Source organism: Monodon monoceros, unplaced genomic scaffold, assembly GCF_005190385.1.
Source record: "Monodon monoceros isolate NGI ecotype Baffin Bay Population unplaced genomic scaffold, NGI_Narwhal_1 Super_Scaffold_12, whole genome shotgun sequence".
Lineage (NCBI taxonomy): Eukaryota > Metazoa > Chordata > Mammalia > Artiodactyla > Monodontidae > Monodon > Monodon monoceros.
The window spans coordinates 165,634,742-165,706,830 of record NW_021703768.1 but is presented as its reverse complement, the minus strand read 5'-3'; the positions used below and the strand labels follow the sequence as shown (position 1 = coordinate 165,706,830).

General features: G+C 40.8%; 1 protein-coding gene and 1 pseudogene across 1 annotated transcript; both read left to right on the top strand.

Annotated features, from left to right (window-relative positions):
• The first annotated feature begins 14,213 nt into the window (after window positions 1–14,213).
• Window positions 14,214–65,395, top strand: LOC114892221 (annotated as a pseudogene).
• On the top strand, window positions 20,310–28,579 carry LOC114892791 (zinc finger protein 709-like). Its single transcript, XM_029218063.1, has 4 exons — window positions 20,310–20,319; window positions 20,983–21,109; window positions 21,314–21,374; window positions 21,785–28,579. Exons 1-4 carry the CDS (start codon window positions 20,317–20,319, stop codon window positions 23,769–23,771), a joined length of 2,178 nt encoding a protein of 725 aa, XP_029073896.1. The 5' UTR covers window positions 20,310–20,316; the 3' UTR covers window positions 23,772–28,579.
• Window positions 65,396–72,089: the final 6,694 nt, after the last annotated feature.

Below are 72,089 nucleotides of genomic sequence, written 5' to 3'. Positions count from 1 at the left end.
GAGCACGGGCTCTAGGTGCATGGGCTTCAGTACCTGTGGCACACAGGTTCAGTACTTGTGGCACACAGGCTCTAGGAAGCAGGCTCAATAGTTTTGTTGCATGGGCTTAGTTGCTGTGTCGCACGTGGGATCTTCCCGGACCGAGGCTCAAACCCATGTCCCTGTGTTGGCAGGCGGATTCTTAACCACTGTGCCACCAGGGAAGTCCTCCTTTTCTTCTTAACTGACTGCTTTTTCAGGACTACCCCGTCACTCAATGAGGCTACCTCTTTCACAGGGTGTAGTCCCTTTCTCCCAACCCCATCCCCATGGAATTTTGGGGTCAACCCAGCCTCTGTCACAGTTTCTCTATAACACACAGATAAATCCTGGCACAGACATCAACCCAGGACTACTTTAAGCAGAGCCCCAATCCCACACCCCTGCTCCCAAAGGCTTAGAAATTCTTGAAACTTTCAATTCTGGTCAGCCAACCATAGAACAGAGGCCTGGTGGGGTCAACAGTGCAAGGGCAGCACAGCTCACGGCACAAGCTCCCCAGCGCCCAGCAGCCCACAGCGCTGGCAACCATCAGGCAGCAGAGCAGGTGAGCAAGAGAAGACAGACCCACAGGTGGCGGTCATGTGTGGATATGCTGCTCACGGCGACAATTATTGTCACCTGCAGAGGTGTGGTTTCCTTGTTGAGGCTGATGCCAAAGTGCGCCCCCACACACACACACCAAGAAGGTAGGAAAGAGCTTATGACTCAGGTCTTGGGGGAGGAGGGAGGGCTGGCCTCTGAAGCAGCTCTGAAATGGCTTCAGAAAGCAAGGTGAGGAGCCTGGCCTGGGTGTTCATTGTGGTTGGGCATGGGGCTAGGGCAAGAGTCCCTGCGCACTGGCAGGGCTTATGGTTGAAATCTCTTGCCTGCTCTAGAGGAGAGACCACCCAGGCTTCCTCTTCAGCTTGTCCAAGTAGGGGCACAAGGGGAAGAGGGTGGGGTGAGGCTTAAGGGGTGAGCAGTCAAACATCTAAAAACGTGGAGTCTTGACTGCTCACTGCACGGACAGACCTGGGTAAGATAAATATGCATTCGCAATTGCTTGGTTTAAAAGAAACACAGGATGCTCAAGAAATTTTCAAAACTGTATTTCGTGGTGACAGGAGGAAGAGCACTGGAGGGGACCAGGATGTGTGGGTTAAGTTCTTAAGTTAGACTTTACTATCTTACAGATTTAATTAAACTCTGTATGTAAAACAGAAATTTATATAGACTATATTTTACTATTTACTAATCTTTTTCTTTTAAAGGTTTTTTTTTTGTTTTTGTTTTTTTAATTTGGCTTCATAGGGTCTTTGTTGCTGCACATGGGCTTTCTCTAGTTGTGGCGAGTGGGGGCTACTCTTCGTTGCATTGCGCGGGCTTCTCATTGCGGTGGCTTTTCTTGTTGCGGAGAATGGGCTCTAGGTGCATGGGCTTCAGTAGTTGTGGCACGTGGGCTCAGTAGTTGTGGCTCGCGGGCTCTAGAGTGCAGGCTCAGTAGTTGTGGCGCACAGGCTTAGTTGCTCCGTGGCATATGGGATCTTCCCGGACCAGGGCTGGAACACATGTCCCCTGCATTGGCAGGTGGACTCTTAACCACTGCGCCACCAGGGAAGCCCCCGTGACTTTCTTAACGTATACAAGTTACACTCTGAGTGAAGCTACACTGGATGCAAAACTCCAACCTTTTTCTACAAGAAGGCCCAAGGGAACTACAGCTAAAACCTCAGAAAGGGCATCACCTCCCTGTCCACTCCTCTCTCGCCCCCTAGCCCCCATCCCCACAAGTACATGTGCATCCCCAGTTTCCAGGGCTCTGTAGCTTCTCTCAGCCTAAAGGCTCCTTCCAGGGTGGGTGTGAGCAGGTAGGACACCTGCAGGGAGAGGCTCCCTGGGAAGAACCAACTAGGCCTTCAAGCAGTTCCCTTTGCAGGCTCAAGGGGGCCTTAGCTTGGAGTCACTGGCCTCAGGGCCTCTACTCCCACTGGAGTTGCTAGGACCACCACTGCTATTTTAAATACACAAACCAAGTGAACAATCCAGCAAATTCACTCAAACCCAGTGTTTATGTGGAAAAGAGAAAAGAAAATTATAGGAATTTTGCTAGCTCAACAAGAAAACCCATAAGTATCTGTTGAATATTACATTCCATAAAAAGAAAAAAGTTAATTATTATTTCCATGGCAAAAAAATTGTTTTGAATATAATCATACTTGAACACTTCAGGAGTGCAAGTCTAAGCCCTGGAAATCGATTTGAACTCACCTGAAATAAAAGAACACACCTCATGACTATTACTGCACACGATCTGGAAATGAAAAAAGAAACAATTTTTAATACATGCAGTATTATATTGGAATATTTTTATTTCTTTCTGATATTTATCTCTTTATTGTATCTTAGATATAATTTCATACTGTGCTTCAAGTTTTATTGATTAAATAAAATGTATTAATTGAACACAGACTAACATCAAGTGAATACATCTTTTAAAGGTATTCCTTTGGGTTTGAGTAAAGGTCATCTGCACAACTGTGGCTCATCATGCACTTTCCTATGAGTAGAGTGATATCTGTGCAAGTCCAATATGATTTCCTGGTTGAAACACCAAAAGTAACTATGGATGTTTAGAGGGCAATTATCCAAGGAATAATTGAGGTGAGCTGCAGACAGAGGGTATCATTTTGAGTAATATCTGAATGTGGTGGCAAAGGAGGTATATTTCCTCAGAGCAGGAAATATTCTATGCCTTCTTTTTTTTTAAAAACTTTATTCTATAAATTTATTTATTTATTTATGGTTGTGTTGGGTCTTCGTTGCTGTGTGCAGGCTTTCTCTAGTTGTGGCGAGCGGGGGCTACTCTTTGTTGTGGTGTGTGGGTTTCTCACTGCAGTGGCTTCTCTTGTTGTGGAGCACAGGCTCTAGACGCACGGTCTTAAGTAGTTGTGGCTCACAGGCTCTAGAGCGCAGGCTCGGTAGTTGTGGCACACGGGCTTAGTTGCTCTGCGGCATATAGGATCTTCCTGGACCGGAGCTTGAACCCATGTCCCCTGCATTGGCAGGCGGATTCTTAACCACTGCTCCATCAGGGAAGTCCCTATGCCTTCTTAGAAGAGAAGCAGCTGGGAGGTTTATTCACAAAGCCCTCAAAGCTCATTTTTTCCGTTTTCAGGGATCATTTCCACGTTTACACAAGTTCAGCAGATGTTAGGGAAGATGGGGTAAAAGGTGACAGTTTGGGTTTCATTAAACAGCAAAATAAGTCCAAACTTGCTCCCCCCTTTTTTTTCAGTACTAATTTATGCTTTCTTAGCAGTGTTGACATGTGACTTTACAATTATTAGTATCTCGTTTGATCTCCTGTCCCCATCATTCCTGCCACATACAAATGAAGAAAGTTAAGCATTGGGTCTTACCTCAATTCCCATAGCTGGTAACAGTGGAATCTCTCAGTTTTGAAGGCATAATGTGTGCCAGTCTTCTGGGCAATGTCAAAAATTGCAAACTCAGAAGGATACTATAAGGTTTGTATAATTACGTACTTTTACAAATGCAGAATCAGAGTTTCCAGCAGGGAGCATAAGACAACATGGTGTTCCATATATATGACATTGTGGAAGAGACAAAGGTATAAGAAGCTAAAACAGATCAGTGATTAAGGGTAGGGAGGGTTCACTACAACCAGGCACCACTAGAGTGTTCCTTTGAGATGGTGAAGTATACTCCATCTTGATGGTAGTATAACTATACATTTGTAAAATTTCACAACTACACTCCAAATAGTATGTGTATATACTAAAAAGTAATAGAAAGCAACAAAGATGCTTTCACATGCTAGGAGAATGTTAAACTTTCCCAAACCTTGATTTTTACACGTGTAACACTTCTTTCCACCTTCTGTGATCCTTCATAAGAAGAAATGGAAGGACTAGAATGGAGGAAGATCATGGGTCACAACAGGACTTTCTTGGTACCAAGTCTGACTTAGGAAAGAGGTACCTTCTAGGGCTACACCTGCTCTCGTTGCCATTCACATAACTGGTGAGAAAGTGATAGGGCTCTTGGAGTCCACTTTTGTGTTGACTCCAAGTTTTTTGGGTCATATCTTGGCAATGCTGTGGTCTGACACAAAGGTGCATGTCACAGACCTCCCCAATGGGATACAGCTGGGTGTGTCCTAATCTAATCCTTGTGCATCAACATCATGTGTTCCCAGAGAAGGTCTTGAGACCATTTCCAACTTAAATTTCCCATCTCTAGTGTACTCTGTGACCGCTTGTTAGGAAACATGTTTAAATCAAACACTATCCCACTCTGGAAATTTTCTGTTGTGACCTCAGGTAACTGTGAGGTGAAGCAGTGATGGAACCCAGAACCCATGTCATGAGTGCGAGGCTCAGGCCCCTCAGACACAGTATTACCCGCTGTCTCATAAAGGTCAGCTGTGTACCAACAAGCACAGTTTCACAATACTTTCAAAACCACCAATAATGTCGAAAAGAGACACCCTGCCTTGTCCTAGCTATAGAGTCCCTCTGACAGACCCCACTGTTACCAAATCATCCTCTCTTTGTTCTAAAACCCTGGACGCTATGATTTCGGTAGCACATGTGCCTACCACCGGGGGGTCCCTCACCTCGGCATCCGCTTCCAGAGTTTGGCGCTCCCCTACCGAGGCTAGTGACAACTCTTTCCTGGTGCAGGAAAATCTCTGCAGATCTCCTGCCCCGTGACCTGTGGGAAATGGTGATCTCAGCCAGACCCTCTGCTGCTGGGGCCCCTTTGCTTCCCAAAACTCTAGAATGCAACGCGCGACACCGTCTCCAAATAAGACACGCGAAAGGCCTGGGATCCCTGAAGTGCGCAGGCGCAGGAGGTGGTGCCTCCTCCTTAATCGGAGGACAAGCTCCAGGTTTCTCAAGAGGCAGAAATGGGCGGAACCATGTCCCCACCTGCTCTTGCAACAGCTTTCAGTGCTTTCCAGGGTCCCAGAAAGTACTCTCTCTGTGGCTGTGAAGCCTGGGGTCCGAGGTCTGGAGGCCGCCTCTCTCCCCATCAGTGGAAGTTCAAGTAGGGGACAGCGATCAAGGGCTCGGTGGGGACGGCCTGTGAGGCGGACCGGAGCGACCTCAGTGCGCAGGTGAGACCTGGGGGGTGATGGATACCATACGGAGGAGACCTCCCAGAGGACATGGAGGCCGAGTGAGGACACAGAAACCTTTGTCGCCCTCACTGAGCTTCCAATGGGAAAATAAAGTGAGGAAGGGTCACATCGTGAGGGGTGCTTTTCTGAAAGTGATTATAGCAGCGTGAGTGGTTGGAACAGGATAACTCCTGGCATTGCAGACCCTGACGCTCACCTCTTCACGCTCCTGAGAAGTTTTTCTTATATAAAATGGCGTAGGACTTCCCTGGTGGCGCAGTGGTTAAGAATCCACCTGCCAACGCAGGGGACACGGGTTCCAGCCCTGGTCTGTGAAGATCCCACATGCCACAGAGCAAGTAAGCCCCTGCGCCACAACTACTGAGCCTGCGCTCTAGAGCCTGCGAGCCACAACTACTGAAGCCCGTGCACCTAGAGCCCGTGATCCGCAACAAGAGAAGCCACTGCGGTGAGAAGCCCGCGCACTGCAACAAAGAGTAACCCCTGCTCGCCACAACTAGAGAAAGCCCGCGCGCAGCAATGAAGATCCAAGGCAGCCAAAATTTAAAAAAAAAAATTTTTAAAGCTAGAAAAAGTAAAGTGTAGTATATTACACTTTGTACTGTAGTATATTACCTATAAAATGTAGTATATTATCTGTACATAGCATAGGTAGTACGTAGTATAGCATTATATGTAATTAGCTTATACTATATGTAAATAGAATATATTATATATAATTAGCATATACATAATTACTTTATAGTGTATAGTATTGTACTTTTACAGAATAGTACAGTTGACCCTTGCAAAACATGAGTTTGAACTGCGAGGGTCCACTTACGTGCGGATTTTTTCAACATATATAGAGTCGGTCCTCTCTAGTCCCATGTTTAGCATTGGAGCATTCAGCCAAACTCAGACTGAAATTTCCATTGGACGTTGGATGAATCTGTGGATGCAGAACCTGGGGATATAGAGGGCCTACTATGGGACTTGAGCAACGGTGGATTGTGGTATAGTCAGTGTCTCCTGGAACCAATCCCCCCTGGTTACCTAAGGATGACTGTATTACAGTCTTATCAGTCTGTAGTATAGTATCATTTCCATGTCTGTCCACAAAAGCAATCAAATAAGTCGCTCACATCCTCCCGTGGGAACACAGGGCACCTCACCCTCTTGACACTGCAAAGTCTGCCTCCCTCACCCAGGTTGTTCTCTGGGCTCCCGAGTGCAACTGATGTGTCAGTATGTGTTTCAGAAATTTGAACTAATTTACCAGCCTGAGGATTGCAATGAAGCACTGAAGTTTGATTTTTAGTAAGTGCAGAGATACGTGACCTTTGTGTTTGTGTGATTATGAGGCAAGATCATCCCAGAGTGCTTTATCCCGAAGAGACACCCTTGGATAAGGAGTTGTTGTTGATGACAAATTGAAATTATAATGGAGTAATCACAATTCAGGCATACTAAAACGGAGTCAGGTGGCCATTGAGGATTTAATCTCAGACATCTCTTTACCACTGAGAACTTGAACTTTCTTTGAACTGAACCAGACCCAGGGACCACCAGCCATATTCAGAACAACACCTGCCAGCTACAACCTTATTGTCTCAAGGTCTCCCCTGGTAACTGTGCAACCATTTCACATCCCAAACCAATCCTTGCATAACAAGTACCCTCACTTTCTGTCAGCTCCATTTATAATTCTTGACAAACAATTTATGTAACTGACCATAGCTTTGCAGCTTTTTGCCTTTATAAACCACCCCTATTCTGTAGTCTAGCAAAACACAATTCAAGTGCTTCTTGAATCCGTGTCTCCCGGGCTGCAGCCCTAACAAACCTCAAATAAATAGTTTTTAATTTCAATCAGATCTCCACTTAGAAAAATTTGGTTAACATTGTTCTTGGTACCAAGTACCTACACCATGATAATGGCCTAAAAGTCTGTAAAAATGTGCAGATGAGGTCAACTGTTGCCCAGGGCATCCTCTAGCATGATTGCCTGGAGATTAACTAATCCTGCTGCCCATTGGGTGCCATTGCAGACTAGGAGTGGCCTGGTTAGGGATTGTAGCAGCAGCTTTCCAGTGCTCTTGCTCACATGTGCTGGTAGCACACCACCATTGATAGGAAAACATGTACAGGATTTATTTTATTTATCTATTTATTTATTTAGGATTTTATTTATCTATCTGTTTATTTATTTATTTATTTATTTCTTGCTTGCTTGCGGAGCTGCTTGGCTTGAGGGATCTTAGTTCCCTGACCAGGGATTGAACCCAGGCCCTTGACAGTGAAAGCACAGAGTCCTAACCACTGGACCACAAGGGAATTTCCAGGATTTATTTTAAATGAACAAGAAAGCAAGCATATTTCAAAATGTAAACCACATTAGCTTTGCATTTCAAGAGGAAGAAACAAAAATATATATAATTTAAATAAGTTAAAAGAAGCAATTTAAGCTTCTTTTTACATAAGTGCTGAAAAGACTTATAAGCAACAAATCACATCATTATCTACAGGAGCATGGGGAATTTAGTCACCAATGGTAGAAGACATGCCAGGAGTGAGTCTTCAGGCATACCTCTATGTCTCAGGCTGAGGTTTTGAAAGTTGATATACAAAATAAACAAATCATGCTAAACAAAAAAAATGTACCCATATTTTATTTTTAATACTTTATAGTCAAATGACTAATTTATTATTTTATTTTTATTTTTGGTAGTCATGAATTACCTGCTTAATTAAACATTTAAAAATTAAATGTAGGGACTTCCCTGGTGGCGCAGTGGCTAAGAATCCGCCTGCCAATGCAGGGGACACAGATTCAATCCCTGGTCCGGGAAAATCCCACATGCTTCGGAGCAACTAAGCCCACGCGCCGCAACTACTGAAGCCCGTGCACCGCAACTACTGAAGCCCGCGTGCCGTAACTACTGAAGCCCGCACACCTAGAGCCCATGCTCCACAACAAGAGAAGCCACCGCAATAAGAAACCCGCGCACTGCAACTAGAGAGAAAGCCCGCGTGCAGCAACAAAGACCCAATGCAGCCAAAAGATAAATAAATTAAAAAATTAAAATTAAAAAAATAATAATTAAGTGTAAAAAGTCATACATAATAAACATTTCAAAGTATGGAGAAATTTAACCATTCTTCAGCACCCTCAGTCCTACTCAGTAGAGGTAACCATGATGGAAACATATATATATATATATATATATATAACTGCAAATTGGAAATTTTCTTTTCCCTGACCAGTGATGGAATGCAGGACCTTGGCAGTGAAAACGTGGAGTCCTAAACACTGGACCACCAGGAATTCCCAGCAAATTGGAAATTTTTAACTTAGCTACATCATTCTGCAGCACATATAGATCAGTGCTTATAGATTTACCCCATGCTTTTATTTTTCTTTTTCAGATTCTCTTCCATTCTGGCTTATTACAAGATATTGAATATAGTTCCCTGTGCTATACAGTGGGATCTTCTTGTTTATCTATTTTATATATAGTAAAAAAGAAAAAAGTAAATTTTATAATATGTGTATATTACCACAATTAAATGTAAAGTTTTTAAGGCAAAAGAGCGAAAGCACAGCCCACAGTATGGAAGAAAACTTTGCATATCATATATCTGATAGAGGACTTATATAGAAAAATATAAAGAACTATTATTACTTAATAATAAAAGTCAAATAACTCAGTTTAAAAATGGCAAAGGATCTGCATACATATTTGTCCAAAAACGATATACAAATGACCAGGAGCTATGAAAAAAGCCTGCATATCATTAGTCATCAAGGAAATGCAAATCAAAACACTAATGAGGGACTTCCCTGGTGGTCCAGCAGTTAAGACTCTGCACTTCCACTGCAGGGAGCATGTTTAATCCCTGGTTGGGGAACTAAGATCCCACATGCTGCGTGGTATGGCCAAAAAAAAAAAAAAGGAAAAAAAACCCACTAATGAAATATCACTACATAGCCACTAGGATGGCTAGAATCAAAAAGCTAGAATCATAACAAGTGTTGTTGAGGATATATGGAGAAACTGGAACCCTCATAACTGAGTGGTGCAAATAATAATTGGTGCAGTCACTTTGGAAAACAGTCTGGCTGTTCCTCAAATATTAAACCTAGAATTACCATATAATCCATCAATTTCTCTCTACCTATATGCCCAAGTGAAATAACAACACATGTTCAAACAAAAACTTGTACATGAATTTTTTTAACATCTTAATTGGAGTATAATTGCTTTACAATGTTGTGTTAGTTTCTGCTGTATAACAAAGTGAATCAGCTATATGTATACATATATCCCCATATCCCCTCCCTCTTGCGTCTCCCATGAATTTTATTTATTTTTTTAAAGTAAATTTATTTATTTATTTTTGGCTGTGTTGGGTCTTCATTGCTGTGCATGGGCTTTCTCTAGTTGTGGTGAGCGGGGGGCTACTCTTCTTTGCGGTGTGCAGGCTTCTCATTGCAGTGGCTTCTCTTGTTGCGTAGCATGGGCTGTAGGCACACAGGCTTCAGTAGTTGTGGCTTGTGGGCTCTAGAGTGCAAGCTCAGTAGTTGTGGCGCACGGGCTTAGTTGCTCTGTGGCATGTGGGATCTTCCTGGACCAGGGCTGGAACCTGTGTCCCCTGCATTGGCAGGCGGATTCTTAACCACTGCACCACCAGGGAAGTCCCTGTACATGAATTGTATAGCAGCATTATTCATAGTAGCCAAAGATAGAAAAATTCCAAATGTACATTAATAGATGAATAGATAAATGCAATGTGTTTTATTCATCCAGTGGAATATTTTTTGGCCGTAAATACAAATGAAGTGTTGATACATGCTACAACATGGGAGTACCTTGAAAAAATCATGCTAAGTGAGTGAAGTCAATCACAAAGACCATATATTATATAATGCCATTCATTTGAAAGCCTTGAGTAGGGAAATCTATATAGATACAAAGATTAGTGGTTGTCTAGGCATGGGGACTGGAGGAAGAAATTGGGAACATTGGGAGTGATAGCTAAAGAGCAGAGGAGTTTTTTTTAATCTTTTTATTATCTTGTTTTTAATAACAAGGTGTTGGAGCTACAAGATTATATTTCGTCAACATAGGAATATTTTGTGCATCATTGAGAGTAAGGCATTCAACTCTCTGTGTAAAGTCTGTGGGCACCACAGATGTTAGCAGGTGAATTTTTAATGGTTTTTTGTTTTGTTTTTTTGCTGAACAACTCCACACAAAAAATGAGTGCCTCATTAACATTTATTGTTTCTGCAAGGTCAAAAGGAGAACAGTGAACTCTAATTATAGCTGTTGTGGACTAGAAGTAATGTGTTACCAAGGAACTAGTGTTCTCAATTATATTTTCATAATTTTATTGGAAATTTTAAAAATACACATATCTCCAAAAGTATCAGATTTATAAAAATTTGAATGCAACCTTTAAAGAAAGATTCATTCATTTTAAAGAAAAGGTTTCATTCATTTTTTTAAAAAATGAGAATACTTTTGTTTGTCATCAAAATGATTTTACTGTGATTATTGTTCATGTTACTATTGAATTAGATTAAAATATTTTGTAGTAGATTTCAGGGAATTCATTCTTTCTCATGAGAGTTTTTTGTGTGTCAGGAACTGGAAATCCACTTTTTAAATGTTTGGGAAATATGTGGTTTAGTGTAGTTACGTATAGGGGTCTCTTAGAGAATTCCTTAGAGATCCAAGAAGATAAACAACCAATGATTATAAGGACAAGAACTAAAAGATCTCTAGAGATGAGTTAATCCTATACTCTACTTTTTCCTCTCCTTTTCCTCATTCCCATCAATTCCTTTTTCCTTTTCTTTCATATTATCTTATCTCTTTTCTTGTCTTCCTCCTGCCTCTCTCCTTCTTCACAGAGGTTTTTTTTTAAATTTATTTATTTTATTTATTTATTTTTGGCTGTGTTGGGTCTTCATTGCTGTGCACAGACTTTCTCTAGTTGTGGTGAGTGGGGGCTACTCTTCGTTGCAGTGCGCAGGCTTCTCATTGCGGTGGCTTCTCTTGTTGGGAAGCACAGGCTGTAGGCGCGCGGGCTTCAGTAGTTGTAGCTCGCGGGCTCTAGAGCGTAGGCTCAGTAGTTGTGGCGCACAGGCTTAGTTGCTCCGCAGCATGTGGGATCTTCCCGGACCAGGGCTCCAACCCGTGTCGCCTGCATTGGCAGATGGATTCTTAACAACTGCGCCACCAGGGAAGCCCTCTCTCTCCTTAACTTCTATAATTCATACAAATGCAATCTCTTAACCCCAATCTGAATTCCCATAGCTTCATTTTGCACATGATGCATAATAGCTCCAGTCTGCATTCAGTTAACACTTTGTTGCACACTTGTCACTATTCAAGGGTTTAGTATAAATCAATGAAGCAAGAATAGATTCCTTTATTCATGCATCTTATATTCCAATGAAGAGAGACAGACAATAAACAATGAAGAATAAATTACACACTACATAAGGAAATCGTGAGCATTATGAAAAATACTGGAGAAGACTAGGGTGAATCAGAAATGGGTTTGGCAGTGAGTTGCAATTTTAAGTCAAGTGATCAGGGAAATTATATCTCGTTGTCAACTTTTTTTGTGTGTCCCTTGAGCCCAGTTTCCAGAGTGAAAATGTGATTGATTTAACTCAGGTCACTATAAATTTCCATTTTACACTCAGTTGAGTAGTTTATGTGGCATTTTCTAAGTAGTCATGCTCTTCTATAAATCTGTGATTATGATTTATTTACCATAAAAAATACTAAACCAGAAATGTCCTAATAAAAGTATTCTTTTGGTGAGGACTCTTCTCTCTCAAAGGTTATTAGTCTATTTACCAAGAGCTCAGTTTTCAGTATATTTACAAGGAGATTACACTTGGTCACCTGCATTCTTTTTTCCCCAGAGACACTTCCTGTATATAAATCACTGGATAGATAGCTGTTTGATTTGTTCCCACTAGGGAATAGAAGAGAGCAGAGGAGTTTCTTTTTAAGGTGAGGAAAATGTTCAGAAATTGGCTGTAGTGGTGATTATTGAATCTACCTGTGAATAAACTGATGCTATGAACAAGGGCTCATGTGCCCACAGCACAGAAAGCTCTGACAGTGGGTGTTTGTAGCAAAGTAAGGGTTTATTTGAAGGGTTCCAAGCAAGGGAGTGGGAGACAAGTCTCAGATCCACTCCAGCTTGGTCTTTGAGTTCAGGGTTTTTTTAAGGGGAAGAATAAAGAGGCTGGGATTAACCATCATCTTGTGACACTTCTGTGACATTTCTTAATGATAGCTTCAGGAGTCAGGATGTCTCTCCTGTATGATTCCCAGCCCAGGTGGTCCATGGCTTGCAGGTCTGTTAGCTTATCTTGCCCTGGAGAAACAACCTCTGTTTGTACGTTAATGATGATATCTGTAATAACAATTTTAGTACATTAACGATGTTATCTACAACAGCAATTTGACTCTAGTTGATTAGGTCAGAGGGGACGAGAAAGGGAATAAAGTTTTGGATAAAGAGATTAATCATAAACTCAGTAAGGGAACTTTGTTTTAGGGGAATTCGGTTTCACTGAAAACCAGTGAGTTTTAGACATTAAAGGGTCCATTGTATAGTATGTGTGTTGTATCTCAATAAAGCGTTCAAATAAGTGGATAAATGCGTTAAGAGTTTTGCAATGCAAGCAATTCAGGCTCTTAGGCATCTAAGAGTTTCCAGGTTATTTAACACATCCGTCACCTCAAATTGTTATCGTGTATGTGTGTGTGTGTATGTGTGTGTGTGTGTGTGTGTTGAGAACTCTTAAGATCCACTCTCTTAGCAAATTTCATTTATACAATACAGTATAAGTATCTCAAATCATCGTATTGTCATCCTCAAATTAGACCATTTTATTAGTCAGTTATACCTCGAAGTAGAGCTTGGAGGGGCAAAAAGACTTTCCAGGTGCATCTCACATTTACATTACGGTTTGTTATTTGTTCTTTTTGTTATTTTAGTGAAAATAGGAATTCAGTTGCTTTAGGGATCTTATAGCTTTTTACATTTCAAAATTCTCTAGGGACACAAGCTAACATTGATCTAAAATAAATTTCCTTCCAGTGTAAAATGTGAATTTAATGAAACCTGGTAGTTTAATGACACATCTCACACCCTCTGCTTAGAGAAGAGGCTCTTCCCCCAGCTAGGACTGTGGGGTTCAAACTCCCCACTGGAGCCAAACGCTCTGGGATTCTTCTCAAATGAGTGGGGGTGGGGAAGAGATGGGTAGAAGTCTCAAGGCTGTCAAATTTCAAAGATTAAAACGGAGCCTGAGGGCTTCGCTCGTGGCGCAGTGGTTGAGAGTCCACCTGCCGGTGCAGAGGACACGGTTTCGTGTCCCGGTCCGGGAGTATCCCACATGCCGCGGAGCGGCTGGGCCCGTGAGCCACGGCCGAGCCTGCGCGTCCGGAGCCTGTGCGCTGCAACGGGATAGGCCATAACAGTGAGAGGCCCGCGTACCGCAAAAAAAAAAAAAAACCAAAAAAACGGAGCCTGACTCATTATTACAGATAGTGATGTCACACTGAAGTGGCTACGTTTCTAAACAAAGGTCACAGTTCCAGTTACACCAAGCCTTCTTGTTGCAGTTTGTCCTGGTCTGGGCGCCCTCTTGTCTATACTTGCTTCATCTTCAAACTGAATGAGGAATTCCCTGTGCACACCTGTGACCTCGCGTTCCGACCAAGCTGCGGGAAGACTACACAGTCAGCCTTAGGACAGGAATAAACTCTGTTTAAATTCAAATAATCCCGCGGGGACAGGTCACCCACCAACGGCTGAAGCCTGTTCGCCAGAGCCAAGCGTCCTCCCGCCCCGCTGTCATTCAGGCACGAGGGGGCGAGGCCTTGGGAACTGCCCAATCAGGGAGGTCGCTGGGGCCTGTGGGTGGGGTGACGCCCCTCAACGGAAGGGCTGTAGCTAACCGCTCTGGCTTTGCTCCGGATGCTTATCTTTCCCTAGTGGTCTTCTTCCTCTGCCGCAGGCTGTGTTGTGCTGTGATCTATACGGGTCGTGGGAGTCTTAGGAAGGATTCGGGGAGACCCAGGAAACCTAGAAATGGTGAGTGTGCTTCCCTGGATGTGGAGACGGAGAGGAGGGGCTGGTGGGAACCGGCCGGAAGCGGCCGTGGCGGGACCCGGGCCTCCCCGCGGTCAACTTCGGAGTCCGCTGGCCCGAGTCCACCCGGGGCGCCGCTCGGACCTCAGTCCGCTCCAGCTCGCAGCGTGGGGGCGGGGCGGGGCCGGCAGCCGGGACCCCGGGCGTCCTGTCACGTCCCTTGGTGCGCGGCGACGTCGGCCCTGACCCCGGAGCCTCTCTGCGCAGCTCTGCGCCCGCAGCCCCGCGTCTCCCCCAGGTTGTGCGGTGACCGCGGGAGGGTCTTTAGACTCGGGGTCTGGGCTATATGCGTGGGAGGAGCTGTGGTGTGTGAGGTCCCCATTCCCTCCTTTCTCCCCAGCGCGACACGTTTTCTCTTGAGTTTTTCAAATTTGGGGGGAGCGGGGTCTCAAATCCACAGCCCTGTTTTACCAGCGTAGCTCTTCCTAGGGTTGGCGATAAATCCCTAAATTTACAAATCCCTTTCACATTCCCAAACGCCAGTTTCCTCTCTCTGATTCACAACATATTCTACTGTTTGTCCGCCTTGGTACATTTCAAATGGCCTCAATATTTTAATTGTTTATCCTTCTTAAGTAGAGCCACGGATGGGCTGATTTTGAAAGCTTTATTTTTTTGTGTGTATTTTACATGAAAGGAAAGCCGAGAATGACCGCCTGGAACTATGTTGTATGAAATCCTTGTGCCTCTCGTCCCAGGATCTTTCCTGGGCCCGGACATCCTACGGAAAATCCTTTGGTTGGAGGTTCCTTCTTGAAACTTTCCTGGGTGATCTGTTCTGTCAGCCTTGCCCCTCCCTGCTTTTGTTGACCTGAAAAGATTTATTGCTTTATTTAAGTGTTCGTTTTCAGTAGGGGTAAATACATTTTTATTTAATCAATAGGCTCGAAAGATAGCATAAAACATTTCCAAAGAGGCAAAAAAAAGGTGAATTTCAGGGGTGAAAAGAAAGGTTCCAGTATTGCATTTCACTTAAGATACTGGTTTCACTCCCTCTTACCCTGACTGTAGTTGTTTCAGAGGGCTGTTCATTACTTTTGGATGATTTCAAATGAAATTCCAGGGTTTAGACTTGCAGACCAGAAGTGTTCAAGTATGATTAATTAATTACAAAACAAGTCTTGCCATGAAATAATAATTAACTGACATCTTCTTTGCTGAAAGGAATATATATTTGGGATTTTCTGGTTGAACTAGTAAAGTATGTTCCAGCTTTCTTTCCTCCTTTCCACATAAACACTGAGTCTGAGTGAATTTGCTGGATTGGTCAGTGTGTTTGTGTCATTAAAATGTAATAGTGGTGCCAAGTAACTCCAGTGTTGAGTATGGCCTGTGGTGGGTGAGCCAAACCAAGGCCCTCTCTGAGCGTGCACAGAGAGGTAGAAGTGAAGGCCAATTGGTTCTTCCTGGGGAACCTCTCCTTGTAGGTTTTCTCACCTGCTCACACCCACTACAGAAGGAGCCTTTATGCTGAGAGAAGGTGCAGAGCCCTGGAAAGATGGGTTCAAGTGCACCTGGGTAAGTGGAGGAGACTCGGTGATTTCTTTCTGCAGTTGTAATAGTGGTTTCTTCAGGTGCAGATGTATGCCTAAGTGTTGCATCCATAATGTTGGCGCATTCAGTGTAATTTGTGCACAGGAAAGTCTATGGAGGTTGGTGTTCTGTCTCCTTGACAAAGGGTTTATGAATTTGGGAGTTCATTTGGGTCGGAACCTGCTGAGAAATTCCTCACTTGTGAGAATGGAAGACTGGGAAAGGAAGGGCTCACACGTGGCCAGGCAAGAGAAGAGTATGTGCAGCTTCCAGAGTTTATTTTGGGTCCCTACCCTTCTTCACCAGGGACTGACTCACTTCTAGGGGTTCTATCTCAGTTGGGAGTGTCTGGACCACAATTTTAAGAATGTAACTTTCTGAATGTGGATTTTCGTTTTGAACAGTAGGGAAGCAGTGTGCTTATCTCAGCTGATTCAAATATTTGCTTTTCTTTCCTTTGGATTCCTTTATCTCTTGAATATTGTGGTCCTGTAATTCTTTTCCGTAGTAGTTCCCACATAACCCCTCTGCATCCACACAGTTTGCACTGTTTTATACATCTTGTATTACCACAGTACATTTATAACAATTACTGAACCAATAGTGATGCACTAAAGTCCACAGTTTTTATTATCAATGACTCTTTGTGTTATAGGATCTATGGGTTTTGGTAAATGTTTATTGAAACGTATCCATCATTTCTCTATCCTGTAGAGTAGTATCAGTTCCCTCAAAGTCCCTTATGCTTCATCTATTCATTCATCTCTCCCTTCAACCCCCAAATCCTTCAGAACCAAAGATCTTTTTCTGGCTCATAATAATGTCTTTTCCGGAATGTCAAATACTTGGAATCTTGTGTTACCTTGTCAGATTGGCTTCTTTCACTTAGCAATGTACTTTTAAGATTCTTTCATGTGTTTTCATGGTTTGATACCTCATTTCATTTTTTCACTGAACAATATTTCATCTTATTACAGTGGGAATGACACTGATTTTTTATCCATTCGACTCTTGAAGGACATCATGCTTAACTCTAACTCTTGCCCATTATGAATAAAACACCTAGAAACATTCATGTGTAGGCTTTTGTGTGTACTTAAGGTTTCCACTAATTTAGGTCTCTACCAAGGAATGTGATTGCTGGATCTTACTATATGTATAAGAGTATATTAAGTATTGATGGAAAATTCTTATCTTCCAATGTAGGCATACCAAATTTCATTCCCACCACCAAGGAATGAGGATTACCAGCAGCTTCAACATCTTCACTAATATCTGGTGTTCTGAATTTAGCCATTTAATAAGTGTGTAGTGACATATCATTGTTGGTTTTTTTTGTAATTTCCCAAAGACATTTGTTGAGCATGTTTTCATGTTGCTTATTTCCCATCTGTATATCTTGTTTGGTGTGGTGTCTGTTCAGATCTTTTTCCCATTTTTAATTGAGTTGTTTGTCTTCTTACTGTTGAGTTTTAAGAATTATATATATATATTTTGTTTTGGGGTTTTTAAAAAATTATTTATTTGGTTGCACTGGGTCTGAGTTGCAGCTTGCAGGCTCCTTAGTTGCAGCACATGGGTTTCTTAGTTGTGGCTCCAGGACTTCTTAGTTGTGGCTCCAGGGCTCCTTAGTTGCAGTACATGGGCTCCTTAGTTGTGGCATGCAAACTCTTAATTGTGGCATGCATTTGGGATCTAGTGCCCTGCCAGGGATCGAACTCGGGCCCCCCTGCATTGGGAGCACATAGCCTTATCCACTGCACCACCAGGGAAGTCCCCAAGAATTCTATGTATATTCTGGATACCAGTCGTTTATCAGATATGTGTGTTACAAAGACATTCTCCTAGTCTGTGACTTGTCTTTTCATTGTCTTAACACTTTCCCAGCACAGGAATTTTCCTTTTAATAAAGTGAGACATCATTTTTTCCTTTCATGGTTTGTTTGTTTTGGGTGTTGTATCTAAGTATGATGTTAGCTGCAGGTGTCCTGTAGATATTTTTCTCAAGGACAGAGAGTTCCCTTCTATTATTAGTTTGTTACCATAAATGGATGTTGAATTGTATCAAATCTTTTTATGTTCATTTCCCCCCTCCTTTCATTTCTGATATTATTTCTGTTTTGCCTTCTCTTCTCTGTTATCTTGACTAGATGTCAATCAATTTTATTATAATTAATATTTTCTGCAGACCAGGTTTTAGTTTTGAAAAGTAGAAGAGTAGTTTTTTCTTTCAAAAATTTAAATATTTCACTCTACTCTCTTCAGGCTTGCATGGTTTCTGAAAAGAAGTCTGATTTAATTCTAATCGTTTTTCTCTATAAGTAAGGTGGGTTTCCCCTCTGGCTTTTTTTCACTATATTCTCTTTCTCTTTGATTTTTCTCTAGTTAGAATATGATATACTTGGTATGCATTTTTTTTTTTTTTTTTTTGCAGTACGCAGGCCTCTCACTGTTGTGGCCTCTCCCCTTGCGGAGCACAGGCTCTGGACGCACAGGCTCCGGACGTGCAGTCTCAGAGGCCATGGCTTACAGGCCTAGCTGCTCTGCGGCATGTGGGATCTTCCTCGACCGGGGCACGAACCCATGTCCACTGCATCGGCAGGCGGACTCTCAACCACTGCACCACTAGGGAAGCCCTTGGTATGCATTTTTGACGTTTAGTGTTCTTTAAGCTTTTTGGATCTACAGCATGCCATTTATGATTAATTTTAGGAAAATCTCAATGATTATTACTTCATTTTTTCTGTTCCTTTCTGTGTATCCTTTCTTTTTTCAGATATTCCCATTTTGTGTATTTTAAACCTGTCATTGCTGTACAGTTCATGGATATTGTGTTCTGTCTTGTTTGTTTTGTTTTTGTATTTTTGACTTTGTGTTAGCCTCTGGTGAAATATATTGTTTTCAGTACAGGCCTTGTTAAGAACAGAGTATTTGGTATTTTTTATTATTATTACTTTTTTTTGATGTGGACATTTTTAAAAGTCTTTATTGAATTTTGTTATGATATTATTTCTATTTTTATGTTTTGGTTTTTTGGCCACGAGGCATATGGAATCTTAGCTCCCCAACCAGGGATCAAACCTGCGCCCCCTACATTGGAAGGCGAAGTGTTAACCACTGGACCACCAGGGAAGTCCCTGGTGCTTATTTTTACATGACATCTTTATTTCTTCTTTCCCAGTTTTAGAGAGAGTGTTTTGCCTGTGACCTCAATGCTCTGATGGGTCTAAGAAGACTTGTTCAAGTTTTTTTCATTTTTTTCCTTTGAGGCCAGGAATGATGACTTCTAAGCTCCTTAAATGCCAGATTAGAACCTGTAAGTCTCTGTCTTCAATTTTTGATGATTGCTGACTGCTTTAAAACCTCATTCATTCTCTTTACACTTTTACCCACATCTATACAAAGTGATCAGAAAGCCTTAGTCCTTCTTCCATTGGCAGTGGCAAGAGATTCAATCCTCCTAAGATCCTGCTCTTGTGTGTGAACCCTCATCCTAACCCAGCCCCTAACTTCAGTTTTTAAAAGTCCAATTACCTTTCCTTGCTTGTGAAGCCATTTCTTGAAAGCTCCGGAGAGGCCTGCCTTACTTTCCTCAGATACCTCAATTATTTAGGTAATAAAACCTTTCATACACTATTGGCAATGTGTGCTGTCATCAGCAAAGGGATTCCTATCCCCAGGGGTCAAACTATAATGTTCCTGTAAACCTTGTTGGAGCTTGGAAATTAGAGAAGTTGGCAGGGCAGCCTCTAGAGTGGCTGGTCAGGAAATAACTTTCTCCTGCAATTTGAAAATGGAGATTTTATTTTCTTTAGGAGGAAAGCACTGTTGAATCCTTTGTGTATTTCATACTTTTGGGCAGATTCACCATCAAACCCTTGTGATTTTCAGTGAATGCACTTGCAATCTACAACCCTTAATCTGTTCCTCAAGGTTAGAAAGGCACAGGGCACTGTGTTCTAGATCTGCCATAAAGAGATCTTCTGGCATATTGTCTCACTCTGTGTGGCTACGTATGCCTCTTAAGCAGCCCTGAGGTACATGACTATAGAAATTTTGTGGTCTGTGTTTTCATGCTATCTTCCTACTGTCTGCGCCAATTAACTATAAGTGCCAGTTAACTTTCTAGTGCATCAGATCAAACAAAGAGAAAGGAAAAACTGAATCTGTGGTAAATATTACACAAGTTAACAGCACTATTTCCCCACAAGAATATTTTTTTTTTGTCACCTACATCTGACTACTTATAAAGGCCTGGATTACTTTACGGCCAAATTGGCCAGCTGGATCCTATTAAATATTTTACAGTTTTCTTGGACTCTTGTTTGGTGATGGGAATAGAAGAAAAAGCTTCCAGTTCAGCACTATGTTCTTATTCATAAAAGTTTGTGCAGATTTGACCCTCCGCCTCATAAGTGCTAAAAATGGTATGTAAAAAGGAAGGAGATGAAAGAGTTTTTCCTCAAAAGGTATTGATGGTCTTAAAATGGTAACATTCGTTTCATTTGTATATCATGTCTGTCACTTCCCAACATGTTCTGGACCCTGCTGTTAGTGAGAAATGAGATGTAATGTGATCAGAGTAAATATTTCCATGTTCATTATGCTGCTAAATTTGTGAGGAAGTAGAGACAGAGTAAGTTCCTGATAATCAAGTCATAGAATAAATGTTTGGATATGACAGAATCATACATAACCTTCATATAAATAGTGTATATGGCTTCCCTGTGGCACAGCAGTTAAGAAACTGCCTGCCAATTCAGGGGACATGGGTTCGATCCCTGGCCCAGGAAGATCCCCCATGCCACGGAGCAACTAAGCCCGTGTGCCACAACTACTGAGCCTGCGCTCTAGAGCCCGTGTGCCACGACTACTGAAGCCCGCACGCCTAGAGCCTGTGCTCTGCAACAAGAGAAGCCACCACAATGGGAAGCCTGCACGCTGCAATGAAGAGTAGTCCCTGCTTGCTGCAACTAGAGGAAGACCCAAAGCAGCCAAAAATAAACACAAAACAAAACAAAGATGGTGTATAGATGTCTAGTCCTGTCAGTGTCATTCATCCTGCTATACACATATTTGGGGTATTTTAGGACTCGGTAGCCATTGAAGATGTGGCTGTGAATTTCACCCTGGAGGAGTGGGCTTTACTGAATCCTTCACAGAAGAAACTCTACAGAGATGTGATGCGGGAAACCTTCAGAAACCTGGCCTCAGTAGGTAAGGGTGACAGCTTTCCTTTACTTTGTCAATTAGGGAACAAATGTTTCTTGCTCATTGATGGTCTTCTAAGATGTCCTATGTGGAAGGAAGGATGTTGGTATATAAACTAGGCCTGGTCACAGCCAACAATGAATATAGAATCTAATAATTATTTTATAATTTCTAATATTTTGGATTCGTTTTTCTGCATCTGCAATTTAGGGAAAAAATGGGAGGATCATGACATTGAAGATCAGTACAAAAACCAGGGGAGAAAACTAAGGTAAGTCACACTCACAACAGAAAGTAGTGCCTTATATGAGGGTCCTGGTATGTGATGAAATTTTAAAAGAAGGGACCTAAACACATAATGCCTGCTTGACATTTATTTATTCTCAGAAAAACTTTCCCCCAAATACTTTCTAATATGTGACATAGATACTAAGTGTTTGGAAAATAGTTCTCTTGGAAACAGTATTAACAAGCCCTATATGTGAATATCAGTGTTTTGATAATTCCAAGAGTGAAGTCTTCTTGCAGGGCATTTCTTATATTCAATCAAAAACAATTCAGGGAAGGGAGATAACCTACACTTTTGCTATAGATCATAAAAATGTAGTTCAAATATCCTACTAATAAATATTAAATTGTTGGTAAAGAAATCATTACTAACGCAATTCTCATTTTTTACAGAAGTCATGTTGTAGAGAGACTCTGTGAAAGTAAAGAGGGTAGTCAATGTGCAGGAAACTTCAGCCTTATTCCAAAACTCAGTCTGAAGAAGAAAACTACTGGAGTGAAACTACATGAATGCAGTGCATGTGGAAAAGTCTTTATGCATCATTCATCCCTTAATAGGCATATCAACCGTCATAGTGGGCACAAACTGTATGAGTATCAGAAATATGAAGAGAAGCCATATAAATGTAAGGAATGTGGTAAAGCCTTCAGTTATCTTCAGTGTTTTGAAAAACATGAAAGAAAACACAGTGGACAGGAGAACTATAAATGTAAGGAATGTGGGAAAGCTTTTCGTTTTCGCACATCCTTTCAAACACATAAAAGGATTCATACAGGAGAAAAGCCCTATGAATGTAAAGAATGTGGGAAGTCCTTTATGTGGCTTACAACCTTTCAAAGACACATGATAACGCACACTGGAGATACTCCTTATAAATGTAAGGAATGTGGGAAACCCTTTAAGTGGCTCACAACCTTTCGGAGACACATGATAACACACACTGGAGATGCTCCTTATAAATGTAAGGAATGTGGGAAAGTCTTTACTTTTTTAAGTGCACTACAAATACATGAAAAAACCCACATGGGAGAGAAACCCTATCAATGTAAACAATGTGGAAAAGCCTTTAGATATCGTCGAACTTTTCAAACACATGAAAGGATTCACACAGGAGAGAAACCCTATGAATGTAAGCAATGTGGTAAAGCTTTTATTTCCCGTGTAGGATTACAAAACCATGAAAGAAATCACAATGGAAAGAAATTCTATGAATGTAAAAGATGTAGTAAAGCATTCAGTTATTCCAGTTCTCTTCGAAAACATGAAAGAAATCATACTGGAGAGAAACCCTATGAATGTAAGGATTGTGGAAAAGGTTTTATTTTTCTCTCAAGCCTTCGGGCACACATGATAAGTCACTCTGGAGATGGACCTTATAAATGTAAGGAATGTAAGAAAGCATTCATTACTCCCAGTTCATTTCAAATACATGTAAGGACTCACACAGGCGAGAAGCCTTATAAATGTAAACAATGTGGGAAAACTTTCAATTGGCCCACTTCCATTCGCAGACATGAAAAAAGTCATAGTGGAGAGAAACCCTATGAGTGTAGGCAATGTGGTAAAGCCTTCAGTTGTCCCAGATCCTTTCAAAGCCATGAAAGGAAACACAGTGGAGAAAAGCCTTATGAATGTAAAAAATGTGGTAAAGCCTTCAGTTGTCCATATTCCTGTCGAAAACATGAAAGAAATCATGATGGAGAGAAACCTTATGAATGTAAAGAATGTGAGAAAGCCTTCAGTTCTCTCATCAAATTTCAAAGACACGTGATGAAGCACACTGGAGATGGACCTTATAAATATAAGGAGTGTGGGAAAGTCTTTGATTGTCCCAATTACTTTCGAAGTCATGAAAGGATTCACAGTGTAGAAAAGCCCTGTGAATGTAAGGAATGTTGTAAAGCCTTCAGTACTCCTAGGTCCCTTCGAAGACATGAAAGAACTCATACTGGAGAGAAACCTCATGCATGTAAGGAATGTGGTAAAGCCTTCAGTTATCCCAGTTTCCTTCAAAAACATGAAAGAAGTCATACTGGGGAGAAACCCTATCAATGTAAACAATGTGGTAAAGCCGTCAGCTATCTCAGTTCCCTTCGAAGTCATGAAAGAACTCATAGTGGAGAGAAACCCTATGGATGTAAGGAATGTGGGAAAGCATTCATTTTTCTCTCCAAATTTCGTTTACACATGATAAAACACACTGGAGTTGGACCTTACACATGTAAGAAATGTGGGAAAGCCTTCGATTGTCCCAGTTCATTACGAAACCATGAAAGAACTCACACTGGAGAGAAACCGTATGAATGTAAGAATTGTAGTAAAGCCTTCAGTCATCTCCGTTCTTTACGAAACCATGAAAGAACTCATATTGGAGAGTAGCGCTTGGGAAAGCCTTCAGTTCTGTCACTAAATTTTCAAGACATGTGGTGAAGGACACTGGAGATGGACCTAATAGTGTAAGGAATGTGGGAAGGCCTTCGATTTTTTTCAGTTCATTATGAAATCATGAAAGAACTCACACTGGAGAGAAACCACACGAATGTGAAAATTATAGGAAAGCCTTCGATTGTCCCAGTTCTGTTCAAAACCATGAAAACACTCATAATGGAAAGTAGGCCTATGAATGTCAGGAATGTAGGAGAACCTTCAGTTGTCCCAGTTCATTCTGAATACAAAAAAAGAATTCACACTGGAGAGAAACCCTGTGAATGCAAACTGTATGGTAAAGCCCTCAGCAATTCCTATTATGTTCAAATATGTGAAAGAACTCTTACCAGAAACTGAACATAAGGAATATTGGAAAGCCTTTATCACACAACATTTTAAGGACACAAGATGGTGCACACCATGTAAGCATGAGGAATTGGGGAGGTTTTCAGTCCCATTTTCTTGGGAAAGAACTCACTCTAGAGAGAATTCTGTTAAATATAAACAATATATGAAAACCTTCATTTGCCCTACATCCTTACAAAACCATGTGAGAATGTACACTGGATAGATACCAAGTAACTGAAAAGTAAAGCAAACTATTCAGTTGAAACAAATATTTTTGTAGTCATGTGAAAACTGCACTGGAAAAAACTCATGTTAATGTAAGTAATATGGGTAAGCCTGGTACAAATTAATTCATGTAGAATACTCAAAGTTACAGTATGGAAGAAGTGTTATAAACTTTAAACATATATTGTCTTTATCAGTGGCACATTCTTAAAGTTATTATCTGTAGTATGGAGTAGTACTTACTTTTGCAAGTAAATATTGAGGTAAGATAATTCTGTAGGTACTCTTTAGGCAATTGTTCCTAAGTTTAATAGGTAATTTTATCCTTTACTCAGTAAAATTTTTGTTTTTATTTTGAAGACTCTTTGATCCATGGGTGAATTGAAGTGCATTTCTAATATGTAAGTGGGGTTAATTTTTATATAATACTCTTCTGCAAATAAGAGAACACTGAAAAATGACACTTTGGTACTTGTTTGTTTATTGTACTGGCCTCCTGCAGCAAGTACTCAACATCCCTTATACATTATATACATATTCCACCTTTACTTCTTAAGAGAAAACTAACTTTTCATTGGCCTGAAGAGCTTTATTCCATTTCTTTGCTAACAATGAGTTGGCATATATTTGTAAGTATGCAAAGTTCATCATATACTCTCATGTGAATTATTGTTTTCATCTTTTGTCCTTTGTTATTTGTCATTCCTTCTGGCTGAGATTTGGGCTATGGAATTTGCATTAAGAGAGACCTGTGAGGGCTTCCCTGGTGGCGCAGTGGTTGAGGGTCCACCTGCCGATGCAGGGGACACAGATTCGTGCCCCGGTCCAGGAGGGTCCCACATGCCACGGAGCGGCTGGGCCCATGAGCAATGGCCACTGGGCCTGCATGTTCGGGGCCTGTGCTCCGCGACGGGAGAGGCCATGGCAGTGAGAGGCCCACGTACTGAAAAAAAAAAAGAGAGAGACCTGTGAGAGGACAATAAAATTTAGAGTTGGAGAGGACCCTTTTTGACTCTGTTACGTCAATGTGAGTAATGTTGTGAATTACATTTTCTAGACTCTGTTGCTTTTATGGCCCCATGTTAGAATTCACCAAAGCCTAATTTACAGGTAACTTGAAATGCAGATGTGAAATAGGATTAGGTAGATTTTGGAGCCACTTGTATGGAAAGAGACACACAAGAAGCATAGGGCCTTTGCAGACACTTGCTTCCAGCTCATTTTCCTCATTTTTTGCTCTGCCAGTCAGGAATATTCTCAAAACTGAAGAGAGTCCAAGATGGTGGAGTAGGAAGACCCTGAGCTCACCTCCTCCTATGGGCACATCAAAATTACAACTGTTTACCAAGCAACTATTGATGAGAAAGACCTGAACACTAGCAGAAAAGATCTTCTACATGTAAAGATAGGAAGAAGGACCCACAACGAGACCAGTAGGAAGTGTGGAGAAATGTTAGTCAAGACCCATTACCCACAAACAGGAGGATAATTACAATTGCAGAAGTTGTCCCAAGGAGCAAGGGGGTCCAAACCCCACATCTTGCTCCCCAGCCTAAGGGCCCTGCACTGGAAAGACAAGCCCCCAGAACATTTGGCTTTGAAGACCAGCAGGGCTTACTTTCAGGATACTCAGAGGGCTGTAGGAAATAGAGACTCCACTCTTCAGGGATGCACATAACATCTCATGTGCTCCAAAATCCAGGGCAAAAGCAGTAATTTGAAAGGAGCCTAGGTTTGACCCACCTGCTGATCTTGGAGAGACTGCTGGAAAAGCAGGAGGCGACTGGTGTTTACTCTCGGGACATAGACACTGTGACAGCCCTTTTGGGGCTGTCCACAAGGTTACTGGTGCTGACAAGTGTGGTTTTGGAATTGTCCTTCTAGCTTATCAGCACAAGAGACCTGCACTACCCACCAGCCTGTTGGCACCAGTATTGGGATACCTCAGGCCAAGCAGCTAGCCAGGTGGGGATGCAGCCCCACCCACCATATGGCCAGCTGCCTTAAGACACATTGAGCCCCCAGTTGCCCTGGCACTGGCTCTGGGACCCCCGAGGCCCCACAGCCAGCTGTTGGGGCCCAACCCAATATACCAGTGGGCCTACACCAGGATCCAGCCCCATCCACCAGTGGGCCAGTACCAGCTTTGGGACACCCCAGACCTTGTAGCCGTCTGTGACAGAAATAAGCCCTGCTCACCAGTGGGCTGACACCAACTCTGAGACCCCCAGCTTACTGCAGCCAAAGACCTCAGGATCTGGCTCCACCCACCAGTGAGCTGGCATTAACCCCAGGACCCCCTGGGCCTCAGCCCCACCTACCAACTCTAAGACACCTTGGACCCTTCAGCCAGCCACCCTGGGATTTGGCCCCAGTCACCACCAGGCTGACAGTAGATTTGGGGGTCCCAGGCCCATGACCTCCCACCCTGGAAACTAGCTCCACCCACCAGTGGGCCAGCACTGGCCCTCGGACCCCCTGGGGCTCTATAGCCAGCCACCTCATGTCCTGACCCTACCTACCAACAGTCAGCAACCTCCCCACAAGGCAGGACCTGGCAACCAACTGGACCAAGGGGCAGCCACACCTAGTCAGCCCGCTGCACGAGAAGGACCCACATAGGGGGCACACCTAGAGCATATACCTATGGTGTCCAGAGGAGAGAGCACTGCTGGCACACATAGGACGTCTCCTACAAAAGGCCACTTCTCCAACGTCTGGAAACAAGCAATGTGCCAAATACATAGAAATTTAAAAAGCAAATTAGGCAAAGTGAGGTGACAGGAATATGTTCCAAACAAGGAACAAGATAAAACCCCAGAAGTAGAACTAAGGAAGCAGAAATAAGCAATCTGCTTGTTCAAGGTAATGATCATAAAGATGCTCAAAGAACTTGGGAGAAGAATGGGTGAACAGAGTGAGAAATTAGTCATTTTTAACAAAAATTTAAAAAATACAAAGAACCAAACAGTTGAAGAATACAATAAGCGATACTTCTAAATACACTAGAAAGAATCAGTAGTAGATTAGATGATACAGAGGAATGAATCAGCAACTGGAAGACAGAGTAGTGGAAATCACTCAATCTGAACAGAAAATAAGGAAAAAGAATTTTTTTTAAATGACAGTTTGAGACTTCTGAGACAACAAGAAGCATACTAACATTCTCATTATAGGAGTCCCAGAAAGAAAGGAGAGAAAATGGGCAGAAGACATATTTGAAGACATAATAGCCAAGAACTTCCGTAACCTGGTAAGGGAACAGACATCCAGGTTCAGGAATTACAGTCCCAAAAGGACCAATCTAATCCATATATATATATATTATTGTATATATTTATATTATAATATATCATGGAATATTAACCATAAAAAAGAATGAAATTTTGCCATTTGCAACATTGTGCATGGGCCTAGAAGGTATTATCCTAAGTGAAATAAGTCTGACAGAGAAAGACAAATACTGTATAATTTCACTTACTTTTGGAATCTAAAAAACAAAACAAATGAACAAACATAGCAAAACAGAAACAGAGTTACAGATACTGTGTCAAACACGTAGTTGGCAGAGGGAGAAGAGGTAGGGGAGGAAAGAAATAGGTGAGGGAGACTAAGAGGTGCAAACTTAGAGTTGCAAAATGAGTCACAGGTATGAAGTTTAAGGTGTGGGAAATATAGTCAATAATTATATCTTTGTATGGTGAGAGATTGTAACTAAACTTATATTAGTGATCATATTGAAATGTATAGGAATATCGAAACACCATGTTGTATAACAGGAACTAACAGTGTTGTAGGTCATTTATATTTCAAAAACAAACTCATAAAGAGATCAGATTTCTGATTACCAGAGGCAAGGTGTGGGGGGAAGGGGAAATTGAAGGAAGGCAGTCAAAAGGTACATACTTTCTGTTATAAAATAATTAGTACTAGGGATGTAATGTACAACATGAGAAAGTCGTTAAAGAGAGTAAATCCTAAGAGTTCTCATCAAAAGGAAAATAATTCTTTCTATTTCTTTAAAAGTTTGTATCTATATGAAGTGAAGGATGTTCACTAACCTTATTGTGATAATCCTTTCATGATGTATATAAGTTAAATCATACTGTACTCTTTAAATTTATACACTGCTGTATGTCAATTATTTCTCAATAAAACTGGAAAAAAAGAGAATATCCTCAAAACCACCAGACTGTTTGACTTCCATTTGATCAGAGCTGTAGGCTTCCACAGTGTTTTCCAAAGTTCAACCTAGAAGATTCAGCACAGTTTGGATTTTCCTGCAAGCCCACTGTGTCCACCTGGCAAGAAATTTAGACTGTTGTGGTTGAGAATATCCTCTGAACACTGTTCTCTAGACTGTATTCATATAAGCTCTAATTTGTAATAACACCTTGGTCTGTTAATACTGCTGTTGACTTTGTGCTCCTGATTCCCCTTTGTGTTGCAGTCCAAAAGAACTACCTGTGAGTTTGTTCCTGTTCTTCACTGTGCAGTGACTGCTCAGACCCAGTCCTTCCGTGTAGAATCAGCACCTTCCTCATATCAGGCAGATTCTCAGTGTTTCCTTTTACTCACATCTGAGTGTAATCCCTGAATATGTTTTCAGTTCTCTTTGATTGTATATGATTCAAAGCATGTGCATTAATTTCTGTAATGAGTGCTTTTGTAGCTTTTTCTTAGAAATATTTTATTAGCTGTTTAACAAGCACTCATCTGCTAGGAAATAACTGTGTTTTTCATTTCCTGAGAGGGTATATTAAATATCCCATTGTAATTATAGAATTTCAGATCAACTTGTAATTTTCTCCACCTAATCATTATACATTGAGTCAATATTATTGTGCATACAAGGGCAGGTATTTTTACCTCAGGCACTTTTTATTTTTTATTCTTTTATACTTATAATTTCTGTCGTGAGACTAGTTTCTTATTCATTCATAACACCAAGCACTTAAATCATGGTGTTTTCTGTCCCGTTTTGCCAAGACCACCATGATCACGTCTGTTGTCAAGGAGAAGGAGGGGTGTAATGAGTTCTTATACTAGGAATGACCACAAAATGTGGGGTGTAACAGTAACGGTGCACTTGAGGACTTCCTATTGGATTTTGACTTGTGTTAGATGATTTGATTGCTATTCAAGGAAGCAAGACATTATTCTACATTGGATGCTGTGAGGAAGTGAGCCAAATTCTGTCATGGGTAATCATAATAGTTATTATCTAACAAGGCAGAAAGAATGGCATGATGTTGAAGTTAATTTTTTTTTTCTTTTTTGCGGTACGCGGGCCTCTCACTGTTGTGGCCTCTCCCATTGCAGAGCACAGGCTCCGGACGCGCAGGCTCAGTGGCCGTGGCTCACGGGCCCAGCCGCTCCGCGGCATGTGGGATCTTCCCGGAACAGGGCACGAACCCATGTCCCCTGCACCGGCAGGCAGACTCTCAACCACTGTGCCACCAGGGAAGCCCTGAAGTTAATTTTTAAGAAGTACCAATCATTAGTGAGAAGAGGGGAATTTGGGTCATTTAAAATCTTTAGGGAATTCCCTGGCAGTCCAGTGGTTATGACTCCGCACTTTCACTGCCGAGGGCCCCGGTTCAGTCCCTGGTTGGGGAACTAAGATCCTGCAAGCTGCAACTAAGATCCTGTTTTTCTGGTGTGGCCAGAAAAAACAAAAAACAAAACAAAAACTTTAGAATCTGTTCTCTTTTATTATTTATAGAGATACGGTTTTCATTTTGTCTTTGTTTTCATTTTGATCCATCATGGTCACAGAGTAGCTTTGTCTGATGATGGATGGTGTCACATTTTTCTCTTCAACAGGATATATCTAGGCCTTGTGGGGAGTGTGAGGCCAGCTCCCAGTCATCTGAAACAGGTTTTGCCTTTCTTGTCTAAATACTGAAATATTTCCTGCAGTGTGCTGGATGATTTTAAAAGAAGTACACACTTAAAATATATATTTGTAATGACAAACTCCTTAGCAAATTAGATTTTCTTTTGTTATCTCCTTTATGAGTCAAGTGAAGCTTACAACTTTTCTCTCTTTTTTAGAGAACACAAACCAAGCAAAGGAAAAAGTCAGGATACCTGGTCCAGTGAAACCTTCTTGCTCAGAGACTAATCTCTTGATGCTAATTTTTCAACATTCCTCATATGCCAGGCAGTGTAGACTGAAAACATATACAGTTTAGCAAAAATTTCCAGGCACTCTAGGCTCTGGATATGGAAGTATAAAAGAAGTTCTTGAACTTCTGGGTGCTTATATTTTTGTAGGAAAAGAGAGATGGTTAAATAAGAAACCTTTGCTTTTATAAAAGAATATAAGTGTGGGAAAGGAAAGGATGACAGGTGAGATGATAGGGAAGGGAGGGTATGCTGTATATCTTTTTTATGGAGGGTAGTGGCCTCAGTGAGTGAGGATGTCACCACTGATCATTTTTCCATCTAACATCTTAAGATACTGAGGAACTGCTTGGATGTGGATGTAAACAATACTTCAGTCCTGCGTTCTTGGGATTAGCAGCAGTGGTTGGTATAGACATGGTTCATCTTCATTTTAGCCATGGTTAAAAGTTTTAGTGCATGTGCTGTTTGATCATGAGTTTGGACATGGGTATCTGGGATGTGAGTTTCCCCTTTGCTTTTGGCTATCAGTTTTCATAGTATTTATGTTTCTGATTAGCATTTGAAGGGAATTGAAATTGCCTTTTGATTTGGCGTTATCATTTTGCTGCTACTTAGACCGACGGACACAATTTGTACCCCATGAAACTTTCGAGTTCCTTTGGGTTTGAGTAAAGGTCATCTGCACAGCTGTAGCTCATCATTAGTTTTCCTATGAGTAGAGTGATATCTGTGCAAGTCCAATATGATTTCCTCGTTGAAACACCAAAAATAGCTATGGCTGTTTAGAGGGCAATTATCCAAGGAGTAAATGAGGTAAGCTGCAATCAGAGGTATCATTTTGAGTAATATCTGAATGGAGTGGGAAAAGAGGTATATTTGACGTCCTCAAACTAGGATATTTTCTATGCCTTCTTATAAGAGGAGTAGCTGGGAGGTTTATGCACAAAGCCCTCAAAGCTCATTTTTTTTCTGTTTTCAGGGATCATATCCGTGTTTACATTTTCACATGTTATGGAAGGTAGGGGAAAAGGTGACAGTTTGGTTTCATTAGACAGCGGTGGAAGTTCAAACTTGCTCCCCTTATTTTTCAGTACTAATTTATGCTTTCTTAGCAGTGTTGAATGTGACTTTACAATTATTAATATCTCATTTGATCTGTCCCCATCATTCCTCCCACATACAAATGAAGAAAGTTAAGCATGGGGTCTTAACTTAATTCATATAGCTGATAACAATGAAATCTCCCAGTTTTGAAAGCATAATGTGTGCCACTCTTCTGGGCAATGGCAAAAATCGCAAACTCAGAAGAACACAAAGTTTGTATCAATATGCAGTTTTACAGATACAGAGTCAAATTTTCCATTAAGACTCAAGGCAATATGCTGGTCAATTTGTATGACATTCTGGAAGAGGCAACGATATAGGAACCTAAAACAGATCAGTGGTTAAGGGTGGGAAGGGTTCAGTACAAACAGGAGAGTTCTTTTGGGGTGACAGTGTCCTCCATCTTGATGGTGGTATAACTATACATTTGTGAAAACTAACAACTACACTTAACATAGTATATATATTGTTAGGAGGGGGAAATTTCTCCCTCTACCTGTGTTGAGTTCTTGTGGCTAAACTAATAATAAAATTGATAGCAGACAGATTAACATGAGAAAAGAAAACATTTTAATTCATGCGCATGGAAGTCCCATAGAAATGGGACCTAAGAAGTAGCCAAAGCAGGCAGCTTTTGTACTTTTTAGACAAAGAAATAATAAACTTGTGTGGAATTGACAGGACAAAGAAACTTAGGTTTTGGGTGCCCAATTAGTGAAGAATCTAAACAGAGTTTGGGCTTGGGGTAGTGAATTAAAGAAGTAACAGGGTTCATTTCTATAGGCTTCTTCACCAGAATTCTCTATCTTCGGTCATAAGGGTATCCTGCTACCTCCATATGCAAGCAGTGGACCCTTCACGTAAGAGATTTCTTTCCTGCTTTCAGGAAGAGTCAGAGTATCCCTCTTGCGTTATCCATTTCTTTTTTCTTTTTTTTTAATTAATTAATTATTTTTTTATTTCTGGCTGCGTTGGGTCTTCGTTGCTGTGCATGGGGGCCGGTTGTGCGCAAGTGGGGGCTACTCTTTGTTGTGGTGTGCAGGCTTCTCATTGTGGTGGCTTCTCGTTGCGCATCATGGCCTCTAGGCCCACAAGCTTCAGTAGTCGTGGCACGTGGGCTCAGTAGTTGTGGCTTGCGGGCTCTAGAGCGCAGGCTAAGTAGTTGTGGCACATGGGCTTAGTTGCTCTGCGGCATGCGGGATCTTCCCAGACCAGGGCTGCGAACCCGTGTCCCCGGCATTGGCAAGCAGATTCTTAACCACTGTGCCACCCGGGAGGCCCCTATCCATTTCTTAAGTAACTTTAATTCAAATTAGGACTTCCCTGGTGGTCCAGTGGTTAAGACTCCCTGCTCCCAATGCAGGGGGCACAGGTTCGATCCCTGGCTGGGGAAGATCCGCATGCTGCATGGTGTGGCCAAAAAAAAAAAAAATCCAAATTAATCAATATAAAATTGAGGCACATTTTGGCCCCAACAGTGTATACTACTTAATAACTAATAGAAAGCAACAAAAATGCTTTCACATGCTAGGAGAATGTTAAACTCTCCGAAACCATGATTTTTACATGTTCCACAATTTCTTCTACCCTCTGGGATCCTTCTTCAGAAGAATGGAAGGACTAGGAAAGGAATGGGCCACAACAGGACTTTTCTTGGTACCAAATCTGATTTAGGAAAATCGCTCCAGGGCTACATCTGCTCTCGCTGTCATTCACATAACTGGTGAGAAAGTAATAGAGCTTTCGGAGTCCACCTCTGAGTTGACTCCAGGTTTCTCGGGTCATATCTCGGCAATGCTGTGGCCTGACACAAAGGTGCATGTAACAGACCTCCCCAAGTGGAAAATGGCTGGGTGTGTCCTAATCTAATCCTTGGGCATCAACATCACGTGTTCCCAGAGCCGGTCTTGAGACCATTTCCAGCTTATATTTCCCATCTCTAGCATACTCTGTGCCTTCTTACCAGTAAACACGTTTAAATGCAACACTGTCTCACTCTGGCAGTTTTCTTTGTTGTAACTCCAGGTGACTGTGAGGTGAAGCAGTGACAAAACCCAGAACCCATGTCATGAGGCTCAGCGCCCTCAGACACAATATTCCCCATTGTCACATAAGCAACAGCGTTGCACCAACAAGCATGGTTCCACAATAGTCTCAAAACAATAATGTCATAAAGGGACACCCTGCCTTGCCCTAAGTCTAGTAATCACTCAGGCAGACCCCACTGTCAGCAAACCACCCTCTCTTTGTTCTCTGGCACATACTACCCCGTGCTTTCGGCAGCGTATGCACCGACCACGCGCGGCTTCCTCACCTCAGTGTCTGCCTCCACAGAGAGTTGGCCCTCTGCTGCTGCGGCTGGTGTCTACCCTTTCCTGGTGCAGGAAAATCTCTGCAGAACTCCTGACCCGTGGCCTGTGGGAAATGGTGATCTCAGCCAGACCCTCCGCCTCTGGGGCCCCTTTGCTTCCCAGAACTCTAGAATGCAACACGACACTGTCTCCAAATAAGATGCAGGAAACGCCCGGGATCCCTGAAGTGCACAGGCGCAGGAGGTGGTGCCTCCTCCTTAATCGGAGGACAAGCTCCAGGTTTCTCAAGAGGGAGAAATGGGCGGAACCATGTCCCCACCTGCTCTTGCAACAGCTTTCAGTGCTTTCCAGGGTCCCAGAAAGTGCTCTCTGTGTGGCTGGGAAACCTGGGGTCCGAGGTCTGGAGGCCGCCTCTCTCCCCATCAGTGGAAGTTCAAGTAGGGGACAGCGATCAAGGGCTCGGTGGGGACGGCCTGTGAGGCGGACCGGAGCGACCTCAGTGCGCAGGTGAGACCTGGGGGGTGATGGATACCATACGGAGGAGACCTCCCAGAGGACATGGAGGCGGAGTGAGAACACAGAAACCTTTGTCGCCCTCACTGAGCTTCCAATGGGAAAGTAAAGTGAGGAACGGTCACACTGTGACCGGTGCTTTTCTGGAAGTGATTATAGAAGCGTGAGTGCCCTACTAGTAGGTGGTGTGGTGAACAAAGCCAAAGAAATATCCCTGTGTGCTTAAAAGCTGACATTCTAATAGAGAAGAAAGAAGATATCTAAGTAAAATTATAGCATATCTGATTGTGATTAGTCCTAAACAGAGAAAGAAAACTGGGGAGGAGTGCAGAGGGCTTGAGATCCATGTGTCTATGGGAGCATCTGTGTGTCTGAGCCATTGACTCTGAGGATTTTGGGTCTGTGTCTGCGTGTGTCCTCCTGTATGTGCCATGACAACATCCGTATGATTTTGTGTGTCTGCCTGAGGAGTTATGTGTATATATCCTATGAAATCTGAAATGCTTTTATTTCATATTCTTGCCTAATTTCCCTGGTAGCGCTTCCCTTACAATGTTAAATAGAACTGGTTAGAGCAGACATCTTTGTCTTGTTTATGATCTTACAGAGAAGGTGTTCAGGCTCGCTGTGAAGTATGTTGTTACCTCTGAGCTTTTTAATGATGCCTTTTTTCAGGTCGAGGAAATTCTCTTCTAGTCATAGTTTATTGCATTTTCCTCGTCAGGGGGTACTGAACTTTGTCAATAGCTTTTTGCATCTAATGAGATGATCATTTAGATTTTGACGTTTATTCTATTAATAGTTTATTAATTTTAGTAAATTTTAGGATTATTTGTTCTAGTTCTGTGAAAAATATCATGGGTATTTTGATGGGGTTGCGTTAAATTTGTAGATTGCTTGCCATAGTATGAACATTTTAACTATATTAATTCTTCTAATCCTTGAACATGTGGTATCTTTCCATTTATTTGTATTGTCTTCAATTTCCTTCATCACTGTCTTATCATTTTCAGACTCTAGGTCTTTAACCTCCTTGGTTAAATTTATTCTCAAGTATTTTGTTCTTTTTGATGCAATTGTAAATGGTATTGTTTTCTTAAATTCTCTTTCTGATATTTCATTATTAGTGTATGGAAATGCAACAAATTTCTGTATATTAATCTTGAAACCTGCAACTTTACAAATTTATTTCTTAGTTTTAATAGTTTTTTGGTGGAGACTTTAGTGTATTCTAAGTAAAGTATCATATCATCAGCAAACAGTAGCAGTTTTACTTCTTCCCTTTCAGTGTGGATGCCTTTTATTTCTTTTTCTTTTCTGACTTTCGTGACAAGGACTTCCAGTACAATGTTGAATAAAAGTAGGGAGAGTGAGCATCCTTGTCTTGTTCCTGATCTTAGAGGAAAAGGTTTCAGCTTTTCACCACGGAGTTTGATATTAGCTGTGAGTTTGTCATAAATGGCCTTTATTATGTTGAGATATTTCCTTCTGTGCCAACTCTGGTAAAAGTTTTTACCATGAATGGATGTTGAATTTTATTAAATGCTTTTTATGCTTCCATTGAGATGATCACGTGATTTTTATCCTTCCTTTTGTTGATGTGGTATATCAGACTGATTGATTTGCAGATACTGAACCATCCTTGCATCCCTGGAATAAATTGCTTTTAATCATGGTGTTTGATTCTTTTTATACATTGTTAAATTCAGTTGCTAATATTATATTGAGGATTTTTGTGTCTATATTCCTCAGTGATATTGACCTGTAAATTTTTTTGTAATGTCTTTTTCTGATTTTGGTGTCAGGGTAATGGTGCCCTCACAGAATGAATTTGGGAGTGTTCCCACCTTTTCAATTTTTTGGAATAGTTTGAGAAGTATAGTTATTAGCTTTTCTTCATATGTTTGGTAGAATTTCCCTTTAAAGCTGCACAGTCTTGGACTTCTGTTTAGGAGAGTTTTTTAAATTACTAATTCAATTTCACAATTAGTGATCAGTCTGTTCAGATTGTCTGTTTCTTCCTGATTCAGTCTTGGAAGATTGTAAGTTTCTAGAAATTTATCCATTTCTTCTGTGTTGTCCAATTTTTTGACATATAACTGTTTGTAGTGTTCTCTTATGATATTTTTGTGTCTCTGTGATATCAGTTGTAATTTTTCTTCTTCTATTACTTAATTTTTTAAATAAATTTATTTATTTTTGGCTGTGTTGGGTCTTCGTTGCTGCGCATGACTTTCTCTAGTTGCGACGAGCGGGGGCTACTCTTCGTTGTGGTGTGCAGGCTTCTCATTGTGGTAGCTCCTATTGTTACAGTGCACAGGCTCTAGCCATGTGGGCTTCAGTAGTTGTGACACGTGGGCTCAGTAGTTGTGGCTCATGGGCTCTAGAATGCAGGCTCAGTAGTTGTAGTGCATGGGCTTAGTTGCTCCACGGCATGTGGGATCTTGCCAGACCAGGGATTGAACCTGTGTCCCCTGCATTGGCAGGCAGATTCTCTACCACTGCACCACCAGGAAAGCCCTATTACTTATTTTATTTGGGTCACCTTTCTTTTCTTCTTGATGAGCCTGGCTAAAGGCTTATCAATTTTGTTTATATTTTCAAAAAATCAACCCTTGCTTGATTTTTTTGCTATTGTTTTTTCTCTCTGTTTTATGTATTTCCTCTTTGATCTTTATCATTTCTCTCCTCCTGCTGACTTTGGGTTTTTTTTTTTCTAATTCCTTTAGATGGTAGGTTAGGTTTTTTATTTGAGATTTTTCTTGTTTCTTGAGGTAAGCCTATATCACTATAAATTTCCCTCTTAAAACTCTTTTTGCTCCTCCCATAGATTTTGGAAAGTTCTCTTTTTTTTTTTTTTGTGCCACACCACATGGCTTGTGGGATCTTAGTTCCCCAACCAGGGATCAAACCCGTGCCCCCTGCAGTGAAAGCGTGGAGTCCTAACCACTGGACTGCCAGGGAATTCCCAAGTTGTCTTTTTATTTTCATTTGTCTTGAGGTATTTTCTGATTTCCTCTTTGATTTCTTCATTGATTCATTGTTTTTTTAGTAGCATGTTGTTTAGTCTCCATGTGTTTGTGTTTTTCCCATTTTTCTTCCTGTAATTTCTAGTTTCATACCATGTGGTCAGGAAAAAATGCTTGATATAATTTCTGTTCTCTTAAATTTGTTGAGATCTGTTTTGTGGCCTAGCATGTGATCTATCCTGGAATACATTCCATGTGCACTTAAAAGAATGTGTATTCTGCTATTTTGAGATGTAGTGTCCTGTAGATATCTATTAAGTTCAGTTGGTCTAATGTGTCATTTAAGACCACTGTTTCCATATTAATTTCCTCTCTGGAAGATCTGTCCATTGATGTAACTGGGATGTTAAAGTCCCCTACTATTATTGTATGACTGTAAATTTTTCCTTTTATGACTGTTGAGATTTGCTTTATTTATTTAGGTGTTCCTATATTAGGTGCATATATGTTAACCAGTGTTATATCCTCTTCTTGTATCGAACCCTTTATCATTATATAATGCCTTCCTTTGTCTTTTGTTATAGACTTTGTTTTCAGGTATATTTTGTCTGATATGAGTATTGCTACCCCAGCTCTCTTGTTGTCTCCATTTGCATGAAATATCTTTCTGTCCCTTCACTTTCAGTCCTGTATGTCTTTTGATCTTAAGTGAGTCTCTTGTAAGCATCATATAGATGGGTCTTGTTTTTTTATCCAATCAGATAACATGTCTTCTGACTGAAGCCTTAGTCCATTGAGGTTTAAATCATTATTTTATTAAAATGATTATTGATTAGTATGTACTTATTGCCATTTGTTCCTTGTTTTCTGGTTGTTTTTGTAGTTCTTCTCTGTTCTTTTCTTCTTCTTTTGGTTTGATGATTTTCTTTATGGTATACTTGTGTTCCTTTCTCCTTAGCTTTTGTGTTTTGTAGGTTTTGGGTTTGTGGTTACCATGGAGTTTATATATGTTGACTGCTAACTAGATCTACTTGTTTTAAACTGATAGTCATTTAAGTTCTTTTAATCTTCATACTAGCTTATTTAAGTGGTTGATCCACAGCCTTTACTGTATATTTGTTTTTACTGCAGAGATTTTTCCTTTTCTATGAATTCTTACTTCTTATATCAGCCTTCTCTTTTCCACTTAGAGGAGATCTTTTAACATTTCTTTTAGAATCAGTCTAATATTGATGAATCTTTTAGTTTTTGCTTGTCTGAGTTCTTTATCTCTCCTTTCATTTTGAATGATAATCTTGCTGGGTAGAGTATTCTAGGTTGTAGGTTTTTTCCTTTCAGTACTTTAAATGTATCTTGCTACTCCCTTCTAGCCTGCAAAGTTACTGAAGAAAAATCAGCTGATAGCATTGCAGGGGTTTCCTTTTATGTGACTCTTTGTTTCTCTCTCTCTCTCTCTCTCTCTCTCTCTCTCTCTCTCTCTCTGGCCATGCTGTGTGGCATGTAGGATCCTAGTTCCCTGACCAGGGTTTGCACCCATACCCCTTGCAGTGGAAGCATGGAGTCTTAACCACTGGACTTCCAGGGAAGTCCCCTCTTTGTTTTTCTCTTGCTGCCTTTAGAATTCTCTCTTTATCTTTAAATTTTGCCATTTTAATTATGATATGTCTTTGTGCGGGTCTGTTTGGGTTCAACTTATTTGAGACTCTTTGTGCTTCCTGTACCTGGGTATCTGTTTCCTTCTTCAGGTTCAGGATATTTTCAACCATAATTTTATCAAATACATATTTGGCCATTTTCTCCCTCTTTTCTGCTTCTGGGACTCTTATAATGCAAATTTTAGTATGCTTGTTGTTGTCTCAGAGGTCCCTTTTACTGTTCTTATTTTTTTAATTTGTTTTTCTTTTTGCTGTTCTGGATTATTTCCATTATTCTATCTTCCAGATCCCTTATCCATTCTTCTGTATCACCTGGTTTGCTGTTAATTCCTTCTAGTGTATTTTTCATTTTGGTTATTGTATTCTTTGGCTCTGACTGCTTCTTTTTTATATTTTCTAGCTCCTTATTAAAATTGTCACTGTGTCCATCTGTCCATCTATTCTTTTTCCTTGTTCAGTTAGCATTCTTTTTTTTTTTTTTTTTTTTGGTTGTGCTGGGTCTTATTTGTGGCAAGTGGGCTCCTTAGTTGCGGCTTACAGGCTCCTTAGTTGTGACGTCAGAACTCTTAGATGTGGCATGCGTGTGGGGTCTAGTTCCCTGACCAGGGATTGAACCCAGACCCCCTGCATTGGGAGCATGGGGTCTTATCCACTGTGCCACCAGGGAGGTCCCCAGTTAGCATTCTTATTACTAATGCTTTGAACTCTTTAACTGGTAAATTATTCATCTCTGTTTCATTAGTTGTTTTTTGAGGGGTTTCTTTTTTGTTGTTCTTTTGTTTGAAACAAATTTCTCTGTCTTTTCATTTTGCTTAACTTTCTCTGTCTCTATGAAATTAGGTGAAACAGTTACTTATCCCAAGGTTAAATGTGTGTCTTGTGTGGGAAGGTCCCTATACATTCTTGTGTGCCCAGTGGCTTTGGTTTGAGAGCTGGACCTGAAGTGACCACTAGTTTTATCTCATCACGTCACCTCAGGGTGTGTTGGCAGCTATCACCAGGTGGTCAATGGGGCTAGAGGCAGAGGGACTGAAGCCAGAGCTGGGTGTGAGCCAGGGCTTCTCCTATGCTGAGTGGACAATAGTGCCCTATCAGGGTGGGATCAGGTCCAAAGGTACTGGAGCAGAAACCCTCAGGGTCCAGTTCAAGTTGGTTCCATTCCCTCTAAGTGTGTGCTCTCCCCCCCTCAGTATTGGCACTTTTGCCCCAAAGGGGAGCAGTGCTGGAGCAAAAATGGGGGAAAAAATAGGTAGTTTGGACTTCATCAAATCAATGACTTTTGGAGTTTGGCAAAGATGGCAGAGTAGGAAGACCCTGAATTCACCTCCTCCCATAGGCACACCAAAATTACAAGTATTTACAGAGAAACTATTGATGAGAACAACCTGAAGACTAGCAAAAAAGATCTTCTACAAACTAAAGATATAAAGAAGAAACCACAACACGATGGGTAGGAAGAGCAGAGATGCAGTGTAGTCAAGACCCATGCCCATAGATAGATGACTCAGAAACATGAAGATAATTACAATTTCAGAGGTTCTTCCCAAGGAGCAAGGGTCCAATCCTCACATTGGGCTCCACAGCCCGGGGATACTGCACCAGGTTGAAGAACCCCCAGAACATTTGTCTTTGAAAGTCATTGGGGCTTACTTTGGGGAGAGCTAGAGGGTTGTGGGAAAGAGAGACCACTCTTAAAGGGCTTACACAAAATCTTACATGCTCCAAGACCCAGGGCAGACACAGTAATTTGAAAGGAACCTGGGTCAGACCCACTTACTGACATTGGAGAGTCTCCCAGAGAGGCAGGAGGCAATTGGGACTCATGCTGGGGACAAGGCGCTGGCAGCAGCCATTTTGGTGGGCTCATATTAGCATGACGACACTGGTGTTGGCGAACACCACTTTGGAATCCTCCCTCTAGCTTATTAGTGCCAGGACCTGGCCCCACATACCAGCTGGTTGGCACCAGTCCTAGCACACCCCAGGCCAAGCAGCTAGCCAAGCAGGGACACAGCCCCACCAACCAGCAGGCCAGGTGCTCTAAGACCCCCTGAACCTCCAGCTGCCCTGAGACCTGACCCTGCCCACCAGAGGGTCCAAGACCCAATCTCATGCACTGGTGAACTGGAAATAGTACCAGGATTCCTACAGGCTCACAGCCAGAGATTTCTGGACCTGGCTCCACCCACCAGTGGGCTGATACTAGCCCCAGGACCTGACTTCACACACTAGAGGGTGGGCACCAGCACTGAGAAACCCTGAGCCCTAGCCACACCCACCAATTGGCAGATACAAACCCCAGGACCACTGCAGCCAGCTGTGTGAAGACCTGGCCTACAATCAGCAGGCTAGTACCACTCTGGGTTTCCCTGGGCCATGGCCCCACTCACTGGAAGGCCAAGACCTGCTCTGGGACTCCCTGGACCACACAGCCAGCTGTTTCAGGAACCAGCACCAACCACTAGCAGGCTGACACCAGCCCCAGGACCCCTTCTCTGTGCCATAGCCCCATCCACCTTCAGGCTGACACTAGCTCCAAGAACACTGGCCCCGCAGCCAGGCACCCCAGGACATGACTCCACAAACCAGTGGGCCAGCACTAGCCCCCAGAACCCATGGGCTCCACAGCCAGCCTTGTCATGACCTGGCCCTGCCCACCAATGGGCCAGGACCAAGACTCCCCTGGATGTGCCATGACCTGGCCTCAACCGTCAGCAGCTGTCAACCTCTCTGCACAAGGCTCTCCTGGCAACCAACTACACCATGGGCCAGCCATACCTACCAACACGCCCATAGTAGTCATCCAACTAAAACAGAAAGACCCACACAGCCCACATGGATAGCACCCCTAGAGCCTATAGCTCTAGTGACCAGAAGGGAGTGTGCTGCTGGGCAACACAGGATGTCTTCTACATAAGGCCACTTCTCCAAGATTGGGAAACATAAGCAACCTACCAAATTCATTGATATAAAAACAGTGAATTAAGCAAAATGCAGCAATGGAGGAAAATTTTCCAAATGAAGGAGCAAAATAAAACCCCAGAAGTAGAACTAAGTGAAGTTCATATAAGCAATCTACCTGATAAAAAGTTCAAGGTAATAATCATAATGATGCTCAAAGAACTCCAGAGAAGAATGGGTGAACACAGTGAGAAGTTAGAATTTTCTAACAAAGGCAAAAAAATATAAAGAATCAAAAAGAGCTGAAAATACAATAACTGGAATAAAAAATACACTGGAAGGAAGGCACAGTAGTTTAGTTGATACAGAGGAACAGGTTAGCAAACTGGAAGAGGGCGCAGTGGAGATTACTCAAGCTGAACAGAAAAACAACAAAAAAAAATCTTTTAAAATAAGGACAGTATAAGATACAACATACAGCCTACTAATGTTCACATTATAGGGGTCCCAGAAGGAAAAGAGAGTGAAAAGGGGGCAGAAATGTATTTAAAGACATAGTAGCTGAAAACATCCATAAACTGGGACAGGAACGGGACATACAGGTTCAAGAAGCACAGAGAGTCCCAAACAGGATTAACCTAAAAAGGATCACAAGACATATTGTAATTAAAATGGAAAAACTTAAAGAGAATATTAAAAACAGTAATGGCAAAGCTCTAAATTGCATACAAGGCTATCAGCTGACTTTTCAGCAGAATCTTTGCAGGACAGAAGGGAGTGCCACAATATATTTAAGGTGCTGAAGAGAAGAATGTACAACCAAGAATACTCTACCTGGTAAGGCTTTCATTTAAATTTCATGAAGAGATCGAAAGTTTTGTAGAGAAGAAAAATCTAAAAGGGTTTAGCACCATGTTTTGCTGAAAGTTTTACTTTCATTTCAGGTTAATAGGATTCACTGGCAAATAACCACTCCACACTAAGTTAAGCAAAAATTTAAAGAGTTTATTGGATTAACACAAGAATACAGTATATCAATTAAGAAAAGAGTATTATAACTAATTAAGAAAGAATAATAGACGTTTATACATCACCAAATTGGTGAAGCACCTACATCCAGATCCAAGCAGCACTGGGAAGTCCCTGGAAGAGCAATCTGGAGTCCCATGTGGGAAAAAGCCCCAAGCAGTGTGTCTACCCCACAGGTGAGACTTCAGTTTGTTACTCAAAGGAGTCCCACTTCTAGCACCAGGCCCAGAGTGATAACAATCGGCCTACGTGCAAATTTGCAGCTCTGGTTATTGTTATAAATGCCTTGGTCTTAACTCGTAAAGTCTTGGAGTGTTCTCTGATCCCCTGGGGCTGGCCAGGCCCTCAGCGTTCAAGAAGCCCCCAGACTTACTCCCTATCTTATCTAATGATTTACAAGGTGTGCTGGTACCACCCCTGCTGGCCTGCATGTAGCTTGACACATAACCAGTTTTTAGGCTTGTTGCCCAGTCAGAGAGAGGTGTAGTGCCACCTCTGAAGCCTGAATAAGACTACTTTACTAGCTTCCCCAACACACCACCAAATCAGCTTTACAAGAAATGTTAAAGGGACTTCTCTAGTGGAAAAGAAAACACCACTATTAGAAATATGAAAGTTACAAGAGGAAAAATCTCATTGGCAAAGGCAAATATACAGTAAAGATAATAGATGAACTACTTATAAAGCCAGTAGGAAGTGTAAAAGACAAAAGTAGTAAAATCATCTATATTCACAGTAAGTAGTTGAGGGATACACAAAACAAAAGATATAAAGTATGATGTCAAAAACAGTAAACATTGATGGGGGTAGTAAAAATGCAGGGTTGTTAAAATGCATTTGAACTTAAGAGATCAGCAACTTAAAATAGTCTTATATGGCTACATATAAACCACATGGCAACCACAAACCAAAAATCTATAATAGATACACACACAAAAAGGATAAAGGAATTCAAACATAACACTAAAGATAGTCATCAAAGCACAAGAGGAGAGAGCAAAGGAAGAAGCAAGGGACAAAAAAGAACTACAAAAAAATCCAAAAATAAATAACAAAATGGCAATAGGTACATACCTATCAATTACTTTAAATGTAAATGGATTAAATTCTCCAATAAAAAGACATAGAATGGGTGAATGGATACAAAAACAAGACCCATATATATGCTGCCTCGAAGGGACTCACTTCAGATCTAAATACACACATGAACTGAAAGTGAGGGGATGGAAAAGTATTACATGCAAATGGAAACAAACAAACAAAAAAGGGTATCAATACTTAGACAAAATAGACGTGAAAACAAAGACTGGACAAAAGACAAAGAAAGACATTACATAACAATCAAGGGATCAATTCAAGAAGATATAACAATTGTAAATATATATGCACCTGACATAAAAGAACCTAAATATATTTTTTAAATATATTAACAGACATAAAAGGAGAAAGTGACAGAAACACAAACATAGTAGGAAACTTTAACACCCCACTTACATCAATGAACAGGTCATTCAAAAAGAAAATCAAGGAAAATCCCTGGTGATCCAGTGAGTAAGACTCCACATTCCCAATACAGGGAGCCCAGGTTCGATCCCTGGGTGGGGAACTAGATCCCACATGCATGCCGCAACTAAGACTTTGCACATCACAACTAAGAAGACCACATGCCACAACTAAGAAGTCCACATGCTGCAACTAAGAAGTCCTCGTGCCACAACTAAGAAGCCTTCATGCCACAACTAAAAAAAAAAAATCCCACATGCTGTAACTAAAGATCCCGCATGCTGCAACAAAGATCCCATGTGCTGCAACTAAGACCCAGCACAGCCAAAATAAATATTTTTAAAAGAAAAAAAAGAAAATCAATAAGGAAACATTGGCCTTTAATGACACATTGGAGCAGGTGAACTTAATAGCTATATCTAGAACTTTCTATCCAAAAGCCACAGAATACACATTCCTTTCAAGTGCACATGGAACATTCTCCAGGACATATGACAGGCTAGGCCACAAAACAAGTCTCAGTAAATTTAACAAGACTGAGATCATAGCAAGCATCTTTTCCAACCACAAAGCTATGAGACTACAGGGCTTCCCTGGTGGCGCAGTGGTTGAGAGTCCACCTGCCGATGGAGGGGACATGGGTTCGTGCCCCAGTCCGGGAAGATCCCACATGCTGCAGAGCGCTGGGCCTGTGAGCCATGGTCACTGAAGCTGCACGTCTGGAGCCTGTGCTCTGCAACGGGAGAGGCCACAACAGTGAGGGGCCCGCGTACCACAAAAAAAAAAAAAAAAAAAGCTATGAGACTAGAAATCAACTACAATTAAAATAATGCAAACAACACAAACATGTGGAGGCTAAACAACATGTGGGTCACTGAATAAATCAAAGAGGGAAACAAAAAATACCTGTAGAGAAGTAAAAATGAAAACACAGAGATCCAAAATCTATGGGATGCAGCAAAAGAAGTTCTGAGAGGGAAGTTTATAGTGATAGAGGCCTACCTCAAGAAACAAGAAAAATCTCAACTAAACAACCTAACCTTACACCTAAAGGAACTCGAAAAAGAAGAACAAACAGAACCCAAAGTTAGGAAAAGAATCATAAAGACCAGAGCAGAAATAAATGAAATAGAGACTAAAGTAGCAATAGAAAAGATCAAGGAAACTAAGAGCTGGTTTTTTGAAAAGATAAAAAGTTAATAAACCTTTAGGAAGACTCATAAAGAAAAAAAGAGCGGGACTTCCCTGGTGGCACAGTGGTTAAGAATCCACCTGTCAATGCAGGGGACACGGGTTCAATCCCTGGTCCAGGAAGATCCCACATGCCATGGAGCAACTAAGCCCGTGCACCACAACTACTGAGCCTGCTCTCTAGATCCCCTGAGCCACAACTGCTGAACCCACATGCCACAACTACTGAGCCCATGTGCCACAGCTATTGAAGCCTGAACACCCTAGAGCCTGTGCACCACAACTACTGAGCTCATGTGCCACAACTACTGAAGCCTGCACGCCTAGAGTCCATACTCTGCAACAAGAAAAGCCACTGCAATGAGAAGCCTGTGCACCACAACGAAGAGTAGCACCCAATTGCCACAACTAGAGAAAGCACGTGTGCAACAATGAAGACCCAACACAGCCAAAAATAAATTTAAAAAAAGAAAGAAAAGAAAAAGAGAGGGCTCAAATCAATAAAATCAGAAATGAAAAAGAAGTTATAACCAACACCACAGAAGAAAAAGGAAGTATCCTAAGAGATTACTATGAACAATTATAAGCTAATTGTTATAAGAAATGGACAAATTCCTAGAAATGTACATTCTCCCAAGACTGAATCAAGAATGTATGAACAGACCCATTACCAGTAAAAAAATTGAATCAGTGATTTTTAAAAATCCCAACAAACAAAAATCCAGGACCAGGGCTTCCCTGGTGGCGCAGTGGTTAAGAATCTGCCTGCCAATGCAGGGGACACGGGTTCAAGCCCTGGTCCGGGAAGATCCCACATGCCGCAAAGCAGCTAGGCCCGTGAGCCACAACTACTGAGCCTGCGCATCTGGAGCATGTGCTCTGCAATGGGAGAGGCCACGACAGTGATTGGCCCACGCATCACGATGAAGAGTGGCCCCCACTTGCAACTGGAGAAAGCCCTCGCACAGAAACAAAGACCCAACACAGCCAAAAATAAATAAATTAGTTAATTAATTTTTTAAAAATCCAGGACCAGACAGCTTCACAGGTGAAGAGTTAATACCTAACCTTCTTAAACTATTTCTAAAAATTTCAGAAGAATGAATGCTTCCAAACTCATTCTATGGGGCCAGCACCACCCTGATACCAAAACCGGATCAAAGATATCACAAAAAAGAAAATTACATGCCAATATCATTGAGGAACACAGATGCAAAAATCCTCAATAAAATATTAACAAACAGTATTCAACAATACATTAAAAAGATAATATACCACGATCAAGTGAGATTTATCCCAGGGATTCAAGGATGGTTCAATATCCATATATCAATCAATGTGATGCACCACATTAACAAAATGAAGAATAAAAACCATATGATCATCTCATCAAATGCAGAAAAGGCTTTTGACAAAATTCAACATCCATTTATGATAGAAACTCTCTGCAAAGGAGGTATAGATGGAACATACCTCAACATAATAGAGGCCATATATGACAAGCCCACAGCTAATATTAAATACTTAACAGTGAAAAGCTGAAAGTTTCCTCTAAGATCAAGAACAGAAAGATGCCCACTCTCACCACTTTTATTCAACATAGTATTGGAAGTTCTGGCCACATCAGACAGGAAAAAGAAACAAAAGGAATCCAAACTGGAAAGGAAGAAATAAAACTGTCCCTGTTTGCAGATGACATAATACTACACATAGGAAACCCTAGTGATACCACCAAAAAACTACTAGAACTCATCAATAAATGCATACATTTGCAGGCTACAAAATTAATATACAGAAATCTGTTGCACTTCTATGCACTAACAACAAAGTATCCAAAAGAGAATTTAAGAAAACAATCCCACTTACAACTGAATCAAAAAGAATAAAATACCTCGGAATAAATCTAACTAAGGAGGTAAAAGCCCAGACTCAGATCTATAAGACAGTGATGAAAGAAACTGAAGATACACTGTGCTCATGGAATGGAAAAATTAACAGTGTTTAAATGACCATACCACTGAAGGCATTCTACAGATTCAATGTAATTCCGATTAAAATACCAATGACATTTTTTCACAGAACTAGAACAAATGATTCTAAAATTTGTATAGAAACACAAAAGATCCTGAAGAGCCAAAACAATCTTAAAAAAAAAGAACAAAGCTGGAGGTATTACGCTCCTTGATTTCAAACTATACTATAAAGCTACAGTAATCAAAACAGTATGGTACTGCCAGAAAAACGGACACATAGATCAATGGGTCAGAATAGATAGCCCAGAGGTGGACCTATGCTTACATAGGCAAATAAGCTATGACAAAGGAGGAAAGAATATATAATAGGGGAATAAAATGGTGTTGGGGAAACTGGACAGCTACATGCAAAAAGAATCATAGTGGACTACTTTCTCACACCATATACAAAGATAAACTCAGAATGGATTAAAGACTTAAATGTAAGACCTGAAATGATGAAACTTCTAGAAGAAAATATAGTCATTCTGACCTTTTACATTGGTCTTAGCAATATTGTTTTTGGATACATCTCCTCTGGCAAGGAAAACAAAAGCAAAAATAATCATGTAGGACCACATCAAACTAAAATCTTTTGCACAGTGAAGGAAACTATCCACTAAACATAAAGGCCGCCTACAGAATGAGAGAGGATATTCGCACATGATATGTTCAATAAGGGATTGATATCCAGAATATAAAAATAAATCAATCAACTCAACATAAAAAAAAATTAAAAAGTGGGCAGACGATCTGAATAGACATTTTTCCAAAGAAGACATACAGATGGCCGACAGGCACATGAAAAGATGCTCCACATCACTAATCATCATGGAAATGCAAATCAAAACCACAATGAGATATCACCACACACCTCTCAGAATGACTATTTTCAAAACGACAAATAACAAGTGTTGGTGATGACATGGAGGAAAGGGAACTGTTGTGTGCTGTTGGTGGGAGTGTAAATTGGTGTAGCTGCTATGGAAAACAGTATGAAGATTCCTCAAAAAATTAAAAATAGAATTACCATACAATGCAGCAACTCCATTCCTGGGTATTTATCCAAAGAAAGTGAAAATACTAATTCAAAAAGATATTTGCACCCATATGTTCATTGCAGCATTATTTACAATAGCCAATATATGAAAGCAACCTAAGTGCTTATCAATAGATTAATGGATAAAGAAGACTGTATATATATGTAAAATGAAATAATACTCAGCCAAAAAGGGAATTAAATCTTGTCATTTGAGACAACATGGATGGACCTAGAGGGTATTATGCTAAGTGAAATTAGTCAGACACAGAAAGACAAATACTCTGATTTCACTTATATGTGAAATCTAAAAAACAAATGAACAAACATAACTAAACAAAAACAGAGTCATAGATACAGGTACTAACAGGTGATTGCCAGAGGGGAGGGAAGTGAGGGGAGGAGAGAAATAGGTGAGGGAGATTAAGAGGTAAAAACTTTAAGTTACAAAATAAATGTCACTGGTATGGGGACTTCCCTGGCGGTCCAGTGGTTGGGACTTCGCCTTCCAATGCAGGGGGTGCAGTTTCAATCCCTGATCAGGGAGCTAGGATCCCACATACCTTTCAGCCAAGAAAACAAAACATAAAACAGAAGCAGTATTGTAACAAATTCAATAAAGACTTTAAAAAAAAAAATGGTCCACATCACAAAAGAAAAATCTTAAAAGAGAGGGGAGATAATTTTTAAAATAGTAATAATAAATGTCACTGGTATGAAATGTACAGCCAATAATTATGTAAAATCTTTGCATAGTGACAGTTGGTAATTAGACTTACAGTGATCATTTTGAAATGTATAGACATATCTATCAGTATGTTGCATAACAGGAACTAACATAGTGTTGTAGGTAAATTATACTTCAAAAACAAACAAACTCACAGAAAAACAGATCAGATTTGTGGTTACCATAGGCGGGGGATGCAGGGGTGTAGGGATGGGGGAGGGGTCATTGGACGAAGGTAGTCAAAAGGTACAAACTTCCAGTTATAAGTAATTACTAGGAATGTAATATACAATAGATAAATATATTATATATATGATGAAAGTTGTTAAGAGGGTAAATCCAAGAGTTCTCATCACAAGGAAAATAATTTATTTCTTTAAGTTTGTATCTACATGTAATGATTGATGTTTACCAAACTTATTGTGATAATCGATTCATGATGAATGTAAGTCAAATCATGCTGTACACCTTAAACTTACACAGTGATGTATATCAATTATATCTCAATGAAACTGGAAGAAAAAAGTTAATGACTTTTGTGCTTCAAAGATAACCATCCAGAAAGTGAAAACACCCTTCAGAACCCTTGTGCACTGTTATTGGGAATATAAAATCTTGTTGATGGTATGAAAAACAACAAGGCGATTCCTCAAAAAATTTCAACTGAGTTACCATCTGGCAAATTTACCTCAGGGAATTGAAATAGAATTGAAAGCAGTGACTCGAATTGAAAGATACATATCCAATTGTGTTCATATCAGCATTATTCCCAATAACCAAAAGGTGGCGGTAACTCAAGCACCCATCAATGGTTGAATGGATTAAAGAAATGAGGCACATACACACATCAGAGTGTTGTTAGGCTTTTAAAAGAAAGCAAATCTGACACCTGCTGCAACATGGATGAACCTTGAGGACATTATGCTAATTGTAATCAGCCTGTCAAAAAAGTCGAAACAGTATGAATCCACTTGTATGAGTTACCTGGCATAGTCAAATTCATAAAGACATAAAGTAGAATGGCTTTTGGCCAGGGGCTGGGTGACGGGGAGAATGAGGAGTTGTTGTCTAGTGGGTATGGAGTTGTGGTTTTGGAAGACGAAAATAGTTCCGGAGATTGGTTTCACAATGTTAATGTATTTCACAATGTTTACCCATATACTTTAAAAATAATGACAATGTAAATTTTTATTGCATGTATATTACCACAATCAAAAGTAGCCCAGACCAGATAAAAGTTCGGTTTAAAATCAAATGTACCCGCACTTCCCTGGTGGTCCAGTGGTTAAGAATCCACCTTCCAATGCAGGGGACGCGGGTTCCATCCCTGGTCCGGGAACTAAGATCCCACATGCCGCGTGGCAACTGAGCCTGCATGCCACAGCTAGAGAGCCCGTGCTTCAACTACAGAGCCCAGACGCTCTGGAGCCCCCGCACCACAACTAGAGAGAAGCCCGCACGCTGCAACACAGAGCCCACGCAGCTGCAATGAAAGAGCCCACATGCCACAACGGAAGATCCCGCATGCGGCAATTAAGACCCCAGGCAGCCAAATAAATAGATTAAAAAAAAAAAAATCAAATGTGCCAGGTGGAGACAGGCTCTCCCCACAGGCCGCAGAGAATTCTGCAGAGCAAAGCTTTCTCCAAGGGGTGCAGCATACGTCTTTCCAATCAGGGGCGCCGGTGGGCCAGGTGAGTGGTGCTACACAGCTTCCCGACTTGGTTTTATCCACTCGCTTTGGCCCACCCCAGGGTCGACTCTTCTGTGCCCTTCACCGTTGCTAGTTCCTTTGCCACAGTCTCTGTCGCGCTGTGATCTGCACTGGTCGTTAGGAGGGACCCAGGAAACCTAGAAATGGTGAGTTGGTGAGTGTGCTGCCCCTTGGCGTGCGGAGACGAGAGGAGAGCCTGGTTGGAACCGGCCGTGGCGGGACCCGGGCCTCCCCGCGGTCAATTCCCGAGTCTGCGGACCGAGTCCACCCCTGCGGCGCCGCTCAGACCTCATTCCCTCCGGCTCGCAGCGTGGGGGCGGGGCCGGTAGCGGGGCCTCCGCGCATCCTGTCCTGTCACTGCGCGCGGCGACTGGGGCCCTGACCCCGGGGCCTCTCTGGGCAGCTCTGTGCCCGCAGCCCCGCGTTTCCCTCAGATTGTGCGGTGACCACGGGGAGGGCCATCAGGGCACAGTACTGACTAGGTCTCCAGGGGTTCGTGCGTGGAAGGATCTGTGGTCTGTGGGTTCCCAGCCTCTCCTTTTTGACACAGGGGGACCACTTTCCTCCTGAGTTTTCCAACTGTTTGGGAAGCAAGATTTCAAATCCACGATGCTGTCCCCCCAGAGTAGCTGGCAACAAATGCCTAAATTTCCAGATCGCTCCCCGCATTCCCAAAACACTCTTCCCCACACTGATTCACAACAGCATTACCAACTGTCCATTTTCGGGGTTCATTTCAAAGAGGTCCAGTATTTTAACTGTATATCCTTTAACACTGAGCCATGGTTGGCTTTTTTTTTTTTTTTTTTTTTTTGTCTGTGGGTATTTTACGTGAGAGGAAAGCAGAGAATAACCACCTGGAATTTGTTGTATGAAATATTTTCTCCAAATTTATTTTCTAGGGACAAACATCCTATGGGAAATCCTTTGATGAGGTTCTTCTTTGGAACTTTCCTGGGCGAACTGTCCTGTAAGAACTACCCCCTCTGAGTTTGTCGCCTTGAAAAGATTTATTCACTTATTTAAGTCTCTCTTTCAATAGAGGTGAAATGTATCTAATTTATAGAGCTTGAAAGACAATGTAAGAGATTTTCGAAGAGGCAAGAAAGAGGTGAATTTAAGCCAAAAGAAAATATCCCAGGATTACATTCCATTTGTTAAGAATTGTGGTTTCACTAAAGTGGGAAGGGGGAGAGTCTTTGCCTCCACTGCCCCACCTTCACCCTCCCCTTAAACCCTCTGCCTTTTGAAAGCAGATCGTTTTCACTGAGATGTTGGACACTACAGGTGTCTGTCCCTGGGCCAGCAGGGACCTCTGAAGCCTTCTTCATGGCCTGGCTTTTTTTTTTTTCCATCCTGTGGTTTTTCTAATGGATATTCAGGATTTTTGTAATCTCATAGCTATCCAAGCTCCACTTGTAAATTTTAAGAACTTTAATTGAAAGTTAAATTGAAGTTGCTGTTTGTAGACACTTAACACCCATGAAACCCCAGCCATCATGACAAATCCTTGAGTGTTGTCTTAAGAAAATGATGTTGGTCATCGCAGCTTCAGCATCTCTTGTTTTTTGATGCTCATCTCCCCCTGCTGATCTCAGAGTTTCCTGACTTCGCCTTCCCCCCCTCACCCCTTTGCTGTCCGCCTTCCCCCCCTCACCCCTTTGCTGTCCGGTGTAGCGATTTGGTGAGAGAAATTGCTGCCTACTCCTCCACCCCTATCCCTACCCCCTACACTACGTATGAGTTTCAAGTTTTATTATTGCAATAAAAGCGCTTTATGCTTTCTTTTCTCAAAAAAGGAAAGGATTGTGGTTTCACTTTTTTCTTCCCCTGAGAATGGGTAGTAAGTTTCTGAGGTGCGTACTTTATTTTTGGATGATTTCAATAGGAATTCCAGGACTTAGACTTGAAAATCAGAAGTGTTCAAGTGTGGTTAATTATTTACAAAACAGTGTATTACCATGAAAATGATAATTAACTGACATCTTCTTTTACAAATAAATAGATATTTGGAGTTTTCTGGTTGAACTAGTAAAAGTGCCTTATGATTTTCTTCCTTCCTTTCTGCAAAAATACTGGGTTTGAATGATTTTGCTGGATTGTTCAAACACTGGGTTTGTGTCGTTTAAAATATAAAAGTAGGTCCCAAACAACTCCAGTGGGGTGTAGAGGACTGTGGTCAGCGACCCAAGTTAATGCCTCCTTAAGTCTGCAAAGGGAAGTACTTGAAGGTCCAGTTGGTTCTTCTTGGGGAGCCTACCTCCTACCTGGTCGCACCCACCATGGAAGGAGTGAAACTACAGAGCCCTGGAAATCTGGGAAAGCAAGTGCACATGGGGGCGAGGGGGTTGTAGTTTCTTTAGACCTAGACATTTTTAGACATTATTTTTTTGAGTGTTGCATCCATAATGTCGGTGCATTCAGTGTAATTTGTGCACAGGGTAGTCTGTGGAGGTTGGTGTTCTGTCTCCTTGTCAAAGTGTTTAGGAATTCGGGAGTTCATTTGGGTTGGAACCCGCTGAGAAATCCTCACTTGTGAGAATGGAAGCCTGGGAGAGGAAGGGCTTGCATACCGCCAGGCAAGAGAAGAGTATGTACTGCTGCCAGAGTTTTATTTTGGGGTCCCTACCCTTCTTCACCAGGGACAGACTCACTTCTAGGGGTTCTATCTCAGTCAGGAGTGTCTGGACCACAATTTTAAGAACATGTTTAACTTTCTGAATGTGGGTTTTTGTTTTGAACTGTAGGGAAGTGGTGTGCTTATCTCAGCTGATTCAAATATTTGCTTTCTTTCCTTTGGATTCCTTTATCTATTGAATATTGTGTTCCTGTAATTCTTCTTTTCCTTAGTAGAAAAATAACCCCTCTGCATCCACACAGTTTGCACTACTTTTTACATCTTGTATTACTACAGTACATTTGTTACAATTACTGAACCCATATTCGTGTGTTAAAGTCCACAGTTTACATTATTCTTGACTATTTGTGTTATATGCTCTCTGGGGTTGCAAACGTTTAATGACATATATCCATCATTTCTGTAGTATATAGAGTAGTTTCATTTCCGTCAAATCCCTTAAGCTCCACCTTTTGGTTCATCCGTTCCTCCCTCCAACCCCCAAGTCCTTATCAACCAAAGATCTTTTTACTAGCTTGTAATTTTGTCTTTTTCAGAATGTCTTACATTTGAAATCATACAGTATATAGCCTTGTCAGATTGTCTTCCTTCACTTAGCAATATGCTTTTGTGTTTCCTCCATGTGTTTTCATGGCTTGATACCTCATTTCTTTTTTTTTTACTGAACAATATTTTATCGTATGGATATGCCACTGATTGTTTATCCATTTGACACTTGAAGAATATCTTGCTTACCTCTAACTCTTGCAATTATAAATATAAAGTACATACAAACATTCATATGCAGGTTTTTTGTGAATATAAGGTTTCAGCTCATTTAGGTCAATACCAAGGTGTGATTGCTGGATCTTACTATATAAGAGTATAATTAGTTTTGACATAAAATTCCTAACTTCAAATGTAGGCATAACAAATTCTGTTCCCACCAGCAGTGAATGAGGATTACCTGCAGCTTCACGTCTTGGCTGTATCTGGTGTTCTGAGTCTTTTCATTTTAGCCATGTATAAGTGTGTAGGGACATCTCTTTCTCTCTCTTTTTTGGTAATCCTCCAAGAACATATGTTGAGCATGTTTTCATACTGCTTATTTCCCATTTGTATATTTTCTTTAGTGAGGTCTGTTCTGATCTTTAGCCCATTTTTAACTGGGTTGTTGGTATTTTTACTGTTGAGTTTGAGTTCTTTGTATATTTTGGATACCAGTCATTTATCAGATATTTACAAAGATTTTAGCCTTGTCTGTGACCTGTCTTAACACTTTCCCAGGACACAAGTTTTCATATTAAAGAAGTATAACATTTTTTTTCTTTGTGGATTTTTTGTTTTTTTGGTGTTGTATCTGAAAAGTCATCACTACAGACAAGGTCACCTAGATTTTCTCTTATGTTATATCTAGGAGTTTTTACTTTTGCATTTCACATTTAGATTTCTGATCTATTTTGAGTTAATTTTTGTGAAAGGCTTGTGTTTACCTTCCTTTTGTATGTACATATGTGAGTGTGTGTGTGCTTTGTATGTGGCTATCTGTTATTTCCATAACTATTTTTTTAAGGTTTTCTTGTGTCGGTTGAATTGCCTTTACTTCTTTGTCAAAGATCAGTTGAATACATTTTTTGTGTGTTTACAGGAAAGCAATTGATATTTATATTCTTCAGCCTTGCTGTACACTTTTATTAATTCCCAGAGTTATGTCTGTTTGTTGTGGATGCTATCAGATGTTTTACATAGAAAATCATGTCATATAGAACAAAGACAGTCTTATTTCTTGCTTACCAGTCTATGTACCTTTTATTTTCTTTTCATGTCTTACTGCATTGGCCAGAGCTTCCAGTACAATGTTGGATAGATGCTTCCTTGCCCTGTTCTTATATTCCCTGTGAAGCATCCAGTTTCTTACCATTAAGTACAATATTAACTACAAGTGTTGTGTAGATTTTTTTTTAAGAACAGAGAGTTCCCTTCTATTATTAGTTTATTATCATAGTGGATGTTAGATTGTATCAAATCTTTTTTCATTTTTTATTTCCCTCTCCTTTCATTTTTGATATTAATAATTTCTGTCTTCCCTCTTTGCCTGGTAATCTTGACTAGATGTTTATCAATTTTATTAAATTAATCTTTCAAAGAACCAGCTTTTGGTTTTGTTAATTTTCTCTATTGCTTTCCCATAATTACACTGATTCCTCTTTTAACTTTAAATGTTTCTTTTCTTCTGCTTACTCCCATTTTAATTTGCTGTTATTTTTATTGCTTCCTCAGTTAGATGCTTATGTTATTGAATATAGATCTTTGGGTTTTTCTAGTGTAGCCTAGAAACTTCTTGTGTAGCCTAGAAACTTGATAGCCTAAACTTCCCTCTTTACATTAGTTATGCTGCATCCCACAGCCTTTAATAAGGTGTATTTTCATTTCCTTTAGTCACAAAATAGTCTCTCTTGAGACTTCTTCTGTGATCCCACGTATTATTAGAATTCTGTTATTGAATTGCCATGTATATTAGGGGTTTCCAGCTATCTTCCTGTCATTTATCTCTAGAATATGTCAATGTGGACTGAGAGCATATTTCATAGGGTTTCTTTTCTTTCAGTTTATTAAGGTGTGTTCTGTGTTACAAAATGTAGTCTGTCTTGGTGAATGTTCCATGTGAACTTATAAAGAATGTATATTCTGCTGTTATTGCCTTAAGTATTCCATAGATCACAGTTAAATCTAGTTGTTTTATTGTGCTGATCAGTTTAACTGTCCTGATTTTCTCCTGTTGGAATTTATAATTTATGGTAAGGGGGCATTGAAGTCTTCCACTATAGTAGTGGATTCATCTGTTTCTCCTTGCATTCTATCAGCTCCTTTCTCCTTGCATTCTAATGCCCCTCTGTTGTTATGCATGTACACATGAAGGATTGCTATGCCTTCATGGAGAATGGGCCCCTTTGTCTTTATGTAATGCCCTCTTCATCTGTGAGTTTTCCTTGGTCTGAAATCTGCATTGTCTGAAATTCATATGCCTACACCAGCTTTCCTTCATTAGTGTTGGCGTGGGACATTTTTCTCCATTCCATTACCTTTCATCTGAGTCTTAAATATTTAAAGTGGGTTGCTTGGGCTTCCCTGGTGGCGCAGTGGTTAAGAATCCCCCTGCCAATAAAGAGGACACGGGTTCGAGCCCTGGTCCAGGAAGATCCCACATGCCGCAGAGCAATTAAGCCCGTGCGCCACAACTACTGAGCCTGCACTCTAGAGCCTGTGAGCCACAACTACTAAGCCCACATGCCACAATTACTGAATCTCGCACACATAGAGCCCACACACCACAAGGAAGAGCGGCCCCCGCTCGCCACAACTAGAGAAAGCCCGCACACAGCAATGAAGACCCAATGCAGCCAAAAATAAAAAAATTAAAAATAAATAAATAAAATTAAGTGGGTTTCTTTTTTTTTTTAAATATTTATTTGGCTGCGCCTGGTCTTAGTTACAGCACATGGGATCTTCATTGCAGCATGCGGGATCTTTAGTTGTGGGATGCGGGGTCTTTAGTTGCAACGTGTGAGATTTTTTAGTTGCGGCATGCCAAATCTTTTAGTTGCAGCATGTGGAACCTTTAGTTGTGGCCTGCAAACTCTTAGTTGCAGCATGTTGGATCTAGTTCCCTGACCAGGGACCGAACCCAGGCCCCCTGCATTGTGAGCATGGAGTCTTAGTCACTGGACCACGAGGGAAATCCCTAAAGTGGGTTTCTTATAGGCAACATATAACTGTGATTTTTTAAATCTGATATTACTGCATCTGTCTTTCAACTGTATTGAGAGCATTGATGATTAAAGTTGTTGATCAGGTCAGATGAATATTTACCATACCTGTTACTGTTTTCTCTTTCTTGCCCTTGTTTTTGTTTGTTTGTTCATTTAATTTTTATTTATTTATTTATTTTTGGCTGTGTTGGGTCTTCTGCACACGGGCTTTCTCTAGTTGTGGCGAGTAGGGGCTACTCTTCGTTGCGGTGCACAGGCTCCTCATTGCAGTGGCTTCTCTTGTTGTGGAGCACCAGCTCTAGGCGTGCAGGCTTCAGTAGTTGTGGCACACAGGCTCAGCAGTTGTGGCCTGCAGTCTCTAGAGCACAGGCTTAGTTGCTCCATGGCATGTGGGATCTTCCCAGACCAGGGCTCAAACCCATGTCCCCTGCATTGTCAGGTGGATTCTTAACCACTGCGCTACCAGGGAAGTCCCTTGTCCTTGTTTTTTGTTTCTGTCTTCCACCTTTTTCCTGCCTTCTCTGGCTTTAATTGAGCAATTTACATGATTCATTTTTTTTGTCTGCTCTTAGCATATCAATAACACATTTTTAAAAAATATTTTTTGTGGTTGCCTTTGAGTTTGCAGTGTACATTTACAACTAAGCCACATTCTCTGTCAAGTATAGGCATACCTCATTTTACTGTGCTTTGCTTTATTGCACTTTGCAGATATTGCATTTGTAGCAACTCTGGCAGGCAAGCTATTGGCACCATTTTTTCTAACAGCATTATCTTTTTCTTTTTTTTTTTTTTTCTTTTTGGCTATGTTGGGTCTGCGTTTCTGTGCGAGGGATTTCTCTAGTTGTGGCAAGCAGGGGCCACTCTTCATCACAGTGCACGGGCCTCTCACTATCGTGGCCTCTCTTGTTGTGGAGCACAGGCTCCAGACGCACAGGCTCAGTAGTTGTGGCTCATGGGCGTAGTTGCTCCGCAGCATGTGGGATCTTCCCAGACCAGGGCTCGAACCCGTATCCCCTGCATTAGCAGGCAGATTCTCAACCACTGCACCACCAGGGAAGCCCTAACACCATTATCTTTTAATTAAGGTATGTTCATTTTTTCTAGGCATAATGTTATTGCAACTTAACAGATTACAGTATAGTTTTTCATTTGTTCGTTTGTTTGGCTACACCACGCAGCTTGTGGGATCTTAGTTACCCGACTAGGGATTAAACCTGGGCCCTTGGCAGTGAAAGCACCAAGTCCTAACTACTGGACAACAGGGAATTCCCTACAGTATAGTGTTTATATAACTTTTATATGCACTGGGAAACCAAAAAATTCATGTTAATGGCTTCACTGCAATATTCATTTTACCGCGGTGGTCTGGAACCACACCCAAAATAACTTCAAGGTGTGTCTGTACCATTATACCATTTCACTGGTTGTACAGGTAGCTCATACCACATTGTTCCCAATTTCCCCTTCCCTGTCCCTTGTCATATTGCTGTCATTTATTTCACTTATCTATAAGCTTATTATTACCAAATACATTGTTGCTAATATTATTTTAAACAAAGTACCATCTGTTACATTAATGACAGTAAATGTCAAAGATACTTTACCATCCTTTATTCCTTTTATAATCCTCCACTGTTGTCATTTACATTTTTTCTGATGAATTTTTGAACATTCATTCAAAGTAGGTGTACTAATGACAAATTCCCTCAATTTTTGTCTCAGAAGGTCCTTATTCTTTTTTAAAAAATATTTATTTACTTGGCTGCGTCGGTTCTTAGTTGCGGCACATGGGATCTTCATTGCAGCATACAGGATCTTTAGTTGCGGCATGCAGGATCTTTAGTTGCAGCATACAAACTCTTAGTTGCAGCATGTGGGATCTAATTCCCTGGCCAGGGATTGAACCCAAACCCCCTGCGTTGGGAGCATGGAGTCTTAGCCACTGGACCACCAGGGAAGTCCCCCTTATTTCTTCTTTATTTTTGAAGAATGATTTTGCTTGACACAATTCTACAAGAGTGGGCTTCCCTGGTGGTGCAGTGGTTAAGAATCCAACTGCCAATGCAGCGGACATGGGTTTGAGCCCTGGTCCAGGAAGATCCCATATGCCATGGAACAACTAAGCCAGTGTGCCACAGCTACTGAGCCTGCGCTCTAGAGCCTGCGAGCCACAACTACTGAGTCTGCGTGCCACAACTACTGAAGCCCATGCACCTAGAGCTGTGCTCCGCAACAAGAGAAGCCATCACAATGAGAAGCCCGCGCACTGCAACGAAGAGTAACCCCCGCTTGCCGGAACTAGAGAAAGCCTGCGCACAGCAATGAAGACCCAACACGGCCAGAAATTAATTAATTTTTAAAAGTTCTAGGAGAGTGTTTTTTTTTTAATTTTAAAACTTTAAATATTTTGTGCCATTCTGTTCTTGTTTGAACAATGTCTGAAAAGAAGTCTGATTAATTCAAATTTTTGTTTCTCTGAACCTAAGAAGTGTTTTCCCCTCTGGCTTCTTTCAATACATCCTTTTTGTCTTTGATATTTCACTAGTTTGAATATGATATATAGTCGTCCCTTGGTGCCCTTGAGGGATTGGTTCCAGAATCTGCCACAGATACTGAAATCCATGAATGCTCAAGTCCCATAGTTGGCCTTCCGTATTCATGGGATGCACATCCATAAGTATGGAGGGCTGACTGTATATTTATTGAAAAAATATACATATAGGTAGACCCATACAGTTCACACCCATGTTGTTCAAGGGTCTACTGTACTTGGGTGTGCACTTCTGATGTTTTCATATTTAGTGTTTCTGTATCTACAGTTTGCAGTCTGTCATTAATTTTAGGAAATTTTGGTGTTTTTTTCTGGGTTAATTAATTAATTAATTAATTAAATTTTTGGCTGCGTTGGGTCTTTGTTGCTGAGTTTGAGCTTTCTCTAGTTGCGGGGAGTGGGGGCTACTCTTCGTTGCGGTGCGCGGACTTCTCATTGCGGTGGCTTCTCTTGTGGAGCACGGGCTCTAGGCCCCCGGGCTTCAGTAGTTGTGGCACGCAGGCTCAGTAGTTGTGGTTCGCGGGCTCTGGAGCACAGGCTCAGTAGTTGTGGCACACTGGCTTAGTTGCTCCATTGCATGTGGGATCTTCCCGGACCAGGGCTGAAACCCATGTCCCCTGCACTGGCAGGCAGTTTCTTAACCACTGCACCAACAGGGAAGTCCAAAATTTTGGTGTTTATTAATTCACTTATTTTTTCTGTTTCTTTCCATTTTTTCCTTCAGGTATTAGCATTATGTGTATTTTAAACATTCTGTTCAAGAACATTATCCTGGGGTTCATGGATGTTGTATTCTGTCTTTTTTGGGTTTTTTTGTCTTTGTATTAGATTCTGGCCTAGTAAATAAATAGACTTTTTTGTCAGTATAGGCTTTATTAGGAACAATATTTGGGGCACATTTCAAAATTCCATCTTCCTTTTCTGTTTCCCAATTTTGGAGACACTGGCTTGCCCTTTGACCTCAATGTACACATGGATCTAAGAAGCGTTGTTCATTTCAACGTCTTTCATTTTCTTCTAGTGAGACCGAGAATGACATATTCTAAGTTCCCTAAATTCCAGACTGGAAGTTAGCAGGACACCATCAACATTGGCTGGTTGGGAATAGCTTCTTCCTGAAATTGGAGGATGGAGATTTTATATTCTTTTGGAGGAAAGCACTGCTGACATTTTTACATATTTTATAATTGTGGGCTAATTTACCATCAAGCCATTGTGGACTTCAGTGAACTTGCAATCTACAGCTCTTAACCTGTTCCTCAAGTGCAACAGGGACCAGGGTGCACCATTCAGGATTGACTGGAAAGAGACCTTTTGGTACATCATCTCATTAGCTGTTCTAAAAAATGCCTGGAAGCAGCCCCAAGGCACATGAGTTTAGGGATTCTTTCATTCTAACTTGTCATGCCTCTTCCTCATGTCTGAGCTCTAAGTTTCAAATAATGTTTTAACCTATCAAATCAGGGGAAAAAGTGAAGAATTGTGTCTGTGACAAATATTACACAAGTTAAAAGCAACACTTCCCCACAGGAATATTTACATTCAGGCAGCTGCCTCTGATTACTTCTAATGGCCTGGATGACTTTAGGACAGTGTGACCAGCAGGGCTTTTTTACAAGTTTGATTTCTACAGGCCTCCTGGACTCGCATGTTGGGTCATGGGACGACTAGAAGAAAAATCTTCCAGCTCTTCACTGTGTTTTTCTTTATTGAAACCTCATGCAGATTTGACCCTTTGCCTCATGGAGTGCTGTGAATGGTGGGGTGATAAGGAAGAAGATGAAAGAATCTTTCTCACAAGGAATTAGTGGTCTTAAAATGATAATATTTGTTTCATTCCTGTAGCATTTCCCAACCATTTCCCAACATGCTGCACACCATGCTGTTAGAGAGAAATGAGATGTTAGAGAGAAAAAATGTGACCACAGTAAAAATGTGTAAATAATTTGCATGTGCTCATGATGCCATTAAACTCTAAAAAGGAGTGGGACCTCCCTGTTGGTCCAGTGTTTAGGACTCTGTGCTTCCACTGCAGGGGGCCCGGGTTTGATCCCTGGTCGGGGAACCAAGATCCTGCATGCTGCACAGCATGGCGGGAAAAAAAAACCCAAAAAACTTACGAAGGAGTAAGTGTGGACAGAGAGTAAGCTTTTGATGATCATAGTTAGATAAAAGTCATAGATAAATGTTTGGAGAAGACAAACTCACACATAACCCTCCTATAGATGGAGTATAGATGTCTAGTGCTGTCAGTGTCATGCATCTGACTGTACATTTATTTGGGATATTTTTAGGACTCAGTAGCTTTTGAGGATGTGACTGTGAACTTCACCCTGAAAGAGTGGGCTTTACTGGATCCTTCACAGAAGAAACTACAGAGATGTGATGCTGGAAATCTTCTGGAACCTGGCCTCAATAGGTAAGGACGACAACATTCCTTCACTTTGTCAGTTTGAGAATGAGTTTTCTTGCCCACCGACGTTGTTCCAAGATGTGGAACGTGGAAAAGGAAGAATGTTGGTAAGTAAACTAGACATGGTCACAGCTCTAGGCATGGACCTAGACTCTAATAGTTTTTCTGTAACTTCTAATACTTTGGAATTATTTTTCTGGGTCTACATTTTAGGGAAAACATGGGAAGATCATGTCATTGAAGATAAGTACAAAAACCAGGAGAGAAAACTAAGCTGAGTTGCACTCACAATGAGAAGCAGTATCTCATGTGAGCATCCTAGTATGTTATATTTTTTAAAAAAGTAAACACAGAAACTAACACACCATTGTAAAGCAATTATACTCCAATAAAGATGTTAAATAAATAAATAAATAGAAGCAAACAACAAATAATCCCTGCTTTAAATGTGTTTATTAGAAAATTTTCAAAAACAAAAACAAAAGAAAGAAAAAATTTCCCCAAAATACTGTCTGAAATGTGACATAGTCATTCAGTGTTTGCAAAATATTTCTCTTGGAAACAGTATTAGTAAACCCTACATATGAATGTTACCATTTAAATAGTCTCAAGGGTGAAGTTCTCTTGCAGAGCATTCAGTATATTCAATTTCAAACAATTCAGGCGAGGGAGAAACTCTACACTATCCTTATAAATCATAATAAATATAATAAGTATAAAATCATTAATAAAGAAATAATTAACAGTGTGCTTCTCATTATTTACAGAAGTCATATGGTTGAGGCACTCTGTGAAAATAAAAAGGGTAGTCCATGTGGAGAAAACTTCAGCCTTATTCCAAATCTCAGTCTGAACAAGAAAACTACTGGAGTAAAACCACATGAATGCGGTGCATGTGAAAAAATCTTTACATGTCATTCATCCCTTAATAGACATATGAGATGTCACACTGAACACAAACCATATGAGTATCAGAAATATGGAGAGAAGACGTATAAATGTAAGGCATGTGGGAAAGCCTTTAGTTATCTGCAGTGTTTTTAAAAACATGAAAAATCACAATGTAGAGAAAATGTATAAATGTAAAGACTGTGGGAAAGCTTTTGTTATGTGTCTCAAAACCCTTCGAAGACACGTGATAACGCATACTGGAGATGCTCCTTATAAATGTAAGGAATGTTGGAAAGCCCTCAGTTGTTCCAGTTACACCTTTTTTTTTTTTTTTTTTTTTGCGGTATGCGGGTCCCTCACTGCTGTGACCTCTCCCGCCGCGGAGCACAGGCTCCGGATGCGCAGGCTCAGCGGCCTTGGCTCACAGGTCCAGCCGCTTCGTGGCACGTGGGATCCTCCCAGACCGGGGCACGAACCCGTGTCCCCTGCATCGGCAGGCGGACTCTCAACCACTGCGCCACCAGGGAAGCCCTCCCAGTTACACTTTGAGTGCATGAAAGAACTCACACTAAAGAGAAACCCTGTCAGTGTAAACACTCTGGAAGAGCCTATAGATATCAAACACATGACAGAACTGGCACAGTAGAGCAGTTCTATGAATGTAAGCAATGTGGTAAGGCTTATATTTCCCTTTGAGGTTTAAAAATACATGAAAGAAATCACACGGGAGAGAAACCCTACAAATGTAACGAATGTGGTAAAGCTTTCAATTCTCATCTAGGTTTCAAAATACGTGAAAGAAATCACAGTGGCGAGAAACCATATGAATGTAAAAAACATACCAAAGCATACAGCTGCCCCAGTTCTCTTCAAAGACATGGAAGAATTCATACTGGAGAGAAACCCTATCAATGTAAGGCATGTGGGAAAGCCTACAGATACCAGCGTTCCTTACATACACACAGGAGGACTCACAAAGGAGAGAAACCCTATGAATGTAAGCAGTGTGGGAAAGCCTTTCTCTTTCTAGCTTCCGAGCACACATGATCATTCACAGTGGAGATGGACCTTATAAATGTAAGGAATGTGAGAAAACATTCTTTTCTCCCAGTTCATTTCAAATACATGAAAGGAGACACACTGGAGAGAAACCCTATGAATGTAAAATATGTGGTAAAGGCTTCAGTTGTTCCAGTTATGTGCAAGTACATGAAAGAATTCATACTGGAGAGAAACCCTTTATTTTATTTATTTATTTTTAAAAACATTTTTATTCTTTTATTTTTGACTGCATTGGGTCTTTGTTACTGCACGTGGGCTTTCTCTAGTTGTGGCGAGCGGGGGCTACTCTTCGTTGCAGTGCACGGGTTTCTCATTGCAGTGGCTTCTCTTGTTGCAGAGCATGGGCTCTAGGTGTGTGGGCTTCAGTAGTTGTGGCTCGTGGGCTCTAGAGTGCAGGTTCAGTAGCTGTGTCACACAGGCTTAGTTGCTCCGCAGCAGGTGGGATCTTCCTGGACCAAGGCTCAAACCTGTGTCCCCTGCATTGGCAGGTGGATTCTTAACCACTGTGCCACCAGGGAAGTCCTGAAAGAAACCCTTTAAATGTGATAAATGTGGGAAAGCCTTCATTTATCACACAAACTTTCAAAGACATATGAGACTGCACACTGGAGAGAAACCATACAGATGTGAAGAATGTGGGAAAGACTAGTGGTCCCAGTTTATCCTGAAGGCATGAAAGGAGTCACTGGATACTCTTGAATGTAAACAACGTGGGAAAGACTTCATTTGACCCCATCCCTACATGTTAAAACTCTCATGGAAAAGAAAAAAAAAATGTGGGTAACATTAGAAAACTTGCTGGAAATTAATCTATATATAAAGCATAAGAAAAATTTCAATATGAAAGAATTATAAAAATTTAAATATGTTTGCTAAGCCTCTTTCTTAAAGGACATCATTGGACTGTGGATTTTTACCAATTATTGTTTTTATTATTTTGTTTTTATTGAAGTATAGTTGCTGTACAATATTATACGTTACAGGCATACAATATAGTTATTCACAATTCTTAAAGGTTATACTTCATTTGTAGTTGTTATAAAATATTGACTGTATTCCTTGTTTGTACCATATATCCTTGTAGCTTATTTTATACCTGCCTACCAATTACTTTTAGAAACGGTGATTGAGGTGAGGTAATTCTGTGAGTTGCCTTTCAATAGTAATACATAAGATTAATAGGTAGTTCTTTTTTGTTATATGAGTTAATGATATTTTCTCTTTGTATTTTGAAGCCTCTTGAACTGATGGGTAAATTGAAGTGTATTTCCAATATGCAGTTAGGTTTAATTTTTTAATAACATTTTATTTGTTCTGTGTTAAGTGGCCACTGAAAAATGACAATGTGGTATTTGTTGGGATTTTCCTACTGGCCTTGTGAAAGTTCCTTGATGTCTCTAGTTTATTAGGTATAGTCTACCTTTCTTACTGAAAAGCTCCTTTTTTAGGGTGACAGGTATAAGAGTCTTTTTCCATTTTCCATACTAGTAAACAGTTGAATAAATATTTATGTATGCCTCATTTATGAAAGAATATAGTTTCCTGTGAATTATTATTTTCATATTTGGGCCTTTGCTTTATATCTTTCCTTCTGACTATAATTTGGTGAATAGACTTTGAATTAAGAAGAGTGGCCTGTGGGAATTCCCTGGTGCTCCAGTGGTTAGGACTCGGTGCTTTCACTGAGTGAACCCAGGCATGGTCCTGGGTTCAATCCCTGGTCAGGGAACTAAGATCCCACAAGCCATGCAGCATGGCAAAGAAAAAAAAAGAAGAGGGCCTGTGATGGGACAAAGAATCTGGATTTGGAGATATCCAGAGTAATTTAAGGAACTAGATTTTCCAGAATCCATTCTCTTAATGGTTCCTTGTCAGAATTTCCCAATAGCCTTACTTGCGTGAGATTTGAAAGGCAGAAGCAAAGAAGGCATTACTCAGACTTTGTAGCCAGCAGAGGGAGAGACAGATGCATAGGAGCTTTGAGAAAGCAATCTTCTAGCCCATTTTCCAGATTCTTTTTCCTTCCAGTGAAGAGTGTACTCAAAACGATGACCAGCTATTTCATTTCCATTTTCTTAGAGGTGTAGCTTTCCACTGATGTCTTCACTAGTTCCACCTCAAAGATTCATGAGGGTTTGGATTTTTTTTGTAAGGCCTCATGTACCCACCAGGAAACTAATTCAGGCTTTCATGGTTGGGAGTATTTACCCTGTCTTCTAGACTATATCTGTGGAAAGTCTAACTTGTATAGGAAACACCTTATGTTGTTAACAGTGCTAGTGAGTATATTTTCCTGATTCACCATGACATTCACAATGGTGCAGCCAAAAAGAGCGACATGGGAGTTTGTTTCTCTGCTGCATTGTGCAGTGGCTGCCTTGACTCAGTCCTTCAGTGTGAGAATAAGCATCTTTCTCATATGGAGAAGACTGGGTGTTTTCTGTTACTTATAGCTAAATATAATCCCTCAATATGTTTTCAGTTGTGTTTGATTGTATGTGATTAAGAGTATGTACATTTTTTTATCGAACAAATGCCAAACATATGTAAAATGAGATATATTAATATATCCTCTCAGGAAATGAAACTTTTCTAAACCATAATATGCTAACAAATTTTCATTTCCTGAGAGGATATATTAATATATCTCATTTTAATTATAGGTTTTCAAATGATCTTTGCAGTTTTCTTCATTTAATCATTATACATTGAGTCAATATTATTGTTTACATATAAGTCAGGTATTTTTTCCCTCAGGCAAATTTTATTTTTTATTCTTTTATAGTTAATTTTATCATAAAACTAATTTCTCATTCATTCTTAATACCAAAAACATAGATCATGGTTTTTTTCGGTGTCATCCTTCCATTGATCCTCAGGATCATACTTAAAGTCAAAGAGGCGGGTGTAATGAATTCTAATAAGCAGAATGACCCACAAGTACACATGACTGCGGGGTGTAACATAAAAGGTTGCTAGGAGTTTTGAAGGATTTTGGCTCATATTGGATGATTCGATTGCTATTCAAGATACCAAGATGTTTTTGTGTATTGAGTGCTATGAGGAGGTAAACTTATTTTGTCATTGGTAATCGTAAAGCTTTCTAGAAGACAAAAACAATGTAGTGGAACTAAACCTAATTCATGAGAAGCCCCAATTAGTCATATTAGTAAGAAGAGGGATATATTGGTCATTTCTATAATTTGGAATTGTCACTTTTATCATTTTTAGAGACATGGTTACAAAACACCCTTATTCTTATCTTGATTTGTCATGATCACTGTGTACCTTATCTTTTCAACAGGATAAGACTGGACCTTGCAGTGAATGCAGGCCAATTCCCGGTCCTATGGAACAGCTTCTGCCTTTCCTACTTGTTATCTAAATATTAATGTGTTTCCCACAGTGTATTACACACCATTTACTATAAAGCACCTCAGTTGAAACACATGAATTCACTTCTTAGTATACCACATAATATTTTTAATATCTCCTTTATGACTCAACTAAGACCTATAAGTTTAGTTAAATTGTGAGAGAACATAAACCTAGCAGGTGAGAAAGACAGGACCTCTGTTCCAATCGCGTCTTTCTTTCTCAGAGACTGTACTCTTTTTACATTTTCATATACTAAGGAAATTTTACTTTTTGAATTTATTTTATTGAAGTATAGTTAATTTACAATGTGTTAATTTCTGCTGTACGGGAAAGTTATTTGCATATATACATATATATGTATACACACAGACATTCTTTTTCATATTCTTTTCCTTATAGTTTATCACAGGTTATTGAATATAGTTCCCTGCGCTATACAGTAAGTCTTTGTTGTTTATGTATTCTATATATAATAGTTTGCATCTGCTAATCCCAAACTCCAATCCTTCCCTGCTCACCGACCCCCTCCCCCTTGGCAACCACAAGTCTGTGCTCTGTATCTGTGAGTCTGTTTCTGTTTTGTAGATAAGTGCATTTGTCATATTTTAGATTCTACATATAAGTGATATCATATGGTATTTTTCTTTCAGAGACTATACTTTTGATGCTAATGTTTCAACATCCCTCATTGCCATGCAGTTTAAAGTCAAGGTACCTCATTTAGCATAGATAATCAAGGCACTGTATGATTTGGTTATAGCTGTGTGAGACAAACAACTTCTTGCAGTCCTGTTGCTTATATTTTTGTGGGAAAAGAGAGATGGTTAACAAATGGTAAAGCTTTGGTTTATAAGATGGAAATAAGGGCTTTGAAGGAAAGTGAAAAATGACATGTGATATAAAAGGCTGAGATGTATACGTATCTCTTCTATCCTGGTATGGGGCTCAGTGAATGAAGATGTCATTACTAATCACTTATGTTTCTGCCGTGTAATACATATTAAACACTCTTCAGGAACTGCTTGAGTGTGGAAGTAGAGGGGGCAACATAGAACATCCTGCTTTCCTTGACTAACATAAAGATTCCCCATAAAGATAAAGATATGGATGTGGTTCATTTTCATTTTTGCAGTCATTACAAATTTTGTTTGTATAATATGTGGTCATGAGTGTGGACATTGTTATCCGGGACTGGAGACTTCCTGTTGATTTGGGCACAGATACTTCCACCATTCAGTCTAGGTTAGGGTTAGGGTTAGGGTTGTGTTTAATATCATTTGAGAGGGTTTTCATTTTTATATAAATATTCAAAATATTGTACTATTTGACATTTTCATTTTACTGCTGTACAGACTAACACAGTGTATACACCCCATTAAGCTGTGGAGTTCCTCTCAATTGGAGAAAGAGTTATATTTATCTGCACCATTGTAGCCCATCCTGAGTTTATTCTATGAGTAGGTTTCCACTGTACTTCTCAGTGGAAACACCAAAAAGAGCTGTGCTTCTTTAGAGGAAATCATTCAAGGTATAATTGAGATGACCCGCAGAGAGAGAGAGCATATCATTTTAAGTAATACCCTAAATGAGTCTAAAAGGAGAAGTGGGAAATTTTCAATGTCTTTCCATTGCACGGGTGGCTCGGGTTCTTTTGTTTCAGTGACCCACAATCCATAGGCTGTTTTGCTATTCACAGGTGGGAAACAACAGTAACAGCTTCGAAGTTGAAAACAGTGAAGGAAATTCAATCTTTTCCTTTTAAAAAAAAATGTTACCTTATGTATTGAAGGGGTTTCATTAAAATGGGTACCACAAGAGTGTTCTTTTTGAGGTGATGGATATTTTCCATCTTTTGATGACAGTATTACTATACATTTGTGAAAACTCAACAAGTATACTTAAAATTATATAACAAACGTTTTCATATGCTAGGAGAATGTTAAACTCTCCTGAACTTTGATTATGTGTTCAACTCTTTTTTTCCACCACTGTGGGATCTTTCTTAGGAAGAATTGAAGGACATGGGCCACAAGAGGGCTTTCTTACAACCCTGTCTTAATTGAAAAAACACCCTCTAGGGCTACACCTGCCGTGGCCTCATGCATATAACTAGGAGTGAAGTGGGAGGGTTCCCAGATCTCTTTTGAGTTTAAATCGGCTTCCTCGGACAGATCTATTGAAATACTGTGGTTCTGAAACATAAAGGTGCATCCCAAGTGGGATCTGCCTGGGGACATCCTCATTTGTGTGCATCAGCATCATTTCCTTCACGGCCATCCATAGACCCTTTCCCCCTCTCAAGCCTACTCTGTGCTTACTTACGTGGAAACATCTTTAGAAATTCACACACGTCTCACTCTGGAATATTCTTCTGAGGCAACACCAGGGAGCTGTGAGTTGCGAGGGTGACAGAAGCAATTGGCAGAACCCATGTCACAGACACGTTCCATCAGCCACTGAGACCACAGGCATCACATGTTTACCAGATCTGCTTGCTTACTTATCCGTACAACACTAAAAAGTAACTGGCCTCGAAGTGGGAAACAAGTAGCTGTAGTATTTTTCGAAATAACTCTCAACATTATCTCCCCACATTGCTTTATTATAGAGGCTTTAGCAGCCTACTATTATGCATCCAAGAGTCTTTAAACATTCCATGGTGGACATAAGTTACCTAAGGCATTCTTATGCCAGAAACTATTCTTAGCTGTTACTGCGCACAAATACAGACCCCACTGCTGGCAGCTGAGAGTCTTTGTGTAATGGAGGACCTCCCAGGGCCTGAGCTGATGATCGCTTCAAGTCAGCTTCCTGTTTGGCATTGGGTCATAAATGCAGGGCCCCTCAGGCTTTCTAACCAGAGGCCTTCTCTTTGAACATATATTGGTATTTACAGAATAGAGCCAGACATGGTGCTGCTGGCATATCCCATCCAGAGGAGGAAGTGTGTTGCCCTGTTCTCTGATGGATGCCATCTGTTTTGAAGTAGGTCACTTCTTTTCTAGACACATTGGCCATTTGGCGAGTCACTCGGGATCACATTAGTGACCAGGTGGTTCACATACTTTATCTAGAGTGTGCCGTCACCACACCTGACAGGGTCCACTGCAGAGATGCTGCATTTTGTCTCTAGGTCAAAGAGGCCATCCGAGACGGAAGATTGGACCCAGGCATCAGATGGATTAGTCAAACTCCAGGCAATCATGCTAGCAGTAGAGAATTCCCTTGCCAAGAATCAAACTCAACTGCACATTGTTACAGATCCTTTGGCCATTGCCCATGATCCACCTGTTTGATTACACCAATAACAACTCCTTATCCAAGGTTTCCCCCTTTGGCATAAAGAACTCTGAGATTAACTTGCCTCACAAAATCCATGTACAAATCAGTGGCATCCTTACTCTTCACATATTAAACCCTAATCTGAAGAGGCTCATTTCACTGTTCAGGGTAATAAATTTACTCAACTTTAAGACCACATACTTGTGCCTGAGCTCTAATGGTATTAAATTTGACCTGTGAGTAAATGGTAATCTATAACCATTTAGTGGCCTCTAATCTTTTTGTTTTTTCAGCTGCATTGCACAGCATGCGAGATCTTAGTTCCCCAACCAGGTATCGAACCCGTGCCCCCTGCAGTGGAAGTGCACAGTCTTAACCACTGGATCACCAGGGAAGTTCCAAGTGGCCTCTAATCTAAAGGTTAGGCAAAATTCAAGGGACTTCCCTCCTCTACCACAGCTAACTTAGTGACTGACCAATGCACCTGAGGTGGAAAAACATACCACTGGTAATATAACTGGTGGACTTACTTTACAGTGCAAGGAAGGGGTTCCTACAGCTTTTGACAAACAGACTTTATAAGGCCCTCATGCTCTCTGTTGGCTACTTGTTATGCTCTCACCATGACCCAAGATACAAGGAGCCACCAAGACACCCTAGAAATTATTGATATTATCAACTGAATTCTGGGAATACACAACACTGCGCTCTTGAGAAAGGCATTCAGAGGACCTCTCCTAATGACCTCAGGTTATAACACTCATAGTGGCCTAATGGCTTACTTATACCTTGCTTTCTTCTTTGTCTTTTTTTTTTTGCCACACTGTGGGATCTCAGTTCCCCGACCAGGGATTGAACCCGTGCCCCCTGCAGTGGAAGCATGGAGTCCTAACCACTGGACCGCCATGAAGTCCCACCTTTCTTTCTTT

What these genes read in the sequence shown, in the direction of transcription:
- LOC114892791 (XM_029218063.1), top strand. An exon ending in CAGAAACCTGGCCTCAGTAG is followed by an intron (nt 21,110 to 21,313) that starts GTAAGGGTGACA and finishes TCTGCAATTTAG; the next exon opens with GGAAAAAATGGGAGGATCAT. An exon ending in AACCAGGGGAGAAAACTAAG is followed by an intron (nt 21,375 to 21,784) that starts GTAAGTCACACT and finishes CATTTTTTACAG; the next exon opens with AAGTCATGTTGTAGAGAGAC.